We start from the raw sequence: 71,015 nt of genomic DNA on the forward strand, positions 1-71,015 counted from the left end.
TATATAACAATTTTTAAATAAATAAATCCATTGGAGCCAGTTAAGCATCTTAGCTTATGTGAAAGCGATAGACCAGGTGTGATTTCTAATAACCACCCCATCAAGGTGCATTATGGGATTTACAGCACTGATTTAACTGTGCAGGATCAGGCTGCTAATCCCACACCGTTTTTGATATGGCTTTCCCAACCAGGATTGGCCAAAAAAAAAAAAGTCTCCAGCTTGGAACTGTAATTTGATAGCTCTGTGTGTTTAACTGGGTGTTCTGATTTCATCAATATTTTGTAGCAGCATGTTATAAAAATGCTACAAAATTTACTGCAACTAAAGAAAAAATTCTGGTGGATCACAGACTATGCCCTTTTTCAAAATGGCCGCCTCTCCCACTCTCTTACCTTCAGTCTCCCGGCAGTTGCCCTTCATTAAGATGGCCGCCGGACTCCTCCTGCCTCGACAAGATGGCCGCCGGTGTTCTTGGGTTGCCCTTCTCCAAGATGGCCTCCACCCGTGCAGGCAACCCCTCGGGGGGCCACTTTCCTCCCTCACGCAATATGGCGAGCGGCGGAAGCGGAAGAGCGTAGGCCGGAAGAGGGTGTGTTAAGAAGCGTCGCGTCCATTTCCTCTTCCCGTTTCTCTCTCTTCTATTTCTCTTTTCGTCGCGGCCGGTAGCTGGACAGGTAACGGGTGGGGAAAGGAAGTGGGGAGGGGACGGCGCCTGTGCCGGGGCTGCCTCCCCCTCCGGGCGAGCAGAGCCGCTGGAGAGTCGCCGCTGCGGGCGGGGAGGCCTCGAGGCCCGGCCGCGTGTTGGGCGCGTTATAAAGAGGAGGCGGGGATCGAACGTGGCCGGCCGAGGGGGGGGGGAAGGAAAACGGTCCCGATAGAGAGAACCGTGTAATAGGCCGGCAAAAAGCGCGCTTTTGATGGGGGGGGGGGAGGGTTTCTCTCTCGGCCCGATCCGTTGGGACCGCCCGGGTTTTCGCGGTCTCCAGAACGGTGGGCAGCCAGCCAATCAGCTTTCAGGGCGTGAAGAGGCTGCTGCTAACCCAGGGGCAGGGAACGCCGGTCCTGGAGAGCCGTATTCCAGTCGGGCTTTCAGGATTTCCCCAATGAATCTGCATGAGATCTATTGGCATGCACTGCTTTCAATGCAGATTCATTGGGGAAATCCTGAAAACCTGACTGGAATACGGCTCTCCAGGACCGGAGTTCCCTACCCCTGTGCTAACCCCTCCAATGTAGTTCAATGACCTCACACCAACAACCCAATTGCTGTATATAATAGAGATTTAATAAGAATAAACAAAAGACAGCTTACATTGATGCATCCAAATCGGATATAGCAGTGGTTCCCAAACCTGTCCTGGGGGACCCCCAGCCAGTCAGGTTTTCAAGATATCCCTAATGAATATGCATGAGAGAGATTTGCATACCTGTCACTTCCATTATATGCAAATCTCTCTCATGCATATTCATTAGGGATATCTTGAAAACCTGACTGGCTGGGGGTCCCCCAGCCAGTGGTTTGGGAACCACTGGGATATAGCAACACAGAAGAATAACACAGGGCTGGCTGGCTGTTGATACTCGGTCCGTTCTACCTTTTAAGGAGCTAAGCTGGACCTTTTATAACCAAGCTTAGGAGCCTGGGGTCCAGAATCCTTTATAGCTACTAATTACATACTTAATTTCTATTGGATTTTCACACTTTATCATATTTGATTGGATGATATACATAATTGCAGTTGAGTCATAATGTAGCTTGGTGTCAAATATGACTTCTCTGTTTTCCCTGACAGGGCATTCATAAGAACATAAGCAATGCCTCTGCTGGGTCAGACCTGAGGTCCATCGTGCCCAGCAGTCCGTTCACGCGTTCATTCTTAATGCTGAGGTCAATGATCTTTGAGGATGGGCTCCCTCCGTCCTAATCTTAATTGTAGATTGTCAGCAGGTTTATCTACAGTTCATGTCATCTTGACCTGATATTGTGGCCCAAGCATTTCTTGGAAATTTTCTTAATAGAATAACTCTTTGTCACAGTCAGCAGATAGTTGTCAGCTTCTAGGGCAAAGATGAAGCTTTCCTGCTGAAAGAAATGCATGCTCTGCCCAGCTCATAGATCTCATAAGTCATGTCTCATTAATACAATGTCTCTCCTGAGGGTCTTTTTCCTCAATCTTTCCTCGGGCGTCTCTAATGACCATGCATGAGACGTGTTTGCACTCCTGTTTTGTTTCTTACATGTAGTATAGAGTGACATGAAAGCTCATCCTAAAATGCATTGAGTTTGGCCAATAAAAAAAGTATTTCCTTTGCTTTTATTTGTGGGTTTTTAAAATTTATTTATATTACCATATAGAGAAATAAAACAAAGTAGAAGGGGATACTTTTTTTTATTGGGCAAACTTAGTGCTGGATTCTCTAATTTTGCTTTAAAAATACGACAGGTCGCTGTAGTGGCTGTAAATCTACTGACTCAAAGAGTTGCGCATGCAAATGAGGTTTGCCAGATTTACATGAGATCACTTCGCTGGTGACAGGGTTTAGAGCAGTGGTTCCCAACCCTGTCCTGGAAGACCACTAAGGTCTTCCATGGAGCAGATTTGCATGCCTGTCACTTCCATTATATGCAAAGCTCTCTCATGCATATTCATTAGGGCTAGCCTGAAAACCCAAATGGCCTGGTGGTCCTCCAAGACAGGGTTGGGAACCACTGGTTTAGCGGACTGTCAAGGTGCCCGGACAAACTTTCCAAAACCTAATAGTTTGGGTGGAGTCTTAGGTATCTGAGCCAATAAGAGCCTTGGGCCTCTCTCTGGCACATCCCAGGATGCACTAGGCAAAAACATGGTGAAGAAAGTGCTGGTAATCAGCGATTTTCTCTGGAAACGCTTGGAATGTGCAATTTCTCTATGCAAGCTAATGTAATTTGGGAGGAGGAGCCAGCAAGCTAAAAACCGTGAATAATCGAAACCGCAAATGCTGAAACCGCGAAACGGAGGGAGAAGTGTATGGCTGTTTTTAGTGGGAAGTTAAGCTATAAATAAAGGAAATCTGGGTGAAGGGTGGGGGCTGCGGCCGGGCTTACGAATTAGCCTCAGCTCACAGAGTCCATGCTAGTTTTCTTTTTGTTGTGGCAGTAGCTTTGATCTCGTAGCAGGAATGGATGATGCCTTCAAAACTTGCCACCGTAGGTGATTGGCTTGTGTGGAAGTCTAGGTCTTCAGAAATCAGGGTGGCAGACCAAGAGAATGACACGGGGGCAAATTTTTCCCTGTCCCCGTGGGAACTCATTTTCCCGTGCTGTCCTGGTGAGTTCTTTTCCTGCCGCATTCCAGCCAAGCCCTGTCCTCATCTGCACAAGCCTCAAACACTTTAAAATCATAAGTGTTCAAGGCTTGGAATAGATCAGTTAAAACAGGAGATTTTCTGTAAAAACACGGAACGTATTAGGTTGACGCCTTAATAACGTTCCGTGTTTTTACATACAAGCTCCTGTTTTAACTGATCTATTCCAATTTTATTTGCTTATTTTACCTCTTATGTTATTCCTATTCACACTGTATGTATTAATTCTCCTTGTAAACCGCTTTGAACTTTTTGGTATAGCGGTATATAAAGAATAAATTATTATTATTATTAAGGCAGAGCTTGCAGGAATGGAATAGTGACAAAATTCACAGGGATGAGACGGGGAAATTGAGATCCTGCAGGGACGGGATACATTTGTCCCCGTGCTATTCTCTAGGTCAGTGATTCCCAACCCTGTCCTGGAGGACCACCAGGCCAATCGGGTTTTCAGGCTAGCCCTAATGAATATGCATGAAGCAAATTTGCATGCCTATCACTTCCATCATATGCAAATCTCTCTCATGCATATTCATTAGGGCTAGCCTGAAAACACGATTGGCCTGGTGTTCCTCCAGGACAGGGTTGGGAATCACTACTCTAGGCAAACCTCTGTGTGGCAGTTTAGCCTGAAGGGGGTTGCTGGTTTTTTTTTAATTTTTTTGTCAGAGGGTAATCGGCTTTCACATGAAGGACATGCATGTTCAGTCTGTGATCTGAAACATCCACAGTCTTCCAACCATCCCCTGGCAGACCTAAATCCTGTTCTCTGAACCAAAAGCTGAGAGAACAGCCTCTGGTCTCATTCTCAAATCTTTCTCCTTAATTATGTTTCGTTGAGAGTGTTGGTCATTCTTTTCTGAGGCAAGACTGTCGCCTACTGTACTTCTGATCCACGTCCTAACATTGTTCTCTTGGGATGGCTCTCTCCTCAGGTTCTCAAGAATGTCTGCACATCTCCAGTGGATGATTATCCGGAACTGCTCCAGCTTCCTGATTAAACGGAACAAGCAGGTGTACAGCACTGTAAGTCACAAAGCATTCCTTGGGCCTCTTTCCTTCCCTCCTCTAACAGGGTGTGTTAAGATTTTATGCGTGGCTAGCTGCTCTTCCTGGCAGAGGCTGTGATTTTTCTGGAGAATCTGGCATGAGTGCGTACTTTGTCAGTTCCAGTAGGGGTCACTGTTCCGTGAAAACCTGAAGCACCATCCACTCTGAGCCATGATACAGAGATAAGAACATAAGAATTGCCGCTGCTGGGTCAGACCAGTGGTCCATCGTGCCCAGCAGTGTGCTCAAGCGGCGGCCCTTAGGTCAAAGACCAGTGCCCTAACTGTGACTAGCCTTACCTGCGTACGTTCTGGTTCAGCAGTAACTTGTCTAACTTTGTCTTGAATCCCTGGAGGGGTTTCCCCCCCCCCCTATAACAGCCTCCGGAAGAGTGTTCCAGTTTTCTACCACTCTCTGGGTGAAGAAGAACTTCCTTATGTTTGTATGGAATCTGTCCCCTTTTAACTTTAGAGAATACCCTCTCATTCTCTCTACCTTGGAGATGGTGAACAACATGTCTTTATCTACTAAGTCTATTCCCTTCATTATCTTGAATGTTTCGATCATGTCCCCTCTCAATCTCCTCTATTCAAGGGAGAAGAGGCCCAGTTTCTCTAATATCTCACTGTACAGCAACTCCTCCAGCCCCTTAACCATTTTAGTCGCTCTTTACTGGACCCTTTTGAGTACTGTGTCCTTCTTCATGTACAGCGACCAGTGCTGGATGCAGTATTCCAGGTGAGGGTGTACCATGGCCCGGTACAGCGGCATGATAATCTTCTCTGATCTGTTCGTGATCCCCTTCTTAATCATTCCTAGCATTTTGTTCGCCCTTTTCACCACCAGTACTCCCAAGTCTCTTTTCTGGGGGGGTCTCTCCAAGTACTGTACCGGACATCCTGTATTCGTGTATACGATTTTTGTTACCGACATGCATCACCTTACACTTATCCTTATTAAACCTCATTTGCCATGTTGCGGCCCTTTTCTCGAGCGTGTTTGTCACGTTGCAGGTCTTCACAATCCTCCTAAGTCTTCACTACTCTGAATAACTTCGTAGCGTCTGCAAATTTAATCACCTCGCTCGTCGTACCAATTTCTAGGTCGTTTATAAATATGTGGAAGAGCACGGGTCCAAGCACCGAACCCTATGGCACTCCACTCATGACGCTTTTCCAGTCCAAGTATTGTCCATTTACCCTCCACCCCCCTCTCTGTTTCCTATACGCCAGCCAGCTTTTAATCTATGTGAGTATTTCACCCTCGATTTCATGGCTCGCAATTTTTCAGAGTAGTTGTTCATGCGGAACCTTGTCGAACGCCTTCTGAAAATCCAGATATACAATGTCGACCAGGTCACCCTTGTCTATCTGCCTGTTTACTCCCTCGAAGAAGTGCAACAAGTTCGTCAAGCAAGATCTTCCTTTGCTGAAGCCGTGCTGATTGTGTCCGTCAAGATGATCAATGATGCGGTCCTTTATTAGCACCTTTACCATCTTTCCCGGTACCAAGGTCAGACTCACCGGTCTGTAGTTTCCTGGATCTCCCCTCGAACTTTTGTTGAAGATCAGCGTAACATTCGCCACTTTCCAGTCTTCTGGAATCCTTCCCGATTTGATTGACAGATTGGCTATTAGTTGAAGCAGTTCAGCTATAGCCCCTTTCAGTTCCTTGATTACCCTCGGATGGATGCCATCCGGTCCCGGGGATTTATCATTTTTAAGCCTATCAATCTGCCTGCATACCTCTTCTAGACTGACCATCAACCCTGTCAGTTTCCCATCTTCATTTTCTGCATATAGCTTCCGGTATGTTGTTTATATCCTTTTCGGTAAATACAGACGCAAAAAATGTGTTCAGTTTGTCAGCAATGGCTTTGTCCTCCTTTAGCACCCCCTTTATTCCATGGTCATCCAGCGGCTCCACCGCTTCCTTCGCGGGTCATTTCCTCTTAAGATATTGAAAGAACGGCTTGAAGTTTTTTGCCTTCTTGGCTATTTTTTCCTCGTAGTCTATTTTGGCCACTCTTACCGCCTTATGGGACCTGCTTTGATGTTGTTTGTGCTTTTTCCAGTTTTTGTCCATTTTTGACCTTTTCCATTCCTTACCAAAGTCTTCTTGTCTCTGATCAATTCCTTCACCGCTACAGTGATCCATGTTGATATGCGGTATACTTTATATAGATTTTGCGGCTCGGTGACTGTGTTCTTAAAAAGGGACCATGCTTGCTCTAGGGTTTTTAGAGTGCTTATCCTCTTCTTAATCTTCTTTCCCACCATGAGTCTCATCCCTTTGTAATTCCGTTTCGGAAGTTCAGTGCCGTGACTGTCATTTTGGATCGATGTTTTGCCCCTGTGTCCAGGTTGAAGCGGATCATATTGTGATCGCTGTTTCCCAGCGTCCCTTCTACTTCTACACCTTGCATCGGTCCTTGTAGTCCATTTAGAATTAAGTCCAGAATTGCATTTTCTCTCGTATTTTCCTTGACAAGTTGTTCCAGGAAGCAATCACCTACAGCATCCAGGAACTTGGTCTCCCTACTGCAGCCGGAGGTGCCTAGGTTCCAGTCTATCACCGGATAGTTGAAGTCACCCATGATAACTGCGTTGCCTCCCTTGCAGTTGTGTTTAATCTCGTCTGTCATTTCTCCATCAATTTCTTCGGACTGCCCTGGGAGTTGGTAGTAGATGCTGATCTTCATTTCCATTCCATTTGTTCCCGGAATTTTGACCCATAGAAACTCTACCTTATTTTTCGTTTCTGGCGTGTTCTCTCCGGTAGACTCAATTCCCTCTTTTTGACCTAATCTGTCTCTGCGGTATAGTTTGTAACCCGGTATCACAGTGTCCCAGACGTTTTCCTCAGTCCACCATGTTTCCATGATGCCAATGATGTCAAGGTTATCTTTTTGTGCCATAGCTTCCAATTCCCCCATCTTATTTCTTAGGCTCCTTGCGTTCGTGTACTTGAATTTGTGGCCTGTTACTTTCTTGTATTTCCTTCCCTCTTGTGTCCCTTTCGATCCATCAGGATTTCTGTCTTGCCTATGATCCAGTGAGTCTTCCCTGCTATATTCCTGCACGGTATCCTCTGGGTATACCAGTTCCTTAACCATCGACTCTTGGTCAACTGTCGGCTTTCCCTTCTTAGTTTAAAAACTTCTCAATTTCTCTTGATGTTGCTTGTAAGTAGCCTCGTTCCGTCTCCGCTGAGGTGGAATTCATCCTTCCTGAATAGCTTGCTCTTCCCCCAGAATGTCGTCCAGTTGCACACGAAGTGGAATCCTTCTTCCTCACACCAGCGCTTCATCAATGCATTGACTGCTTGCAGCTCCATCTGCCTCTTCTCGTCGGCCCTGGTTACCGGAAGGATCTCCAAGAACGCCACCCTCAGCATTCTGGTCTTCAGCTTCCCTCCTAGAATCCAGAACTGGTCCTTTAGTCCTTCCCTGCTGTAGTTCCTGTTGCTCACATTGTTTGTCTCCACGTGGGTCACCACCGCCATATCTTCCACACTGTTGATGATCCTGTCCATGTAGCTCACTGTATCTTCTACCTTGGCTCTCGGTAGGCATGTCACCAGCCGATCCTGGCTCCCGGTAGGCATGTCACCAGCCGATCCTGTCTTCCTCCCGCTATGTGGCTGTCGACTTGTCTGATGATGGAGTCCCCACGACGATTGCTGTCCTCTCTAGCCTCTCCAGCTGTAGGTCTGTGTCCTCTGTGCACTTCCATCTTCCCTCACCCTAGCGCTGGCTTGCATCGGATTCATCTTCCTTGTGGTTGTCCTCCAGGTGGTCCTCGCTCACTGTAGGTGTATCTTGGCAGCTCCACTATTGTTGGTGATTTTCCACGGCCTCCCTGTATGCCTGTTCGAAGAACTTCTCTAACTCCCTGACTTCTTCCTCCACTGCTCGAAGTGCTTCTAGTTCCAGTATTCTGCCTTCCAGGAGACTAACTTGTTTCTTCAGTTCCTCCCATCAAGTGCATACATAAGACCGCCTCCCAGAGGGGAGGTAGTCATACATATGGCAAACGGTGCAGAAAACTGGGTAGCTCAACATCCTGCTTCTGTTTGCTGCATCCATTGCTGTTTGCTTGCTGGTCTGTTGTCTCCTTGTGTAGGGATCTGTGTAGCGTCCTCTGTGTTACTGTGAAATCCTTTTCTTGATTTTAAACCTGCTACCCCTGTTGTTTGTGTGTGTCCTCTGTGTCTGCTGTGATTGCTCACTTCTACTACAGTGTTTGTTTATCTACTGCTTGTCTGTCCTGTTGCCCTTGTGGTACTTGCCTGTGTAGGTGTCCTCCCTTAGTGATTCCTCTTTGCTCGTCCCTTCTTAAGGCCCTTTGCAAAGGCGCTCTTGCTAAGGCGAGCGCCTTTAATGCTTGCCTTTGACGCGTGCTGAATGGCTGAGCACCATTGGCCCCTCCCCTTTTAAGGAGGAGCTCCAGTGGATGATGCCGATGCCCCTTGCTCTTTCCTGCCTTCTCTTGCTCCTTCTTCCCCTCTCCTGTTCTCGCCTCCTTTCCTGCCTCCTGAACTGTGACATAGAAATAGAGGAAGGATGGTGGACCATATGGCCTCTCCAATCTGTCCATCCACACCAACTACTAATCTCTACGATCTCTTCTCCCTCATAAATCCTCTGTACATAGAAACATAGAAAATGACCCAGATAAAGACCAAATGGCCTCTACTACTACTAATCTCTACAATCCCTCCTACAGAGATCCTCTGCTTGTCCATGCTTTTTTGAAAAGCAAATAATGTCCTTCACCACTGATTTGCAGCCATCTTCTCCAAATTGAGGTCTTGGAGCCTGTCCTTCCTCTCCTGGTGTATACAGGCATAAAGTTGCTCTTTTTTTCCTGCACTGATCACTGTCTCCATTTCTGATCTCTCTGAAGGAACCCAACAATCTGAAGTCCCGGAACTCATTCCGCTACAATGGACTCATCCACCGCAAGACGGTCGGCGTGGAGCCAGCCGCTGATGGCAAAGGCATCGTTGTAGTCCTGAAGAAACGGGCAGGTGGGTACAGGGAATGAAGGTGGCAAGAGGCTGGGCAGAAGACCTCAGTGGTATAGCAGGGATTTCTGGTTTATTAGGTCTTAATATACCACCTTTCATAATAAAAGGATAGGCACACAAGGGTTGTATTTTGATGAAAATTTTAATTGTGATTAATCGTGCAATTTCAAGGTATGATTCCCCCCTTTCCCTCCTACTGTAGCTCCTTGTGAGTCTGGACAAGTCACTTAATCCTGCATTGTCCAGAGTCACAAGGAACTGCAGTGGGGGGAGGGGGAAAATAAGTAACAACTTTTTAAATTGCAATTACAAATTCTAATCAAAATGCAAAAAATTAAAGAACAAAAAGTAATGAAATGATAAAAAATGCAAATTGAAAAAGTTATAAATTAAAGAATCTAAAACAGCATAGAGAAGAGCTATAAACAGCCTTGCAGTATTCACAGCCTGCTTCAGAAAAGCATACCCTAATAGATGAAAACTAGTCACCATGATAAAACAAATGTGCTGCATGTAGAACGAATGAGAGCAAGAAAACTAGGCACGATCCAGGAGCTAGGGCCGAAGCATCAGATCTTATTGCAAATAAGTAAGTTTTCAGTGCACTTTTTTAAAATTTTGGATAGAATAGTCTGAGCGGAGAGTGAATTTCACAAAAGGAACTGTATGGAAAAATACAGGGGAGCATGTGGCATCCAGACATGCAGGGGAGTATGTAAATAGTGATTTTCAAGGAAACAGGGATCTCTCTACCAGAGAAAGAGGGAGTTCTTCCGCCAGCATATATGGGAGTGTCTGGCACAGTGGTTAGCGCTATAACCTCAGCACCTGGAGGTTGTGGGTTCAAACCCACGCTGCTCCTTGTGACCCTGGGCAAGTCACTTAATCCCCTCATTGCCCCAGGTACATTAGATAGATTGTGAGTCCACTGGGACAGACAGGGAAAAATGCTTGAGAACCTGAATAAATTAATGTAAACTATTCTGTGCTCCCCTGGGAGAACAGTATAGAAAATTGAATGACTAGTGTGAAAAGTTCCTGCCTCTGATAGCCAGAGCTGGTATTGTGATGTCATAATGCCTCATTCCACCAATAAGAGCCAACCTTATCAGTGATGTCACGGTGGCTTCATTGTCCTAGACTTGGCTCACTTTTACTACATTTTGATTTCTAGAGTGGCGCAGTGGTTAAAGCTACAGCCTCGGCACCCTGAGGTTGTGGGTTCAAACCCACGCTGCTCCTTGTGACCCTGGGCAAGTCACTTAATCCCCCCGTTGCCCCGGGTACATTAGATAGATTGTGAGCCTGCCAGGACAGAGAAGGGAAAATGCTTGAGTGCCTGAATGTACACCACTTAGGTTATAAGTGGTATAAGAACATAAGAAGTTGCCTCCGCTGAGGCAGACCATAGGTCCATCCTGCTCAGCGGTCCGCACCCGCGGCGGCCCATCAGGCCCATTGCCTGAGCAATGGTCTATACCTATCTATACCCCCCAATCCCTTTTTCTTCTAGGAATCTATCCAAACCTTCTTTGAAACCATTTAAAATACTAAAAAAAAAAAAAGATATGATTTGGTGCCATCCACAGCCTATCTCTAGCTCATCCTTCTCTATCTCTCTCCTTAGGTCAGCGCAAACCAGCCACATCCTATGAGAAAATTACCATCAACAAGAACGCCCGGGCCACGCTGAGCAGCTTGCGCCACATTATTCAGAAGAACAAATATCGCAAGGACTTGCGCATGGTAAGAATTTTTTTGCTTTCTTTTATTCCTTTCTGCACAAACGAACTGGGGTAGAAAACTGTTGATATCGGGGGGGGGGGGGGTGAATTCATTTTTGACATTGTTGTACCCATGGGACCTACTGGCTGCCTTGAGTTATCCCTTCGGTAGAGGTGAAACATTGAACGCTGAGCCTAGGCATATTGAGTAGAAGGAAAAGCCTCATCTCTTGTTCCTACCGTAGACTGATTTATAGTGGCATGCCAGAATGATTTTGTCCTAGAGAAAATGGATACAGCTCATTAACCCTTGTGTAGGACACGTTTGCTTTTCCAGGCACGCAGAACATCCCACTCGGGTAACTCTTACGTGTGTTTGTCTTTATGTTTAGGCGGCCCTGAGGCGTGCCAGCGCCATCCTGAGGAGTCAGAAGCCAGTCCTGGTGAAGAAGAAGCGAACCAGGGCTACCAAGACTGCCTGAGCGTGACCCGTTGTGAACTTTGTCCATAATAAAAGCGTTAAACCAGCTTGTGTATATGTGTGGTTTTATCTTCATCCGCTTCGGAGAACGACCGATGTCGGGTGCCGTGTTGGCCGCCCTGAGATGTATTAATGAGTGCGTTTCTCCACAGGACACCACTGAGTGAGAATGTATGTCCGTTCCCCCCTTGCCCCCCCCCCCAAGCATTTGGGCAGTTAGAAGATGGAGGGTTTATATTAGTTTCCTTGGCTTGATCCTTCCCCATTCCAGCTCATCTACCCTCCTTTCCTGCTGCATCTCTTGTCAGCAGCCCCCTTTTTTCTATGGTATCTTCCTCTTCGGCCTCCTCTCCTTTCTCATTCCGTTGATCCTTTTCATTGTTTATTAAAATTTGATATTCTGCTGAAGCTAACAAGTTTTCAGCGTTTTACATGAAGGGATGCCATAATTACATTACATTACATTAGAGATTACTATTCCGCCATTACCTTGCAGTTCAAGAAAAGACCTATAGAAAACATTTTTACTTTTAAATACTCTAAAAACCATTCAAACAAAAGTTAAAAGCATCCTGTAAATTAGGTGCCATTGACCTCTCGATTGGAAAAGCATGAACTCCAAAAGCTATGCTTTTAAGTAGCTTTTTAAAAGCGTTATGATTTACTTCAGTACAAATAAAACTTGGCAATTGATTCTAAGGACTGGATACCCCCCCAAAAGCCTTATTCAGAGTCCATTTTCATCTAGTTCTATTCCCTGATGGTAAAACCAAGTCTGTTATCTTGCAAAGATCTCGGTTTGACCTGGAGTGTAGGGAATTGTCAAAGAATGTAAGTAGCTAGTCTCGAAAGCATGAAATGCTTTGCGAGTTAAAACTAATATGTTAAATTAAATTTGGAAAGTAACGGGTAACCAGTGGTGGTGAGAGGAAAATCTTCCTTGTTCTTTTTGTTTCCATTGTTTTGAATATCGAACTTTTAAATACCACATTTTCAGAAAACTTTTGGGTTGCTTCTCGACTGCTAGTTGTATTGTGAGTCTGAATATGTTTGCCATAGGCCTGATACTATTATTTGTTTAGAATTTATTATTTATTTAGACTTACATCCCGTCCTCCCCAAAGAGCTCAGAACGGGTTACAGTTTACATTCACAGTGTTACAATAGGGTTACCAGATTTTGCATCTGGAAAAAGAGGATGCATGGCCCTACCTCAGCCCCATGCAAACCTTGTCTCTTCGGGCCTAGTCTGGAGTGCATCGCATGCGTGCGCCTCTGCCTATGTCCAGACTCAAGCCTCGATCTAAACAACTTTTCAAAACCTGGACAAAGTGACTAGGCAAAAAAATTGTTTTGGTACAACTTTTTGAAAGTTAAGAAGTCTTTTAAGGGCTTTAATTTGATGAGGTAAGCTGTTCCAGAGGTTTTGGTAAGAAATGGGAATAGGATTGTTTCAGGCTATCTGGAGTTAGAGGGAGTGTCCTGATGGTGTATTTATTTATTTATTTATTTAATTAATTAAGATTTTTTTTTATACCGTCCTCCCAGTAGCTCAGAATGGTTTACAAGTAAACATTCACAATGGAGTGAATTGGACATACAAGATTATACAGTAGATTTAAATACTTGGACATACGAGACTGTACAGCAGTGTAAATATAAGGACTACACAGCAAATTAAGAACAGTAGTTTAAATACAAGTAGTTTAGTTTAGATACAAGTATTTGAGTATAGGCTGAGAGTGGACTATACAGAAATTTAGGCAGAAGATTAGAATGGAGAAAGAAGGGTAGAGGTGGGGTTTAAGGGGTTGGGTGTAGACTGAGGGTGACCTTTAGTTGAAGAGGAGGGTTTTTACCATTTTCCGGAACGTCATTAGTGAGTTCTATAGTCTGAGTTGAGGGGGGAATTGGTTCCAGAGTTGGGGAATGAAGTGGCTGTAGGCGTATTTCAGCTTGGGAGCGTAGCATTCTCTTTGGGGTGTAGAGAGTAAGTTTGTCTGAAAAGTATTTGGATGTCATGTAGAGGGATTTATATGCCAATACTAGGTCTTTGAAAATGCAGCGTTTGGTTATGGGTTAGGGTTACATAACATCAATCAGTATACTGCAGGACTGTGAAGTTCTATGCGGTTAACAAAAGATTATAATAGTGTATACAATTGAATAAATTGAAGATTATGTAACTTAAAAAATAAAACCAACAGAATAGATTGCTAAAGTATAATGTCCGTAAGCATGGCAATTAATTACCCAGATATTTAAGAAACAAATATGTCTAGATTTCTTCTAAATTTCACATAAGAACTCGAAGACACGATTACATTTTCCAAATTCTTGCCCCATAATGCTGCCTGATATGATAAAAGATGCTGATGATGTGTTTTAAATTTGCAGTTTCAGGTTTATTTAAAATGTCATACCACCCAATCAGCCTTCTAGGCTGTCTTAAAAACATCTATGAGATAACAATACATCATTTAAAACAATAATAGTTATTAAAAACAATTTAAAAACAAACAAAAAGGGAAACAGGGTAGAACTACAATTATCAATAAAAAGAAAGAACATATAGGGAAAGAACAAAAGGGAGGAGGGTATCTAAAAGTAGAATAAAACTACGTAGCCCTAAAAAGGGCATTTAGGTCTCGAAAGCATCAAGAAAAAGAAATGTTTTTAATTTTGTCTTAAAATGGTGAAGAAATGATTCTTCCCGTAAGTGGGCCGGAATATTCCAAAGAGATGGAGCGCTGACAGAGAAAATGGTAGACCTCATTGTGTTGATAAACTTCAAAGACGGGATAGATAAAAGAGCTTTAGAAGATGATCTCAAAGTCTTAGAAGAACTATAGGGAATAAGAAGATTATTAATAAATTTGGGTTGACTATTTTGTCTAGTTTTAAAGGTTAGTAAAATAATTTTGTATGTGATTCTGTGTTCTACTGGCAACCAATGAGCTTTATAAAGGAGGGGAGTGACATGGGCGGAAAGACAAAGTTCAAGTGCGAACTTCTGTATTTCTTATTTGCAAAAGTAAAGAGGTCAAACAAATATTTGGGAGAAAGTCTGAACAGAACTTTGAAACAGAAACAACCAAATTTAAACTTCACATGCACCTCCACTGGCATCCTCTGCAATTTCAAACAAATCCCAGATGCATGGCCACGCCCCATTCTGCTTCCAGTCCCACCCTGTTCTGCCTCAAACCTTGCCCCAGTTTGCTTCAGCTCCGCCCCCAACAGCCTTGTATCTTTCCTGCCGGGTCTGGAGGGTCTCTGAACAAACGTGAAGGCGTGTGAAGTCATCTGCGCAAGCTCCTCGGAGGCCCTCCAGACATGGGGCTTTCCAAAACCCAGACAAACTGCCAGGTTTTGGAAAGTCTGTCCGGGCACCCAGCTAACCCTCTTAAAAAGAGGACATGACCGGGATTTTCCGGATATCTGGTAACCTTAATTACTAGTTGTTTAGCCCGTTACATTAACGGGTGCTAGCAGCCCTTCTCCCTTACTTTTACCTCCTCCCTGTCCAGCAGCACCCCCACCCATTCCCTGCTCCCCCTATATAGCAGTAGCCCTTTTCCTTTTATCTCCCCCTGTTCAGCATCACCCCATTTCCAGCTCCCCATATCCAGCAGTAGCTATTCTCCTTTGCAGGAGCCCTTCTCCCTTCCTTTTATCCCCCCCCCTCCCGGTCTAGCAGTACCTCTTCCCTGCTTCCCCTATCCAGCAGTAGGCCTCCCTTCCTGTTACCTCCCCCCCTGTCCAGAATCACCTCTTCCCCGCTCCTCCTGTACTGCAGCACCCCCTTACCTGCTCCCCCTGTCCAGTCCGGTGATCTCCAGCCAACAGGATGGCTCCTGCAGGGAGTCTAGTTCCTGTCCGGTCCGCGCCAGGCGTGCGAGCCTGCTCCGCCCCCTCCCGACCTGCTAGGACTATTTGAATTAGACCCGACGGTTCCTGTTGAGGGAAGCACTCCTCACCGGACTCAGCGGTGAACTCCAGCCATCGGGCCGACATCCGCCTTGGTTTTTTTTTTTTTTTTAGTTGAAAGATGCGGCGGTGGCTCCTCTCATGATCCCCGCCTGCGTCGGAAGTCCAACGCAGGCGGGGATCGTGAGATTAGCCACCGCCGCGTCTTTCAAAGAATCGTAAGCCGCGCATGCACACTTCCTATGTGTCAAATGCAGGGCTCACGTGACAGTGGATCGCAGGCGCTCCTCTTGCTCTCTGGCTGGTGTTAACGTCTGGGGCATTTTTTATTGTTATGTGTAATCAAGGCAGAGATGAGAAGTGGCTCAAGCCGACGCGCTTCTGCTGGGGACTCGTACAGTCCAGTCCTTCTGGAGAGTGTAGGGCAGTGGGCCCGTAGTAAGAGCGGGGCATGCTGCAGTCTTGGCGGCCACGGACATACGGATCATGGAAGCACGCCGATAAGACTGCGCATGCGCCGCCTACGGTTTTATTATATAGATGGGCTGCCAGTTGGCCGATATCCGTGCTGGAGAGACTTGTCATGGGCTTGTAGGTTTTTCAGTAGTCTTACTGCTGCATTTTGAACTCACTGTAGTCGTTTGTGTTTTTTCTGTATCTTAAGGCATCTTCCTCTTTAATTGTGAGTTATGCTCATAAATTGGCCTCTGAAAATTTATTAGGGCTGAGTGTTTATCGTCCAACTTTGACCTTTTGTAGCATAAAACGTGGCAGATTTAGTACAGGAAAAGAAGTTGGGAGCCTTGCACTAGGCTTATAAGTTAAGATGGATTTTGAGCTGGAAAGAGGGCGCCGATTTAAGTGTGCAGCCCTTAATATTGGGCCTATGTCGGTAAAGGGGTCACAGATTTGCTCTACTGTCTTTCTGGGGGTACAACCAAAGTGGTTTTTACATATATCAAATGCAGGTACTTTTTCTGTCTCCGATGAGTTCATAATCTAAGGGGGGGGGGAGAGGGGGCAAAGGAGGGTTAAATGACTTGCCCAGAGTCACAAAGAGCTGCAATGGGATTTGAACCCAGTTCCCCTGTTCTCCATCCGCTGCACTATTAGGGTGTATTTAACCCTTTCAGGACCAAGGGACATATTTGTCCCATAACTTTAAAATCCTATCAATTTTGATTGGGATAGTCTACAGTTCTAAATTTGATATGTACGGATTCCATATGATACTGCCTTTATGTAAACAAACTGGTTCCGACATTCATTCATTAGCGTCGTTGCTAGATCGACGAGAAGATTCACTTGCCACACTGTCCATAAGCCAGAAGTGTGATTTTTTAAATAAAAATAATGATATTTCACAAAAAAAATCAATTTTTTGGCATCTGCAAGCCCTTTTTACCATAAAAATGTCGTCAAAACCACCAAAATTGGCCTACGATCCGTATGGTCCTGAAAGGGTTAAGAGCCCATTTGAGGTTACCAGACATCTGGATTTACCTGGATAAGGCCTCTTTTTAGAGGCTGTCTGGACGGTTTCCTGGATTTTAAGGAAGTTTGTCTAGGTTTTGGACTCACTGCAGTCCAGTCCCCACCCCGGAGTTGGGTCTGGCTTTGGTGTGTCTTCCCTGTCCCTAGTACCTTCTCCAGTCCTGCGTTTAAATAACTTTGGGCAGAGATAACGACGTGAACTTTCTGCTGTTGGCCTGCCCTGGAAGCTTTCACTCGGCAGCACTTCCTGTTCCCGCTTAGGCAGGACACTGCTGTAGACAGGGGAGGCTCACAAGAGCCAGCCCCGACTTCGGGGTGGCCCATGTGCGGGAGATGGAGAGAGGCTGATGCAACATTTACAAACTCTCCAACCAGGTTGTGGGATTTGTTGCATCCTGCCGTATCGGTTCATAAATGATCATTGGTCATGTAGACTTGGGGGGAAAAGTCGCTGCTTATCCTTGGGTATGAGCAACAATGAATGGATTATTTGAATGACTTTGTTGTCTGGTTTTATTTTCCTTTTTGTTATCTTTTTTTTGATATGTAAAGGTAGTTTATTGTTTTGTATGTGTCCCCTATAGCATCTCCAAAATCTGGATGAACCAATAAATGATTAGAATTCTCCACCATCAGAGAAGGGAGTGATAAAGGAGCAAAAAGAGGTAGCCGACAGGTTAAACAAGTTCTTCTCGTCAGTCTTCACAAGCGAGGACACATCCAGTGTACCGGAACCCGACGTGATCTTCCATGGTGACCAAGAAGAAAAACTGTCAGCAATAGAGGTGGGCCATGAGGATGTCCTCCAACAGATAGATAGATTGAAAAGCGACAAATCACCAGGCCCGGACGGAATCCACCCTAGGGTACTAAAAGAACTAAGAAACGAGATAGCGGGAATACTCCAAAGAGTTTGCAACCTATCCTTGAAAACTGGAGAGATTCCGGAGGACTGGAAGATAGCAAATGTTACACCTATCTTTAAAAAGGGGTCAAGAGGAGACCCGGGAAACTATAGGCCGGTAAGTTTGACATCGGTTCCAGGCAAGATGGTAGAAGCACTGATAAAGGACAGCATCTGTGAGCACATCGAAAAAAATGGGCTGATGAAAGCGAGCCAACATGGCTTCTGCAAGGGAAGATCGTGCCAAACAAACTTACTGCACTTCTTTGAGGGGGTAAACAGCCAGTTGGACAAAGGGGAACCATTAGACATCATTTACCTTGACTTCCAAAAGGCCTTTGACAAGGTACCCCATGAGCGGCTGCTTAGGAAGCTGTGGAACCACGGGGTGGAAGGGGACGTATACAGATGGATCAAACACTGGTTGGCAGGCAGGAGACAGAGGGTTGGAGTGAAGGGTCACTACTCGGGCTGGAGGAAAGTCACGAGCGGAGTTCCGCAGGGGTCTGTACTTGGACCGCTGCTGTTCAATATATTTATAAATGACCTGGAAACGGGGACGAAATGTGAAGTTATAAAATTTGCGGACGACACTAAACTCTGTAGAAGGGTTAGAACTACGGAAGAGTGTGAGGATCTACAAAGGGACCTAAACAAACTGGAGGAGTGGGCGAATAAATGGCAGATGAAATTCAATGTAGGGAAATGCAAGGTCATGCATATAGGGAGAAAAAACCCGATGTTCAGCTACCAAATGGGGGGATTAGTATTAGAGGGAAGTAACCTTGAAAGAGATTTGGGTGTACTGGTGGATACAACAATGAAGTCAACGGCGCAATGCGCAGCAGCCGCGAAGAAGGCAAACAGAATGTTGGGTATTATTAAAAATGGTATTATGACCAGAACAAAAGAAGTCATCCTGCCGTTGTATCGGGCAATGGTGCGCCCGCACCTGGAGTACTGTGTTCAGTATTGGTCACCGTACCTCAAGAAGGATATGGCAATACTTGAGAGGGTCCAGAGGAGAGCGACACGAATGATTAAGGGCATGGAAAACCTTTCATACACTGAAAGACTGGAGAGGCTAGAGCTCTTCTCCTTGGAAAAGCGGAGACTCAGAGGAGACATGATAGAAACCTACAAGATCATGAAGGGCATAGAGAAAGTAGAGAGAGATAGATTCTTCAAAATTTCAAGACAAAAAAGAACAAGAGGGCATTCGGAAAAATTGGTAGGGGATAGATTCAAAACAAATGCTAGGAAGTTTTTCTTTACTCAACGGGTGGTGGATACCTGGAATGCGCTTCCAGAGGACGTAATAGGGCAGAGTACGGTAATGGGGTTTAAGAAAGGATTGGACAATTTTCTGTTGAAAAAGGGGATAGAGGGGTATAGATAAAGGATTGCTGCACAGGTCCTGGACCTGTTGGGCCGCCGCGTGAGCGGACTGCTGGGCGCGATGGACCTCGGGTCTGACCCAGCAGAGGCATTGCTTATGTTCTTATGTTCTTATGTTCTTATGTTCTTAATTACACTGACAACCAGAAAGAAGTGCAAATAACAGAAATGATTCTTTAATTGAAAGAAAAAAACATAAATTGTGTCACAGCAAAGACAAATGGTTACCTTCCACTTCAGAAACCCATCGTTATTAACCTAGTCTATTCTAACAACCACACATGGCTTTGGAGGTGGGGAGGCTGAGGTTCAGTGCACAAGTTTCTGTGAATGAGGGTCCTGTAAGCTGATCTATGGTTTGGCATCCTTTGGAAATGAGACTTAGCTTTTTTGGATGGGACTGGAAGGTGATGGCAATTGGATCTTGAGAACCAAAAATTTGATAAGTCTAGGTTATGTGGGACAAGATGAAGCAGTCCTGGTTTTACCTCAAGAAGGACATGGCGATACTTGAAAGGGTCCAGAGAAGAGCGATGAAAATGATAAAAGGTATGGAGAACCTTTCATACGCAGACAGGTTGGGAAGGCTGGGGCTCTTCTCCCTTGAAAAGAGGAGACATGATAGAGACTTTAAAGATCATGAAGGGCATAGAGAGGGTGGAAAGGGACAGATTCTTCAGATTATTGGGAACCACAAGCACAAGGGGGCACTCAGAAGCTTAAAGGGGACAACTTTAGAACCAATGCTAGGAAGTTCTTTTTTACACAGAGGGTGGTGGACACCTGGAATGCGCTTCTGGAGGTTGTGATAGGGCAGAGTACACTACGGGGGTTCAAGGAAGGATTGGATAAATTCCTGAACGATAGGGGGATTGAAGGATACAGATAGAGGTAGAGATAGGTTTTAGACAGAGTATGGATAGAAGAATAAAAGGGATTAGAGAAGGATCACATTACAGGTCATGGGCCTGATGGGTCGCCGCGGGTGCGGACTGCTGGGCACGATGGACCTCGGGTCTGACCCAGCGGAGGCAACTTCTTATGTTCTTACCCTCCCCCCTCCTAACTCTGCTCTTAAGGCCAGGTGGCAAACTTTTGATTTAGTGAAAGTTCAGCGTTTCCTTTGTGAGAATGTTTTGGTAACCTTATTTTGTTAGGTTCACCAAAAGATTAAGAGTTAACTCAAGAAGTTGAGCAGATCTGTGCTCCTTTCACTATGCCACCCTGAAAACCAGCATGGTCTGTGGCTATTGAGGGGCACATTCAGAGAGCCCAAAAATTTGAGTGGTGGAGGGAGGCAGGGGCAGATGGTCATGATTCCTGAGGGATAGAGGGATCGTGGGATACTGAGGGAGGAGCTGGGATGTAACACGGGTGTAGGAAGTTAACCAGGAAATGAGTAAACCAACCTGGTCGTGCATGTGTAGACCGGAGGGCTAGGACTTCGATAGGAAGGCAGGACTTAAATGGGAAACTAAGGTGGCAGGGGAGCCCCTTCTGATGATTCAGACAGGTCTTGACCTGTTTTTGGGCCACCGCGGGAGCGGACTGCTGGGCAGGATGGACCTGTGGTCTGACCCGACAGAGGCACTGCTTATGTTCTTATGATTTGGGTGACCCTTTAAAGAGGCGGCTTACTCTTTTGACCTCTTCCACAGCCTGATCTTAAGGGTTTTTTTCTATTCCGCCTTTACCTAAATCGTTGAAGGACAGATAACAGAAATAAAAGAACCAGACCAATTTGGCTGGTAATTACAGATTTAAAGCATAAAACTTGCCACATTAAGCTTTTTTATCGCCAGACAAGGCGTTACTAGCTCCAACACTCGGAGGATTTCTTTGAGCGTTGGAGCTTTTACTGCTGTGGTTGGCTATAAAAAAGCCCAACGTAGCTTCATAAAAGGGGGGGGGGGGGGAGATAATTAAGTCCAGTTTGAATCAATTATGATGGAAACCGAAAATATTTTAGAAGTTTCTGAACCAAAGATAATGCTGACAGACGCGTAATCCCAAAGGAAGCTGGTTCCAAAAACTAACCAGTTGATAGTGAATTGACAAAAGAAAATTGTCTAATAGAATTTGCATTCTTAGCTTCAGGAAATTTCAATTGAAAAGAATTTCTCATTTAATGTTTACAATAAGGACACTAGCTTTGTCAGATAATCAGGAAAATTACCTAGTAAGATCTTATAAAACTGTAATTTGAATTTTATTCTAGTGTCCTATGATCCCACTGGTGCTTCCAGCAGCCCTGTTTATTGTTTATTCTGCCCCATGTAAAGCAGAAAGAAACCAGTGGTTAACCCAGGAGTGCAGCAAAAAGGAGGGGAAGTAGACCTACTTGAACATAAAGAGTTGCCATACTGGGACAGACCGAAGGTCCATCAAGCCCAGTATCCTGTTTCCAATAGTGGCCAACCCAGGTCCCAAGTATCAGGCAGAAACTAAAAAAGTAGCAACATTCCAGATCTGAGATTGTGATGTTATAATGCCTTATTCCACCAATAAGAGCCAACCTCGTTAGTGATATCACAATGGCTTCATTGTCCTAGACTTGGCTCACTTTTACTACATTTTGATTTCTAGCGTGATGCAGTGGTTAAAGCTACAGCCTGAGCACCCTGAAGTTGTGGGTTCAAACCCACGCTGCTCCTTGTGACCCTGGGCAAGTCACTTAATCCCCCCTTTGCCCCAGGTACATTAGATAGATTGTGAGCCCACTGCGACAAATGGAAACGTGCTTTGAGTGCCTGAATAAATTAACTTAAACTGTTTTGACCTTCCCAGGGAGAACAGTATAGAAAATTGAATAAATAAATAACTTAAGTTGCCTGTGGAGCCATCAAGGTGTACAGAAAATATCTCTGCTAGGGTAGGAGCAGATAAGTAAGTCCTGCTCCAGTGCAGTATTTGCAGCCAGGGTTAGTCCTTGTGTGTTCTGCAGCTGCTGCTGTGAAGTTGTTAGGGAGAAGAGCCAAGTTTCCACCTGCTTCCTGAAGTAGAGATAGTCGTGTTAAGCTAAGCCTTTTAGGGAGTGTGTTGTAGAGAAGGCCTAGTGGGTGTTGCATAAAATGATGTCTTTTGGAGAGGGTATGGTTAGTGATATTCCTGGAGAGAACCTTGGAGATGTGTACAGAAGATCCTGTTCAAGTCCTCGGGCCCATTTCCTTTAAGGGCCTTGAAGGTCAGACACAGAGTTTTAAATTTAGTTATGTATCATACCGGTAGCTAGTGAAATCTCTCTCCCCCCCCCCCCCCCCCCTTGTGTATACTTTTTTTTCATCATTCTCTTGATTTAGGACCTTTCCTGCTTTGAATTTAGTTAAGATTGTTTCTTGGGATCATACTGGATGAGTCGCATGATGTCATCATTTTTTAGAATACCTTGGATGAACTCTCCCTCTGCAATTTTATCTGAAAGAGAAAGAGTAGAGAGGACCTTTAATCTCGGGGATAGATAAAGAAAGGGATAGACCCACTTACCCACTCACAGTTATCGAGGATCATCAATTGCTCAGGATTTGAGGATATCTTTTTAATGAGTACGCAAGAGACAATTGCATACAGCCGAAGTGGAAGGTTTGCAGATCAAGTATATTCATTAAGGATACCCTGAAAACATGAGTTGTTGATGGTCCTCAACGGCTGGAAGTGAAAATCAAGGGTACTAACAGTAGAGGGTGCAGGAGGTTCATTTATGAATCTCAAGGATGATGGCTGTGGGTTCTCACCCTTGTCATCGCTCTTGAAGTAGGCCCAGAGTTTGTCTGCCCTTTTCTGTGGGGTGTTCTCATCCTCCGGGAGATTCTTCTGCTCCTGTGATGGAATCATCTTGAATATTGCCTGGGGGACAGAATAACAAAGCAAAGATCAGACTAATCCCAGAGAGATGGCTGACATCAACTGAGAGCAATGAGCTTACAGATGCCTGATAGTTAAAGACTTCCAGACCCAACCAGTCTTTGCTCATTCCTCAATCCTGCTTCAGATCTCTTTCACTGCCCTCTCTTCCAAGTTTATTTATTACTTATATACCACCTTTCATCGGAGATTGTCTAAGAAGTTTTTATATTCAAGTGCTCAAGCATTTTCCCCTATCTGTCCCCGCAGGCTCACAGTCTTACCTAATGTACCATCCCCACTGGGATCCTTTGTTCTCAACCCGATTGGATTCCGGCCTGGAGTTGCCCATGTCTGATCTAGATCATTATAGTATTATTTCTAATTATTTGGTTATCTAATTTTGTTTCTTAATTGTAATTTTTAAAATTTTTTGTAAACCGCATAGAACTTTATGGCCCTGCAGTATATAAATTGATTATTATTATTAAACCATTAACCTGCTTCCCAGTCAGCCCACTACTACAATAGTGAAGACTTACAGTGACAATTTCGAGGACTTCATTCTTGCTTACTTCCCCGTTTCGATCCACATCGAAGAGAGAGAAGGCCCACTCCAGTTTCAGGCTGGTCTTGCCTGAGGAGGTAAGGTGCAGGGCAATGATGTACTCCCGAAAATCCAGCGTTCCATCATCGTTGGTGTCAAAGCTGCGAAAGACATGGCGGGCGTAGGTCTTGGGGTCAGAGTCGGGGAAAAAGTTGGCATAAATCTTTTCAAATTCCGTCTGAGTGATCTTGCCAGTGGGGCACTGCTTCTTGAAGCTCTCGTACCACTTACACAGTTCTTCCTCTGTGTAGTGGGTGTGCATCTTCAAGTCTTCCAGCACTTCCTTGGAAAGAGCTCCACTTTGACTGTTCCCCATGGTGAAATCTCCACTCAAAATTCTTTCCTCTCCCACCTGGTCTCTTGTTCCTTCTTTCAGGATCTCTATGGCTCCTCTCTCTCCTCAAGAAGTGGAAGTGGGGATAGTATCTCTCTTTATTATGGAGTCCTTGCGAATGAGGGACGCTAGAAAGTCCACAAAGAGAATATCTCCCAATCCCTAGCAGCTGTTCTTCCTCACCTCCCTTAAGTGGCTTGGAAATCCTTTTATCCCCGGCAGAGGACAGAACTTAGATGGCAATGCCCTTGAACCTGGCTCCTACCTATAGGTCCCCTATCTTCCTCTCTGCTCTCTCAGATCCAGAGTCAGGAAATTTCACCGTGTTTCCAAAATAATCTTAAAAAGCAGTTAAAAGAGGTGAAAAATACCATAAAACACAGTTTCTGAGTTCTGATGCCAGTCTGGAAAAGAGAAGGCTGAGGGGAGATATGATTGAAGTCTGCAAAATCCTGAGTGTAGTAGAACGGGTACAAGTGGATCGATTTTTCACTCCGCCAAAAATAACAAAGACTACGGAATACTGGATGAAGTTACAGTGAAATACTTTTAAAACCAATTGAAGGAAATATTTTTTTCACTCAGAGAATAGTTAAGCTCTGGAACGTGTTGCTAGAGGTTGTAGTAAAAGCAGATAGCGTAGCTGGTTTTAAGAAAGGTTTGGACAAATTCCTGGCGGAAAAGTCCATAGTCTTATTAAGACATGGGGGAAGCTTCTGCTTGCCCTGGATTGTTAGCATGGAATGTTTCTACTCCTTAGGTTTTGGCCATGTACTAATGACCTGGATTGGCCACTGTGAGAACGGACTACTGGACTTGATGGACCATTGGTCTGTCCCAGTAAGGCTATTCATATGTTGTTATGTTCTTATGACTGTCCTGTTTCTGGCCTAGTGGCAGGACACCACAAACTTGGTGGCCCAGGCTACTCTTTCTCCTCTTTCCCTCAGGATTATACAGTTTTTCCTGCTTCTTCTTTCATTTTCTCTTCTCTCTGGGTTTTGCTCAGTATAGGAAGAAATGCATTTCTGCTTCTCTTTCTCTGCTCTTGCTACTTACCATTTCTATAGTGCTGCCAGATGTAGTGATGTAGTTAGGTAGGTTGTTGCCCTGGGGGGGGGGGGGGCTGGGCCGTGCGACCCCCCTGTTCTTCCCTGCAGTACTGTGCAACCCTGCCCCTTGCCGCTTGAGTGCCTCCCCCTGTATACCTCTTGAAATGTTCACTGGCATAAGGAACATCTTCCACACCTGCTCCTCATGCTGGCCTCAGCTCCCTTCTGACATCACGTCCTGGTCAAGCGACCAGGAAGTGACATCAGAAGGGAGCTGAGGCCGGCGAGAGCAGCAGGTGCAAGATAATTATGCCATCAAACATTTCTAGAGGTATGCGGGGGAGTGGGTGGGGAGACAGAGAGGAGGAGAAGCGCCAGTTCCAGCAGCCCTGGAAAGATGGCGCCTGGGGTGATCCACCCCTCCTTATTATGCAACTGGCCAGACGTATGCAACACTGTACATTGAACACCTAAGAGACAATCCCTGCTCGGTAGAGCTTACAATCTAATTAAAACAGACAAACAGGGGTTAGGGGCTGCGTCTAGATGGGCTCTGCACGTGCACGGACATCAACGCAATGATATATGCGCATAGCATCGTCACGTTGATGTTCATCCATGCGCAGAGGTATGGGGGCAGGGCTGGGGCAGAATAGGTCTGGGTTGGGACTGGGCGGAAAAGGAAATCTGGCAACCCTACTCATAACACAGGTTGTGCATATCTCCTTTGATGTCATCAAACCTTTCAAACTCTTAACTGATTGGCCACAGGGGCTACTTTCTTGAGGTACCTCTAATGTCATAGACCTCTAACATTCCCAGGCCTATGAATGGTTGCCAGGGGTCATCCCTTGGCATATTTTAATAAGATAAAAAGACACCTATGAATGCCCCTGAGCAACCAATCACAGGCTTTGCAATGTTAGAGGTCTGTGACATCAGAGATACCTCAAGAAAGTAGTCCCTGTGGTCAACCAATCAGAATTGAAAGGCTTTATGACATCAGGAGAGATGTACCAGTGTGGATGTTTTTTGGGCCCAAGAGATCCCTACGCATGGAAATAGTATTTGTTCGTTATCTGATCAACAGGTTTTAAAACAGTCCACTGATGCTCAGACTGGTCCTCCATTCCCTTTGCCAACCCACTTGAGTTTCTGGTATAATATTAATGAATATTCATGGGTAGTACTGCTTACCCATTGGGGATGTCCTGAAAATCTCTCCAATCAGGCTAGGGTAGGGTTCCCAGAGTTTACTTCTGGTAAAGGAGGACACATGGGCCTGCCCTGTTCCACCCAAGAACACGTCCTGTTCCACCCCTGGCCTCGCCCCATTCTGCCTCCCAACCCCAGCACCTTGCAAATCTCATCTCTTTGGGCCGGATCTGGAATGCATCTGCGCATTACAGCAGCGACGTGATGATGTTGCACGCATGCATGTGATGTCACCATGTTGCATCCGTGCATGCGCAGATGCATGCTAGACTTGGCCACGATCTTACCTGCTTTTCAAAACCTGGACAAAGTGCTAGGTTTAGAAAAGCCGCCCGGACAGTCCTCTGAAAAGAGGACGTGTGAGTAACCCTAGGCTATGGATAATGGGTAGAGAAGATCCTGAGAACCAGTTTTAACACCATTCATTTGACCAGTAGGTGTTGGAACATGCTATATGGTGGTGAGAAAAAGATAGCAAGAACATTTCCCTTAACACCAGTCTCTGGGTTGTGAGCAATTAGGCTTTCTCTCTCTCTCTTTCGCTCTTCCTGGCTTGTGTCCAGTACTGGTTAATTTTAGATCTCTCTGGCTTGTAGACCTCATATCTGTTAAGTAGCTTAGGCTGGGATTACAGGAAAGGATGAGTCCCTGGAAGGCCCCTCTGACTACACATACAAACACCACACACAGGCAACCCAAAGAAGCTGGTCAAATGCAGACCGTGCCCTATGGCACTCTAATGTCCCTTGAGAAAAGCAGAAGTGACCTCTCCATGCAGGCAGGCCTCTCAGGGTTGAAATCGCCATACGAGACAAAGCTGGAGAGCCATTGAGTGACACCGGTCACTTGTTTCCCGAAGACTTCACTGATGGGATCCAAGCTGGACAATGAAGCCTGCTGGAAAGGGACTGGCGGAGGTCATACGTTCTACATAGGGAACCAGTGTCTCCAGTCATGACTAGCACTTTTTGCATGTGATCCATGTGCTAACACACAGAGAACTGATGCATGAAAACATGGGTAAGGTAGTCAGTACCCATGGAGCTGGTATTTTGCGCCATGATATTAGCATGATGAATTTTTCCTCAAGCAGTGGATCATACTTTTTTCTTTTCTGGACATGCCTTTGTGGATTCCCATTTTAACACAGGATCAGAGGGTCTAAGTGACAGCTAACATCAGAAAATTAGCAGGGTTAAGAGAAAGAAGGGAGACTTTTCTCTCAAGATGATGGCAGCTTGCCACAGTTCAAAATCAGTGCATGAGGGCCCCAAATTAGCTCTGCTACTGATGCCTATGGCTTTGGGTATCTGCTGCAAAACTGTCTCATGCCTCGGGTGTAGATCCAAGCCTGGTTCTCTGAGACATCCGGTTTTGGGGTTCAAGAAGGGATTGGATGATTTCCTGAAGGAAAAGGGGATAGAAGGGGATAGATAGAGGATTACTATACAGGTCCTGGACCTGATGGGCTGCCGCGTGAGCGGACTGCTGGGCACGATGGACCTCTGGTCTGACCCAGTAGAGGCATTGCTTATGTACTTATGGCGTATAGGGAAGGCCTGATACTTTCATGTGGAGCTTCTACCCATAAGCCTCTGAGGTGGTGGCGGCCACTTGTCTGCTGGTGATGTCACCAATGACACTTTGGCTGTGATTTCAAAAACAACACTTAAAGCTTACGCGCCGGGGAACGCAACACAGCGCCAGTCAATCTTCGGCTAGGTGCTGTTTATAGAATCGTGCCTAGCAGTGCCTAAAGTGGACAAGTGGCCTAAATACCGGTGCTTAAGTCCACTTTAGGTGTCTATGTGCAAAACACCCTCAAGTTCGGGCCACAATCCGACCCCCCTAACCACACCCATTTCCGGGTAGTCGTACCTGAAAGTCATAGGTGCAGAAGATGAAAACTGAGGACAAATGGAAACAACCACGACTGGAATCCTCACTGCTCGGGTTCAACACCAGGACGGCAATAAGGCTTTCAAAGTCATTAATGTCAAAGCATCCACAACAATACGTCTGGCTTCAGCTCATTTCATTGCCTCCTTGTGTGGTGTAGCTTGTCTATTTACTTCTGTATTATTGATCCAGAAATAAAAACTAGTAGACAGCATAAATTCTTTTTACTGATCGTTTTAATGCAGGATCTCTAGCATGCCCCGACGGGACCCGGTTTGCCCAAAAGGCTTTCTCAAGGGTTTGTGGAGGAGCTCAAATGCGGCATCCTTTCTCACTTGGGGCTAGAGCAAAACTGCTCCAACTAATTTTAATTTTTACTGATTATGAGCTGCTAATTGCTCATCATCAACACTAATTAAGCTTATTAAATAATTAACCCCCCCCTTTTACAAAACCGCGCTAGAGCAGTGCGCTCTTATCTGTAACCTTCTCTTCCACTTACTCACTCACTGCCAATCCAGACTCCATCCCTTCTTTCTTGTGGCGCCATATGCCTGGAACAGGCTGCCTGAATCAATAGGTCGTGCTCCCTCCCTAGCAGCGTTCAAATCCAAGCTAAAAGCCCACTTTTTTGAAACTCTTTTCAACTCTTAAGTCCTACTCACTGCTGTCAGATACCTATACCCACTGTATCATTTGTATCATTTCCTCTACCATAATTTCCCCAACCCCCAAATGTCCTGTCTAAATTAGATTGTAAGCTCTTCTGAGCAGGGACCGTCTATTGTATGTTAAAATATACAGCGCATAAAAAGCAACAAATAAAACAGGGGAAACAAAACCACAAACTCAAACGCAAAAAAGACAAAGTGGAATTGTCCCAATCAGAACGGTGAGCACTAAAAAAAGTGTCCTTCAACTCATCTGATGAATACAAATATCTTTATTGGTTCAACATCTTGAATCTATATCCAAAGACTCAACGACCCGACAAGTACATGTTTCGGCCCAACCGGTCTGCCTCAGGAGTTCTGGTAATGGAGGTCTTGAGTCTGCAGAGGATAGCTCGAGGACATGATGGTCTCATGCTGGATGAAAAGTTCTTCAGTTGCAGAATGACTGGGAGTGGAACATGGAGACTTAGATGCAAAGGAGATTCCAGCAAGGTGTGTTGCAGGTCCAGCAGTGATCCCAAGCCTTTCAGTGCTTTAGAAATAATAAATACCCTGTTTCCCCGATGATAAGGCAGGGCCATCAAATAAGACAGCCCCCCCTTTTTAGAAAAAAATGTAAAATAAGGCACCCCCCCCCCCCCGCAAATAAGCCACCCACCGATACCTGCGCTTACCCGAATCGGGTGGTACGGTGGGTGACTCCGTGTGGTCCCTCCGTCTACCGTATTTGCCTCCATGGCTGCGTGCCGCGCCTCGTCATGAAGTGAAGAGGAGGAAGTGACAGGACTGCAGCGCGCGCACGTGACTCCGCGCAAGGAAACACATCCCTCCCTAACGGAGACTGCAGGAGTTTGTTCACGGCCAGAACATCCAAAAGTGAGACACGCAGACAGGTTTCTTTTGCTGTGAGCAATACCACTTACTGTATATAAAGCCTGTTTAAAATGCATACGGTATATAAACAATGGTTTCACATTGTCAAGTCCCCTCTGATGCTGCACTACAGAATAATCTCTTTACTGTGTTTCCCTGATGGAGAACATTGGGGACATTAAATGGTACAATATATGGTATGATGGATAAAGCTGGCCATACACGGTACGATTTTTCGGCCGACCGATTCTTCAGCTGTCAAATAAGACAGCCCCCCCTTTTTAGAAAAAAATGTAAATAAGGCATCCCCCCGAAAATAAGCCCTAGAGCATATTTTGGCCTTCCAAAAAAAATAAGACAGTGTCTTACCATTGGGGAAACAGGGTAGTAGTAGTAGTAGTGAATGCTCTGCACTGCTTCTGACACTCGGTGTCAGGTCAAAAGCGCGCCGGGACAAAGGCGCGCCCAGACAATTGAGCGCAGCACGGAGGCGCACGCCACTCAAAATTCATGTTTTTAGGGCTCCGACGGGGGGGGGGCGTGGGGGGAACCCCCCCCCCACTTTACTTAATAGACATCGCGCCGCATTGTGGGGGCGTTGTGGGGGGTGTGGGGGGTTGTAACCCACCACATTTTACTGAAAACTTCACTTTTTCCCTGTTTTTAGGGAAAAAGTTAAGTTTACAGTAAAATGTGGAGGGTTACAACCCCCCAAACCCCCCATAACGCCGGCACAATGTCTATTAAGTAAAGTGGGGGGGTTCCCCAACAAAACCCCCCGTCAGAGCCCCTAAAAACAGTACTTTTGAGCGGTGCGCGCCTCCGCGCTGCGCTCAATTGTCCAGGTGCGCCTTTGTCTTTCGCGCCATTGTCTATGAACCCTGACACTCATAGAATTCCTGGCCTGTACTAATAACCGCTATTGCAGTTTTGTAAATGGGGGGAGGGAAGGGGGGTAAAAGAATAAAAACAACAACATATAATTGCTACAGAAACTGTTACCCAAAAGTTAAAAATACAGAAGTAAAAATTGAAAGAAAGAAACTATCCCATAAAACCTATAATTAAGGGAATACCAGTCCAAAAAGAGAAGTCTTCAATGAAGCTCCTTCTCGACATCATCAACGACTGTTGGAAACTCATGGATAAGGGTAATGATGTCCTTCTGGTGCTGCGTTCGACGCTATTGATCATCCTCTCCTCATTGAACGACTCTCGGAAATTGGAATCCGAGACGTTGCACTACGATGGTTCACCTCCTTCCTGAAAAACAGATCCCAAAGTGTTCTGCTCAACGATGTACTATCGAAACCGAACAGATCAAATGGGCGCTGCTTTCCCCCCTATTATTCAATCTCTATGTTATACTTCTCCTAGACATAGCCCGCAAATATCAAATACAGATTCACTCCTTCGCGGATGACAGTCAACTGTACCTACTGCTAGGAGAAGCCCATGAAACCCAGATTGCAAAACTCCTAAACTGCCTTTTGGAAATCAAAAACTGGATGTCCATCAACAAATTACAACTAAATGCCTCCCAGATGGAACTCCTTTGGATCCGCAAAGAACGCTGCAACTGTACCCATCCGGCATAGTCTGGGGGGGGGCAATCCGCCTCGGGCAATGTCTTGGTAGGGGCGCCAGCAACTGTCTTCCTCTCCACCCCTGCTCCTTCCCCACCCACCCCCACTACCACGTGGCCACGCTCCTTCCCTCGTACCTCTTTAACCTTCCTGGTGCAAGCAGCAACCCCAACCTGCTGCTCACACCAGCACTGGTTCTTCCTCTGATGTCACTTCCTGGACCCGCGCCTAGGGTGTGACGTCAGAGGACGAGCCGATGCTAGCGTGAGCAGCAGGTTGAGGTTGCTGCTTACACAGCAAATATTAAAGATAGAGAAGGGGCGTGGAGAAGAGTGGGCGGGAGGGGGTGCCTCTCACCCTCATTATGCTACTGTATATGATGTTACAATAATCCAATTTTGAAGTAACCGATGCATAAATAAGAGATTCACAGCAAGAAGTATCAATATATGAACGTATGTGTCTCTGCAGTAATTTTTTGTCTCATATTTGTGTTTTCTTGTTTTCAGTGTGTTAAGGTGCTTGTGAATCTTTCAACAACTGTACTTCCACACAATTGCACTTGCTGTACATCACCTTGAATGAATCTCTTCATAAAGGCGATTAATAAATCCTAGTAAATACTTATATGTTCATATAGAGTACTACACATTTCTGTCAAGCATGTGTATGTGCTGCCGTGAATTGTGTATCTACCACCTGTGCCTTTCTCTGTGTTTGAGAAGGGTGAGGGGGCAACCCTTAGATAAGAGGGCCAGGGCAGGCCATAATGGGCTGGGAGAGGAACTTGCTAATTGCCTGCCTTATCTTCTTCATCTCTGAGGCAGACTTCTGATTGTAGTGGGAGGTGGGGAGGGGAATGTGGAAACGGGCAGGGTGAAAAAGAAAACTTTTAAAAGGAGAAAACAAAACCTATCCAGCATAGAAGATGCAGAGAAGAGAGAGGCTGAAACTGCAATCATAAGTTGGAAAGAAGGCAGCAAGCTGACGGAGGGCGAGGGGCTGAGAGCAAGAAAAAAAGTGCAACAGTACCGCTAAAGAGAGGAGAATAAAAAGGAAAAGAAAGAATAGAGGAAAAAAATAAACAAGGAGAACAGGAGAATAAAGAGAGAAGGAAACGAGAAAGAAAAAAAGTGAAAAGGAAACAGGAGAGAGATAGAGAAAGAAAGGATAAGAAAGTTAAGAAAAGAGAAGAAGAAAAGGAGAGAGAAAGGGAACAAAGAAAACAGAAAAAATAAGATACAAAAGAGAATACAAGAAAAAGCAGAGCAAAAGAAGAAAACAGGTGAAGAAAGGGAGAGAGAAGAAAGAAGAAAAAGGAGAAGATATATAAGTGGAGAGGGGGAGAAGAAAACAGGAACAAAGAGAAAAGGAAAAATTAATTAATGAGACTTTAAAAAGAGAAAGAAAGAAAAAAGAAGCATACAAGTGGAGAACTGTATAAAGGAGGTGGAGAGAGGAAGCGTGCATCAGGTAGCAGAAATTAGCCAGAAGAAAAAGGATGATAAGAGGAGGAACAAATCATTTGTGATCTAGTGTAAAAGACTGGAACAAAGGAAAGCGAGAAGGACCACATCAGAGTGAGAAAATCTTTAGAGTGCAACAACCTTCAACGAGTCTCCTGTCCATTGTGGCCAACCTCATCTTTGAGGCAGTTCCCAAACAAGGTAAGAACCAAATCAGTATTCATGTGCAATGTGGCAGAGATGACATTGTTTCTGAGGCAATATTTGCAAGTCTACCTGTCCTAACCCGTTTTCCTTTTAAGTATGGTTCTGTATTTTTTCGTTGGGGTGAACAGAGAGAGAAGTGGCACAATTCTGCATCCATGTCAGGCAAGGGCAACAAAAAGGATGCCAGGACATAGAGCGTGATGTGTTCCAGTCCCACTGCTACCAACTTAAAATCCTCTGAGTGTTGATACAAGTCATGGGAAGTTGAGAGCTGTTTAGGACTTAAGGGGCCATCTAGAATGAGAGGAGGTGGGGGTAAGATGGGATCTCAAGGAGATCGTAAACAGAGAAGGCCAGGAGGAACCTCAGAAGATCATCTATAATTAGAGAAAGATGGGGGGATGGAAGGAATCTCGGGGGATCATCTAGAATCAGAGAGATATGGAGCTGGAAGGGAGATTGGGGAATCATAAGAATAGACTTACTGGGTCAGCCCAATGGTCCATCAAGCCCAGTAGCCCATCTTCACGGTGGCCAATCCAGGTCACTAGTACCTGGACAAAACCCAAGGAGTAGCAACATTCCATGCAGAATCCCCAAACAGTAGCAAGATTCTGGAACCCCAAATAGTAGCAGCAGAATCCCATAGAGTAGCAACATTCCATGCTACCAATACAGGGCAAGCATCAGAGAAAGATGAGGCTGGGAGGGTCCTCTGGGGTCTTCTATATTCTAGAATCTGAGAAAGATGGAGCTGGGAAGGACTTTGAGAAATCATCTAAAGAGAAAGATGCGTCTGGGAGGGAGATCATCTAGAGTCAGAGAAAGATGGGGCTTAGAGAACCCTTAGGTCATTTAGAATTAGAGATGGCTCTGAGTGGGATCTCATGGGATCATCTAGAATTAGAGAGTGATAGGACTTGAGAGATCTCAGGAGATCATCTAGAGTCAGGGAAAGATGAAGCTGGAGGGACCTCGAGAGATCAGTTGCTTATTCTGTTCAGATGCTCTATGTGTGCCAAAAAAAACACATGTGCATAGTAAGGAATTTTCAAATATTCTTCATTCCCCATTGTTCCCTGAATGACAGATGTCTCAGCTTCATCCTTTAATTCAACATTAGCTGTTGAACAATGCGGGTGAAGAATATTTCAGATGAGTGATTTAAATGTTGTTTAAACTTTGCATCTGAAAATTCCAGGCTGAGCCTTGCTTAATCTTTAAGGACATATCAAGCAATTTGAGCACTTTTTCAAACACTAAGAAGATTATTGGAATCTGGAGGTGTGAAATACAAGAATGTTTTTAGCATGGTGATATGTCGCCTCTTCACATACTAGTGGATGCTTGCAATATTTAAGATTCTAAGAGTTGTCACACTCAGATAGATCAATGTTTCATTTGGCTTTGTACCCTGTCTCTAACAGTGGCCAATCCAGCTCACATGTACCTGGCAGAATCCTCAAAAAGTGGCAACATTCCTTGAGGAATCCCAAATAGTAGCGCAAACAAAAAAGTTGACCCTGGTCCTCCATAAAATAGAAATCGGACGAAGATAAAAAAAACTTGTGGAGAAGGAGATATTCAAGATGAAGGCTTTATTTAAAAGTACAGTTTAATAATCCACATAAAAACATCTAGGACCCAAAACGTTGGGAACTATGGACTGAGGAAGACTGTATTGTCGAAATATGGACCGTGTTGGGTCCATAGTTCCCAACGTTTTGGGTCCTAGATGTTTTTATGTGGATTATTAAATTGTACTTTTAAATAAAACCTTCATCTTGAACATCACCTTCTCCACAAGTTTTTTGTCTTCATCCCAAATAGTAGCAACATTCCATGTAGAATCCCCAAAGACTAGCAACATTCCATGCCACCAATCTCAGGCCAAGCAGAGGCTTTCCCCTGGCCTACCTTAAAACAGTTTATAGACTTTTTCTCCTGGAACTTGCCCAAACTTTCTTTTTTAAACCCAGCTACATTAACTTGTCCAAACATTTTTTTGAACTGAGGTATGCTAACCACTGTATCCACATCCTCTTATTCTCTGAGTGAAAAAAAATTTCCTCCTAATGGTTTTAAAAGTATTTCCCTGTAACTTCATCGAGTGTCCCCTAGTCTTTGTAATTTTTGACGGAGTGAAAAATCGATTCACTTGTACCCTTTCTACTCTGCTCATTGTAGACTTCAATCATATGTCCCCTCAGCTGTCTGTCTCTTTTCCAAGCTGAAGAGCCCTAACCATTTTAGTCTTTCCTCGTACGAGAGGAGTTCCATCCCCTTTATCATCTTGGTGCTCTTCTTTAAACCTTTTTTTAATTCCACTACATCTTTCTTTGAGATAAGGAGACCAGAACTGTACGCAACATTCAAGGTGAAGTCGCACCAAAGAGAGATACAGAGGAATTATAATGCTCTTTGATTTATTCTTTATTCCTTTCCTAATAACTTCTGTTTGCTTTTCTGGTTGTTGCCTTTACTCTAGCATAATTTATTGTGGGATCACCATTATGTTCTGATTATCTGTTTCAATAGATGTTTTTTTTAGTTAACCTTTATGTTTTCAAATTCAGTTTTTTAAGGTGGTCATCTCAAAAAGCTCAAGGGCCAGATTCATTAAACTCACCGATCATGTCCTGACCAGTTTGCGATCGTTCCCCAACACGATTCACTAACCTTCTGCCCAATCAATCTCCCACCCTATCCGATCCGCCCATGCAAATGAGGGGAAATGGCATGCATAAGTGGGAAGCCATCAATTCACTAAGCACAAGAAGAAACACCGATTGGGTTTGCCGATTCAAAATGAAGCGACTGCCGACTCTCCTGCTCTCTGCCGCCCTGAAATCCCAGTGTCGAGGTTACAACCCCAACCATCAAAATAAAAAATATAAAACTGTAAAACTACATACGCATACAAACTCCCTTATATTCTGCAAAAGCACAGTGCTAGCCCGCGGTTTTAACCTGCGGGTTTAAAGCGTGTTCTGTTCCATATTCTGGCTTCACAAACAGCGTGGTCTGTTTCATAATCTTAAAATGTCCATTCGTAGGGCCATCAACCTGAAACCACCCCTCTCCCTTTATTTTGAGCTGGCTTATGTGAAGAGCAAGAGCAAGCGCATGCGCAAATAGCATCTACAACCAACAAGGATAATCTGCGCATGCATCTCGATCGCTCTACAGCGATCCGTGGGATCGCTTGCGGGGGGGTGTGTCCGATCAGATCATTTGCATGCTAAATCCGTAGTGAATTGGTCGCTCGGCAAAACTCTGCCACGAATCGCCCAACAACGATCCAGATCAGTGAGTTTAGTGAGGCCCAACTGATTCCAGCTCATTAGGGGTGGTCTGGGCTAATTTAAATGTTAACCCTCATGTTGGCAGCCATCGTGTCCGCAGTTCCTGCTTGCCTTGTAGTACAAGGCAATGATGTCTTGGGGGGAGGAGGGGACAGACCACCCCAGGTGCCGTCTTGGTGGGGAGCCAGCACCTCTTCTCTTCTCTCCGCCCTCCCCCACCTCGTACACACCTTCTCTCCCCCCCCCCTCGTGCCTTTAACTTCATTGGCATGAGCAAAAGCTCTGACCTGCTGCTCGCGCCGGCCTTGGCTCTCCCTCTGATGTCACTTCCTGATCGCAGGACCAGAAAGTGACATCAGAGGGAGAGCCGAGGCTGGCTTGGGCAACAGTTTGGAGATGCTATTCACGCCAGTGAAGTTAAAGAAGTATGGGGGAAGGGGAGGGAGGGGGGAAGGGAAAGAGCGGAGAAGAGGACAGGGGCGCCACCTACCCTTACTATGCTACTGATTACAGGGCCATAGAACTGGGCATAGCAGCCAGCTCTGTGGGTGCTTGAGCACCTCCCCCAAATTGAGCAAACCCTTTGACTGTGTCTATGGCAGGGCAAATTCCACTGGGTTTAGCACCCCCCAATCCTTGTGAAAAGTTGGTTCCTGTTTTCATCGCTTACGTATGATACGCTCACTCACCAAACTGCTAGACATTTCTTCCCTAAACATTCGTATCCATTCGCTTGTGATCTCATGCCTTCACTACAGTAATGCCTTATATCAAGGAATAAACCAGAAAGAAATTAGACAATTAGAAATTGTGCAGAATATCTCAATAAAAATTATAACCCACACAAGAAAGTTTAACCATGTTACCCGCCCCCCCCCCCCCCCATCCTGATCAACGCCCACTGGTTACCAGTGGAGCATCGAATAATATATAAGATTATGTTATTAACTTTCAAAACTAGAGCCACTGGTCAACCAGAATTCATCAACAGGCTCTTAAGTCCTTCTTCTCCCCAACGATCCCTCCAATCAGTTACTCAGAACTTGCTTTCAATCCCATCCTTAAAACATATCAACACCATGCAAACTAATATTTCCTCTGTAACTGCCCCTATGCTCTGGAATTCAGCCCCCAACCACCTAAGAGAGGATACGTCACTAACCCCCTCTAGCCAATTGTCCATAATGGACGCTTTAGCGTTTAGCACGTGCTAAATGGACTAGCGCGGCTTAGTAAAAGGACCCCTAAATATCTTCAAGAGTCTAGGTTACCGTATGGCTCCAGAAAAAGGACGGATTCAGATATCCGGGTTGTACCTCCATTGAAAGCATTGGAAGTAAAACCCGGATGTCTTAATCTGCCCTCCTTTTTCTGGAGCCATACGGTAACCCTATTCAAGACCAACTTAAAAACATTCTTGTTCAAAGATGCCTTTGGACTATGACTGTCCTTTTAAGGATGTTTTTACATGCATTTTAGACCTGCATTATTGCCGGTTGCTATGCTTTCCCTCTGCTTCCTCTTTTCTCTTTAAATAATGTAGTTCTCTCCCATTTTCCTTATCGTCTCCGTTTCAATCTGTTTTATTATGTGCTCCATTACTACCTGTTTTCTGTCCTATTGATTATGTAAATCAACTGGAATTGAAAAAAATATTTGTTCAAAACTAAAAACTAATATGAACCAGAGAACAAATTCATATCAAGTTGTATTGGATTACCCAAGGCACTACTTAAATGATTTTTCATGCCCTTACTGGGGTGGTAAATTCATCGTTGGTCTTGGTAAAGTTACCCGTGCTGTGAATATTTAAATATTTATAATATCAATTTCAATAAATATAAAGTGCATAAGGTGGTAAAGGAAGGAAAGCACTTATCTTTTGTGCCCAACAGCTGCCCAACCGTTTCACACTCGGTTTCATCAGGGGCTATACCTCCTTCTATTAATGCACCAAACTTGTTTAGAAAATTTTAACGGAGCCACAATGGCCAGCAACCACACAGCGCATATTTGAGGTCCGGTAAATCAATACAACTTGATATGAATTTGTTCTATTGATTATGTATACACTAGTCTTTAAGCCCGTTACATTAACGGGTGCTAGAATAGATGTGTCTGTCTGTCTGTGTTTCTTTATCTCTCTCTCCTTGGCCGCTGTCTGTATCCTTCTGTCTCCCCCTCCTCCCCGAGCAAAGCTGTCTGCCCCCAGCACCCACCTCCCCCCCAAATGTCTCTCCATGGCCCTCTTCTGTCTTCCCCCCCAGAGCAAAGCTGTGTGTCCCCAGCACACCTCCCCCAAAGCAGCCCCCTTTCCCTATCTCTCCATGGCCCCTTCTGTCTCCCCCCAGCACACCCCTCCCCCCAAAGCAGCCCCCTATCCCTCTCCCTGTCTCTCCATGGCCCCTTCTGTCTTCCCCCCCAGAGCAAAGCTGTTTGCCCCAAGCACACCCCTCCCCCCAAAGCATGCCCCCTTTCCTTCTCCCGCTGACTCTCTCTCTGGCCCCCTTTCTCTGTCTGTCTTTCTGTCCCTCTCCCTGCCCCTGTGTCTTTCTTTCTTTCTGTCTCCCTCCCTCCCGCTGTCTGTCTATCATTTTTCCCCATTTCCCTGTGCAGCAGCATAAGGGGTTAGGGAGTTTCTCAGGCTTGCAAACTGTCCTCTCCTCTCCCTCTCTAATGCTCCTCTTATGCTTTCCTTTTCTTTTCTGTTCTCTTCCTCCTTCACCATCCCCTCCTCTTTGTCCTCTCTCTCTCTCTCTCTGCTTCTCTCCTCCTCTCCGATTTTCTTCTGCTACCTTGCCTCTCCTCCACCCACTGATGCTTGTCTCTCCTGATTCCCCCCTCTGGTGCTGCCCCACCCGTGTTTGGCACCCATTGGCTGCTGCGCGCGAGACCTGCCAGAGGCTGGATCCAATGGGAAGCAGCCATCTGTTGGAGGCTGGAGTCGGGAGTCAGCGCCAGGAGCTTTAACGGCTGGTGGTTCCGCGTAGAAAGAATCCCGCGCCTCTTTGAAAACTGTTACGTCGCTGGAGCCGGGAAGCGACGGAGAGGGCAGGGGGTGCTAGCGGCCGGCAGCCGCCGCTCCGCAGGTGTAGAGCAGGGAAGGGCGCGCATGCGCACTTGTCTTGCTTCGCGTGAGGCCAGACCGTAAGCCGCGCATGCGCACTTCCTAGGTACAGCTCACGGAAAACAGACGCACGCATAGGAAGTGTGCATGCGCGGCTTACCGTTTTATTATATTAGATGTATGTTTCCCCTTTTTACCTATGTAAACTGCCTCAAAGCTTGAAAACTTGAACTGGGGCTAACTTGTGGCCATTGGTAGTGGAGCCTGTGGCTTGCAAATTCAGCTCGTCATGAATGAGTGCTGTTTCCACTGGTCACTTCTCTCTCTTTTTTTTGTTAGACGGAGACCTCCACGATGGCCCGCCCTCAGGTGATGCTAACGAGTCTGACAATGTTGCCACATGATGAGAGGGAGCCAGATGTGGCTGGTGAAAATGTGGAAGCCCAAAAGGAGGCCAACCCACGCCTGCTCAGCACCACCACCGGTGGCCTGGAGTACTCCTGCCACAACTGTCTGCTGGCTTTCGGCCTGGTCACCACGTTGATCGGGACTGTCACGACCGGGGTGGCCTACACTAGGGACTCCCACGGCTCCACCATAGCCAACCTGGGGCTGGTGCTTCTGGCATCCGGCCTGGCCGCCGTGGCCATCAGCTGCCTTTGGAGACACTGCTGCAAGAAGGGCAGGAGGAGGAAGGAGAGCTTCTCCATGCTGGTGTGCGAAGAGCAGGAGAAAAAGATAATGGTGTGAGGCGAACCGATTCCATTCCCCAAAGATGCAGCAGTCCGGAGCTTCTTCGTTCTAAGAGGGTGTTGACAGTCAATATAGACATGTAAAGATACTGTTGGTGGGGGGAGGTTAAAGAATATCGCTTTGATGATTTGCGCTGCCATGAAAGGGAACCGCAGAGGATAATGTGGAATCAGTCTCTTCCCCTAAGCCCTGAGTGGCTCCTGCAGTAGTGGGGCTGTTGATGGACTTTGGGAAGATGGGCTGGGGGTTGCTTTTGGAATGTTATTTTTCCCATTCGTACTGGATATTGTAACCTCCAGTGCACCTTTCATAAAGAGAGAAATAAACGGAGATATTTTGTATTTTATACTGTAAAAATAAAGATGCAGACAACCTTTAAGCTGCAAGTGCATGTGTGTGTGGGGGGGTCTTCCTTGGCAGGCACCAGAGCAGCTGGGCTGGGGGAAAGAGTGGAGGACCAGGGGCTCCGAGGTGAATATATCCTGCACTTTACTCTCACGTCTTAGTTAGTTTGATGAGAGCCGGATGGGAAGGATTAAAAAAAAGAGAGCGTCTGTGATGTGTCCCTGACTAGAGCCAGCTGAAATAGGGTAAGAAGAGAGAGAGCCTACATGATGTGTTCCTGATGAGAGCCAGTGGGAGCAGGTAGGAAAAGAGAGTGTTTATGATGTTTCCCTGATGAGAGTTGGATGGGAAGGGTTAAAAGAAAATGAGCGCCCATGATGTGTCCCTGACGAGAGCCAGATGAAATAGGGTAAGGAGAGAGAGAGAGAGCCTACATGATGTGTTCCTGATGAGAGCCAGTGGGAGCAGGTAGGAAAAGAGAGTGTTTATGATGTTTCCCTGATGAGAGTTGGATGGGAAGGGTTAAAAGAAAATGAGCGCCCATGATGTGACCCTGACGAGAGCCAGATGAAATAGGGTAAGGAGAGAGAGAGAGAGCCTACATGATGTGTTCCTGATGAGAGCCAGTGGGAGCAGGTAGGAAAAGAGAGAGTGTTTATGATGTTTCCCTGATGAGAGTTGGATGGGAAGGGTTAAAAGAAAATGAGCGTCCATGATGTGTCCCTGACGAGAGCCAGCTGAAATAGGGTAAGAAGAGAGAGAGAATACATGATGTGTTCCTGATGAGAGCCAGTGGGAGCAGGTAGGAAAAGAGCGTGTGTATGATGTTTCCCTGATGAGAGCCAAATGGGAAGGCTTAAAAGAAAATTAGCATCTATGATGTGTCCCTGATGAAAGCCAGCTGAAATAAGGTAAGAAGAGAGAGAGAGAGAATACATGATGTCTCCCTGATGAGAGCCAGCTGAAATAAGGTAAGAAGAGAGAGAGAGAATACATTTTGTCTCCCTGATGAGAGGCAGTAGGAGCAGGTAGGAAAAGAGAGAGTGTGTATGATGTTTCCCTGATGAGAGCCGGATGGGAAGGGTTAAAAGAAAATGAGCGTCTATGATGTGTCCCTGACGAGAGCCAGCTGAAATAGGGTAAGAAGAGAAAGAGAGAATACGTGATGTCTCCCTGATGAGAGCTAGAGGGAGCAGGTAGGAAAAGAGAGTGTGTATGATGTTTCCCTGATGTGAGCCGGATGGGAAGGGTTAAAAGAAAATGAGCGTCCATGATGTGTCCCTGACAAGAGCCAGATGAAATAGGGTAAGAAGAGAGAGAGCATGCATGATGCATTCCTGATGAGAGCAAGTGGGAGTGGGTAAGAAGAAAGAGTGTACATGGTGTCTCCCTGATGAGAGCGGCAGCCGGGTGGGGAAAGGGTTACAAAAGAGAGTGAGAGAAGGCATTCATGATGTGTCCCTGATGAGAGCTGATAGGAAGGAATGAGAAGAGAGAGAGCGAGAGAAACAGAAATGGCTGATGAAAGTCAGATGGGAAAGAACAAGACATGATGGTTCCCTGAAGAGAGCCTCTCTCTTCTCTTCATCTCTTTTCCATGTCTTATTGTGTTTATATTTCTCTCCTCCCTCTGCCCCTCTCCATTACAAGCTCCTCTGATGTCCATTCCTCCCCCACTTCACCCCTCCTAACTCCTGCTGTTTTCCAGCAGGATATTTGGATTTGCAAAAAGTGGCAAAACCCATCCTGGAAATGGAGAAAGATCTGCCCTCCTTATCAGTATAAGCACTGGGTATCACTCAGAGGTCAATGTATTGTATGCCAATGAAAACTGGCACTTGTCTGCCACCCACTGTTATCAGCACCTGCCATACCCACACCTCCCCAAGGAAGGCTGCCAGCGACCTTGGGGTCACCAGGAATTGGCCCATTCGGAAGGAACGGGGTGGTGGGTGTAATACCAGGCCTGGATTGACTGCTTTCATCTTACCCGAGTGAATTAGTATCCCCCAGCACTTTCCCAGAGCTTCTACATCCAGGAGGGAGATTTTAAGCCAATCCTGGATTTCTGAGAACCTCACTGATGCATTATGGGACCTGTAGTACTGATTTCAATATGTAATCAGGGACTAGTAATCCCACCCTGCTTTGGGATGTGAGTTCAAAACCAGGCCAGGCCAGAATATTCCTCCTGGAGTAGGTAACCTGGAAGCTCTGCTGTCCCTAAACTAGGAAAAGTGAATACAGTAAAATCACAAATATCCAGGACTCAAGCAACCGTGCAAAAAAAAAAATAAAATTGTCCTCCCTCCAGCTCCTGAAGCAGCAGCAGCAGCGGTCCTGACTCACCAACCCCTTTCCCTCCCTCCCTCACCTTCCCAAAGCAGCAACAGCAGCCAGTTGGCAGAGGCAGCATTGTAAAGAGGCTGTTCATGTCCAGCCCCAGCAAGGCCTTTCCTCATTTCCGATGTAGCGGTCCTTCCGGGGCTAGCTGCGAGCAACCTGCTTACAGTGCTCCCTCTGCTGCTTCAGGTAAGTGAGGGGGGGGGGGGCAGGTCAGGACTACTTTGAGCAAGTGAGCAGGGACCAGGAGGCCAGACCTGTGTGGAGGGAGGGTCCAGCAGGGTGAAAGGCAGAGAAGGAGAGATGGATGCTAGACCCATAAGTAAGTGTGTGTGTGGGGGGGGGGGGAGGGGGAGTAAGTGACCCAGACTAAAAAGGAGGGTGGGAAGGGAGGAACAGATGCTGGACCTACAAATGGGGTGGGTGGAAGAGGTGGGAATGGAGACAAAACTATTTTTACAGTAACTCTCAAGCAACCAGAAACGACTGTTATCTGGCCTCTACCAATCCCCATGGATCCCACTGTGCTCCTGGTTCTTCAACACAACATCCCCTTTGCCCGTTGACAGTTTCCTTCTCAAATAAGGAAAATACATTTATGTCTAAATATTCCAGCGCTTTCCGACTTCAACCCTCTCTTAGAAGTGACCCCCCCAATCCTTAATACATTACATAGATCATCCTCCAGGACTTCGTTTAGCTGCTATGGCTGGACCTCTATGAAAATGGTCATCTCCGTTTTGGATTTTACCTGCTTTGGAAAGCCCGATGTGGCCCAGAAGGTGTAGCAGCGCAGGTGAAAAAGAGGTGAAAGGAAATTCAACGCCGGTGTGCCCTGGGAGGCTTGGCTACCTCACACTAGGGCACGTTTCTGAGATGCCTCTTTCCGCTATACAGCTGATCAAGGACCCATCACCCTGCTATGAGGCTCTTTGATGCCCCAGGAAAGAAACCCTTTTGCTTATAACAGCAGCTCTGGGACATTAATCTCTGCTGAGGACAGGCTTCATCTCGGCCTTGAGACAGCTGCCGATCCCATACCCGCTATGAGGGATGGGCTGTCGATTGTGACCAAATGTCATTCTCCGAGGGGGCGCACTAGACCCTGGATTCTGTAGATATGGCATCCCAATTTGGATTATATTACCAATAACATCAGTTAAGGGAAAAGTTAGCCCGAGAGCGAGTCTCGACGGGCGTATGTAACACGGAGCTGGAAGGCCCTTGTGTCGACCTGTTGGGATTGGCTCTCGATGGGAAGGGAGGAGGGTTAAGGGAAAAAAGGGGAGCTGGGATAGGGTAGAACATGTCTTGCCGAGGCTAGAGCTGGGGTGGGCCTATATTTAGCCAGCAGCTGCCGAGTGTCAGGTCTCTTCCGGTCCTCGGCAGCGGCTTTCCCACCCTCCCTCCCTTTGAGGGGTGGCTGGTTCCCAGGTTGGGAGCTCAGGAGTCACAGGCATTGTTCGAGCTACCAAAAGCCGGGGCTCATCCAGAGATGAGCGGCTGGAGGGCAGCTGGTTCGGAAGTGGGTCCCAGGTGAGCTGGTGACCTGACCAAAGGGGCAGGGCAGCACCTGCCGCCCCCCAGACCCTTGCTGACAGGGGCAGGGTCACGGGGGCCAAAAAGCTGTTTATATGTAGTTGTGTGGTAGCTTGATGGTTGTTATTTTGTTGTTCTAATAAACAGAGCTGCGACTATTTTTCCAAGATGTTGTTGTGTGACTTTATTAAGGTAGGGGACTTTGGTGAAGGATACATGGGTGGGGGGGAAGAGACCGATGGGCCTTTCCAGATCCAGCTGTTACAAATATTTCTGGACCTCTTAAGACAGTGTCTCGCAAACTTTTTCCACCGCAGCACACTAGAGCTTCTACAGGGCCTCTGGATTTCTGGATTATCACTATCTATTTGTTCCAATAAAGTTTCTGTACTTTGTACTCAACTCTGCAGTTCTCCTTTTTGCTTTGGTATTTTTGAACAACATCCACCCCTGATGTATATTTTTGACCTTTGCAGCTGCACCTCTTAAGTTTATTTCTTACCACCATCCTCATGTTATTCATAGTATCCTTTTTTAAAGTTAAGCGCTGTTGCATTGGATTTCCTGTGTAAACTTATTCCAGGGATTAAACCGGTGTTCTTCAACCACCGATCCATGGACCGGTGCCGGTCCACAGAAATTTCCTGCGGGTCCACAGAGCTGGCATGTGCATCAGGCTCAAAACTGTGTTCTTCAACTGCCGATCTGCGGTGCGTTTGATGTGTTGTTAATAAGATTATATTGTGTGTATATATGAAAAATGAATGGAAAAAATAGTGTAACAAAACCAAAGAAGAAGGGAGGTCCAACCTTGTCTGCAGTGAAAAAAACAACCAGGAACAAACAAAACAAAAACTGCAGATATGTACAACGATGTAGGCAAAATTTATTGTGACAAACCAAAGTATATCTAAAAACCTTTTTACCAAACAGGGGACCCAACACGGTCCATGTTTCGGACAACCTTCATCAGGGGTCCATGGTAAAAAAAGGAAAGAGAAATGTGTCAGAAAAAAAATTTTAGCGAGATTTCACAATTATCGGTGATCCTTGGCGATATATACAATCTGTTTTTTCTACTGAAATTTTTTTTGTGACAAATTTTTCTTTCCTTTTTTTACCATGGACCCCTGATGAAGGTTGTCCGAAACACGGACCGTGTTGGGTCCCCTGTTTGGTAAAAAGGTTTTTAGATATACTTTGGTTTGTCACAATAAATTTTGCCTACATCGTTGTACATATCTGCAGTTTTTGTTTTGTTTGTTCCTGGAAAAAAATAGTGTTACAATTAGGACTATGGGGGCAGGGTCTGGGGTGGAGATTGCGTAGAGATGGGCAGGGTATGGCCCATGACTTAGCCCAGTGTTCTTCAACCGCCGGTCTGCGGACCGATGCCAGTCCACAAAATAATTCTTTTATTTCTGCCGGTCCATAGGTGTAAAAAGGTTGAAGGACACTGGATTAAACAACCAAGTGCTGCTGGCTTCATTCCCTGGGGATGCCTCCCAAATATCTGGTTCTCACTTCAAGTTCAAGTTTATTAAGGTTTGTTGTACACGCAATGTCAAATACTTCAATGCGTTTAACATTTTAAAAATAGAGGACAAAACAAAACAGTTTTATACAATTAAATACATAGTATATACGTACAAATAGATAACTGGTACAGAAGGCGAGGGGAATGAACTACAATCGTTAAAGAAAGTGAAGAAATATTTAGGGAAAACACATCTGTGGGTAACAAGAAAAGATATAAGAGCAAAGATAAGCATAGAAAAGAAGGAAGAGAAGTTTGCGACCTATGCGTAGGTCTAATTAAAATTTAAGTTTGAGATTATGAGATTTAATGATTGATAAGTTATACTATCTATATCTCAAATGCATCCTTATACAATGATACCTTGGAATCTGAACTTAATCCGTGCCAGAACCCCGTTCGAGTTCCAAAGCGTTCGAGTTCCAAGACAATTTTTCCCATTGAAAATAATAGAAACTGGATTAATCCGTTCCTGGGTCCCACAAACTCAAATTTTGACAGGAAATACACTGGATTTTAAGGTAAAATATTAACAAATACAGTCAAACCTCGGTTTGCGAGTAACCCGGTTTGCGAGTGTTTTGCAAGACGAGCAAAACATTCTCGCAAAACTTGTCTCGCAAACTGAGTGTTGACTCGATTTGCGAGCACCCCCCGAGAACCGGCATTGCAACCCCCCGCTCGCAAAGGCCCCTCCCCCACTCGAACTGGCACCCCCCCCCCACACACACGAACCAGCACCCCCTGCCTGAACAACTTGAAACTTACCCCCTGTTTGGCACCGGCACACAGCCCACAGGATGTGCCGGTGCCGCTTGAAGAACTTCCTGCCTCTGCCGGGCCTTGAGCATGCATCTGCACATGCTCAAGGCCTTCTAATTCTCCGAGAATCTCGGCGAGAGGGAGAATTAGAAGGCCTTGAGCATGCGCAGACCGGGGGGGGGGGGGGAAGTTTCAAGTTGTTCAGGCAGGGGCTGCCAGTTCACGTGGGGGGGGGTGCTGGTTTACGCGGGGAGGGGGAGCAGTGCCACTGGCCTCGGCGGGGGTGGGAACGTATCAAGCGAGTTTCCATTATTTCCTATATTTTGATATATGAGTATTTTGGTTTACGAGCATGCTTCTGGAACGAATTATGCTCGTGAACCAAGGTTCCACTATATTCCAAAGCAGCATTCAGATTCTGGGGCACAAACACACACATACAATGTGATCCCAAGAAAAAATGTACTACCAAAAAAAGTTCGGATTCCAAGTCGTTCGAATTCTGGGGCATTCGGATTCCGAGGTAAACAAATACCATCAATAGATTGTAACCTACCCTCTCTAACTGCATTCCATATGTATTTTTCATACAGTTCTTCACAGTCAGTTTAATTTCCATCCTATAAATTCACATAGAATTTTTCTTTTTTCAACCATCTTTATTTTCTCTTCTTTATTAATTTCCAGGTACTTTAGTTAGATTGTGAGCCTTCGGGACAGTAAGGGAATTTTTTAAGTACCTTCTTACTTCTCATTTATAATCTTAATGTATATTTTCTTCAAACCGCTTAGAACCTAACGGATGTAGCGGTATATAAGAAATAAATTACATTACATTACATTACATTGTACAAGAAAGTTTTTAAAGAACTTTTAAATTTTTCTAAAGAGGATTCATTGCGTATGTAAATTGGTAAATTGTTCCAGAGCTGGGGTGCTATAACCGAAAAAAAAATAGTAGATCTCTTGGTCCCTATTACTTTTAGAGAAGGGATAGTCAATAAATGCTGTTCTGTTGATCTAAGTGCCCTGAACGGAGAATACGGGATCGAGAGACGATCCAAGAATATTGGCACTAATTTTGCTGCTGAAAATGAGCAGACAGCCTCGAACAAGTGCTTTAACTGGTCAGCAGCTGTTTCTGGTTGGCTAGATGGATTGTGAGCCCACCGGGACAGATAGGGAAAATGCCCGAGTACCTGATTGTAAACCGCTTAGATAACCTTGATAGGCGGTATATAAATACCTAAATTTAAAAAAAAATAATAATCTATATATATAAAATCGGAGGTATGTATGTGTGTGTGTATGTGCCGCAATCACGCAAAAACGGCTTGACCGATTTGAACGAAACTTGGTATGCAGATCCCTCACTACCTGGGGTGATATGTTCTGGGGGTCTCGCGGCCCACCTGCACACGTGGGCGGAGCTACAAACAGAAAATCAGATTTCACCCATTCATGTCAATGGAAAAAATGTAAAAAGCTGCCATTCTCACAGTAATTCAAAAACGGCTTGACCGATTTGAACGAAACTTGGTATGCAGATCCCTCACTACCTGGGGTGATATGTTCTGGGGGTCTCGTGGCCCACCTGCACATGTGGGCGGAGCTACAAACAGAAAATCAGATTTCAACCATTCATGTCTATGGAAAAAATGTAAAAAGCTTCCATTCTCACAGTAATTCCAACTACCTGGGGTGATATGTTCTGGGGGTCTCGCGGCCCACCTGCACACGTGGGCGGAGCTACAAACAGAACATCAGAATTCACCCATTCATGTCAATGCAAAAAATGTAAACTGCTGCCATTCTCACAGTACATCAAAAACGGCTTGACCGATTTGAACAAAACTTGGTATGCAGATCCCTCACTACCTGGGGTGATATATTCTGGGGGTCTCGCGGCCCACCTGCACACGTGGGCGGAGCTACAAACAGAAAATCAGATTTCACCCATTCATGTCAATGGAAAAAATGTAAAAAGCTGCCATTCTCACAGTAAATCTAAAACGGCTTGACCGATTTGAACGAAACTTGGTATGCAGATCCCTCACTACCTGGGGTGATATGTTCTGGGGGTCTCGCGGCCCACCTGCACACGTGGGCGGAGCTACAAACAGAAAATCAGATTTCACCCATTCATGTCAATGGAAAAAATGTAAAAAGCTGCCATTCTCACAGTAAATCTAAAACGGCTTGACCGATTTGAACGAAACTTGGTATGCAGATCCCTCACTACCTGGGGTGATATGTTCTGGGGGTCTCTCGGCCCACAACTCTATGTTGCTTGCTCAAGGGTGGGTTCACCCAACAATTTATATGTTCTTGCTCCTGGAGGTGAAACTAAAAATGTTGTTTATAATCACGTTTTGCGTTAGTTGTATTGTATTCATTTTGTCAAATATTTCACATTATAATTTGAATATTGTACTTTTTATTAAGCTGTAAAAAAATAATTTCATTCACCACTATAAAGTATCTTTATTTGAATCCATTTACAGTGTTATTGCTATAATTAAATACCCGTGCAACGCCGGGGCATCAGCTAGTTTTGAATATTAACCAGTTGGTGGGTTTATTTCTTTGTTTTTATTTTTAAATATCTTTATTAATTTTTAAAGAAACTAAAACAGTGCGTACAGGGATACATAAAGGAACAGTTATAAAAACAGCACTGATATTGTACAGAATTTTTCCACCTAAAATTATTTTCTCCCTCCTCCCTCCCCCCCCATTACAACACACTCATGAAAACCAAATAATATTACTTGCATATTCCCACATCACAATCCCCAAATCATATCATAATCGCCCTCCCCCCACCCCCCTCCCTGGATGTGCCGTTATAGCTAACAGGATAAGGTGTATATATTCAAAAATGTTTATTCATTCATTACAAAATTTTGCCAACGGGTCCCAAACTTCTCTAAATTCCTTATATTGCCCTGATTCGTTCTAATTTATATATGTTTGACATAAGGATGCCCACCAAAAACTATCATGTTTCAAGTTTCAAGTTTTATTAGTGCTTGATAAATCGCTTATTGAATATCTAAGCGATGTACAATTCAAATATAATAGAAAGACAAATACAATGACTATAAATAAAAACATACTGGGTTAACATACATGAATCGTGAGGATTGGGGGGGGAAAGTTACACTATTTTGGAGAAGAAAAAATACATTAAAGGGAAAATAACTCAAGGAAGGGTAAAAAAAAAACAACACACAAAATTGTAGGATGTCAAGCCTAGGGACAAAAAAATTTAATCTTTCCCAATTTTTCCAGTTTTTTGTAATTAACTGTAGGGCAACTCCTGTCGTCATGTAAAGCAATTTATTTTTGCTTACATTTATTGGACTTTTAGGCATTATTAGCGTTTTTGTTTTGTTTTTTAAAATTTGATTCCAGAAGATCCCTCAGCGCCATCTGAAAGCTTAGCTATATAAAATTCTGTGGCACCTTGCTCTGCCTTGAATGGGAGGAGGGTGATGAGGACATGGAAGGGAAAGGGTGAACTGAAATGGGAAACTGGTTTATAGATTAGAAAAGCAGGAAAGGGAGCAAGACTTGGTAGGATGAAGGCATCTGTATAAATGGGCTTTTCCTTCCCCGTGTTGACAGTCCAGCCTGGCGCCTCGCCTAGGGCACCGATGACAGGTTCTGCCTCCGCTGTCCTTCCTTACAGAGCTTGGCTCTTCCCAGGCTCCCCACACCCCCTCCCCATCGTACCTGAACTGATCCTGAGAGCAATACCCGCCGTGATACCTTTGATCTTTATTTATTTATTTTTTTTAAAGTTATATCCTGCCCTATCCATTGATCTCGGTGTGTTTACAATTTCTCACATGTAAGGGTAAATTCGGAAAAGACCGCAAAAATGTAGGTGCCGGGGATGCTGAGGGTTCAGGGCCCCTTTTTCAAAGCTACGGTAGCAAGTGCTAGTACGGCAAATGCAACACAGTCCCTAGGAATTGAATAGGCTGCGTTGCATTTTGCCGCACCGGGAGTCGCTACTGCGGTTTCGTAAAAGGGACCCTTAATGCTCAGTATCCCTGGCACCTACGCTTTGGCGATCTTTTCCGAATTTATCCTTACGTGTGAGAAATCGTAACACTTCGAGTGTGAAGTCTATAACAGCATTTCTGTGTTAGAGAATCCCAGCTTGAGTCTGTAGTTTTGCACCTAATTTTAGATGTGAAGGACTGGTGGAAGTATTTATAAGATGTGACTGAGAATCTAATCTAAACAGGATTTCTTAATCGCACTTATCCAGTACAGGTTCAAACAGTGGCATAGTAAGGGTAGAGGCGCCTGGGTTGGTGATGCTCCCATGCCCTCCTCTCTGCACCCTCGCTCCCGTTCTCCCCCCTCCCCACTCCTTCCTGCCCCCCACTCCACACTCGCACTCTCCCTCTCCCCCCTGTACCTCAAAATCTTTGCCAGTGTGAGTGGCTTTTCTCCAGCATGAGGCAACAAAACAAGGAGAGGAGGGTGGTCCCAACCTAAACTGCAGTGGACAACCAACCAAGAGCAAACAAAACAAAACTGCAGATCTGTACAAGATGTAGGCTGTTTACAGTGAGTGAGCCCCGACGTCGCCAAAACCTTGCTGCTACTCTACATTTTTTGTGACTTTTTTTATTTTCCTTTTTTACCATGGACCCCTGACGAAGGTTTGTCCGAAACACGGACCGTGTCGGGTCCCTTGATTGGTAAAAGGGTTTGCATATAATTATTTTGTCACAATAAATTTTGCCTACGTCTTGTACAGATCTGCAGTTTTGTTTTGTTTTCTCCAGCAGGCTCATTGTGCCACATCAGATTTCCCTCTGATGTCACTTCCTGTCCCCGTGACCCAGAAGTGATTCAAGGAGGAACCAGGCTGGCGCGAGCATCTGGCAGGAGAAGTTGCTCGCACTCGCGAAGATCTACAAAGGTACAGGGTGGGGGAAGGGATGGCGAGGTTGGGTTGGAGAGGTGCTGGCACCCATACTGACACGACACTCGGGGCGGTCTGTCCCTCTGCGCCCCCTTGACTATGCCACTGAGTTCAAAGCGATTTACAAGAGAAGAGACCCATGCAGTATCATGGGGACATGGTTACATTGTGTTGTAGAGGAATGTTCCAATGTTTCAATAGGGGAAAAAGTTACAACACATTTTAGAGGAGGATTACATTGTTACACGAGGGGAAGAAGCTTCATCATGTTTAAAACTGTTACATTGTCATGGAGAGAGGGCAGAGTTATCCAGTTGAAAGGAATTTGTCAAAGCCGCCCGTGTCTGCTCCACGTCCGTGCTCCCTTGCAGTTGCACGCTCTCTGGCAAATTCTATATTTTATTTATTCATTTATTTCTATATTTCTATATGGTGCAATCCAAAGTTCTTGGCGGTTCACAAGAGAATGTATGTACATAATTAATTCAAACATACAAAAAACATAGACTTGAGCATTGTAATCGGTCTCAAGTTTCTTTCTATAGGAGTCTGATATGCAAAACTGGATGACTTAATTGTTTTTGGCTGATCAGACCATGCCTTGCTGCCGCTTATTACGCCGGGGTGATTTTCATTTTCGCAGCCCGCTGCATGCGGCCATCCAGGATTAGTGAATTCCAGAGGGGAGAGCCAAGGTAACTGAAAGCCGTTTCTCCAGAAACACCAACTGCGTATTTTTTTTTTTCCAGTTTATGTTTTATTGTTAATTTCATTGATTTGCCCCTTGTTTTGTTTTATTTTTAACATTTAAATTTCTCCAAAATTCTATTGCTCAACGGTTCCTCCTTTCTGCAGCTATTCCTATCTCTCTTCTTTTCTTCCTTTCAAAACCCTTAGATCAATGTAGTCTTTCTAGAATGTTTATTTTCTTATTTTTTCTTCTATTTCTATTTCTTACTTTTATTACTCAACTAATTGTTATTTTTCCAGGTACTTCAGTTAGATTGTGAGCCTTCGGGATAGTAAGGGAAATTCTAAGTACCTATTCTTTATTTATTTATGTTATTTTTATTGTATCCTTTAATGTATATTTCTTTGTAAACCTATATTACTTATAATTTTAATGTACATTATTGTCTATTTTCTGTAAACCGCTTAGAATCCTAACGGAGTTTAACGGTATATAAGAAATAAATTACATTACATTACATCTTCTCCTCCTGGATGAAACTCGTGCTGCATCGGCTACACTGAAATGCTCGCCTGATTGTGCAGATGGTAGGAGCTTTGGAAAGATGCATTACAGTGCTCCCAAAGGCGAGGTTTCCATCCAGGGGACAGACTGGCAGCTCCATCATCTCCCACCACACATCCTGAGCAACTGCTTCTCCTCCGTTCTGCCCTGGCCCTCCCCTGAGACTCGGGGTTTGACTTTCCTGCTTTCTCCACAGATGTGCTCGGCCTCAGATCGGAGCCAAATGCCCTCTTGCCCTGGTTCAAAAACTCTCGTCCCAGATCCTGCCGATGTAGGTACCTAAGTTAATTGGTTCATAGGCTTAATCACCACCAATAATTGTCCCTTAACATCCCGTAATTAGCTTTAATTGAACTTATTTGAAAGTTAGGCACCTAACTCAAAAAATGTGATTCTGTAAAAAGTGATGTTTAGGTCCAGATTCTCTAAACAGCGCCGATTTTTAGGCGCCCATGCTCAGATAAAAAAAACGCTGTTTAGATTATGTTTTTAACTGAGTTCCAAGGCGCCTACTGGTGCCTAAAAAAATTGGCACCAAAATTGAAAGAAGTTAAATTGGAATTGAGCGACTCTAAATCCAGTATTCAGAAAGTTGAACAGGACTTAACTTTCTTTAAACAGATTCAAGAGACAATAATTAAAGATAATGTTAATCTTAGAAGGAAAAATCGAAATGTTGGCGAACACCGCACGAAGTAATCATTTAAGATTGATTAATTTTCCCAAAGTCACTTTGGTGACTCCAAGGGAAATGATCAAAAGATATTTTCAGGAAATTCTAGGAATTTCAGACAAACTTCTACCTCCACTGTCTCAAGTTTACTATTTGCCTGCTGGTGGTCAAAGCCAACATCAGAGGTCTAGAGTAGAGAATGACACGGTGACAAAATTCATCACCGTTCCCGTCCCCGCGGATTACCGCAGGAAATAATCCCATGCCATTTTCTAGTATCTAATTCAACCTCAGTCCTTCTACACAAGCATTCTTCAAAGCAAAGCTTCTGGGTCAGTGGTTGTGCCCAATTATACTCTGATTCTTCCCTCTCTTCTTAAAGAATGACATGAAGATGGTTTCCCGCGGTTATCCGCGGGGACGGGAACGGTAATGAATTTTGTCACCGTGTCATTCTCTAGTCTAGAGCTCAAGAGGCAATGGACATCTCAGCGTTACTTGAGACGTCAGATATAGAAATTGTGACCCCAGCAACATTAATCATTTCTGTTGCTCTCCAACCAGATAAGGCATGGATTCTGAGTTTATTATTCAAGAACAGAAAGAATTTCTTGGACATAGAATACAGATGTTTCCCAACCTTTCACGTGAGACACAGAAGCGTAGGCGTGAATGTCTGTTACTAAAGCCAGGAGTGCTAGTTTTGGGGGCTACTTTTTACTTGCGACATCCTTGCAAGTGTATTGTTCATCACCAAATGAATAAGTATGTTTGCTTTGAACCTTTTCAATTGACTACTTTCCTGTCTGTATCCCGGTTGCTTATAGCAGTGATTCCTTAAGTTTATATTTACTTTTTATTTTCTCGCTAATTGTGTAAGTCTTGGATCCAATTTGAAGACTTGAGTAACGTTAAGCCATTGTAATTTTTATGTTCTATTATGAATTTATTTGTATAATAATCTATTTCTTTTTTTTTTTTTATTGTTGTAGAATGTATCAGGCTTGACTTCTTTTCTGTACAAGTTTAATGCTTGATTTTATGTTGAAAACTTTTTTTTTTATTTTTTAATTCTTTATTCATTTTCAAAATTACATTAAGTGTTAAATATATTCATTCACATTAACAATAAGTACATCACTTACAAACAATCATTGGTACATTACATAAGTTCTTATCCCTTCCCCATTCCCATCCCTCCCACCCATATATTCCATTATCATATAAAACATATAATAATAAAATTCCCCTCTTCCTACACCTTAAATTGATAAATATAAGGGAAACAATTTCAATTAATCTTTACAATATTTTGTTAATGGTTTCCACACATCCTGAAATTTCTTAAAATATCCCCGTTTTATGTTGAAAACTATAAATAAATAAATATATATAAAAAAATTGGCACCAGAGTGGCACCTCATAGGCTCTGTAGTCTGCCTAACGCCACTGTGGACATGGCTAACACCAGAAGTGACGTTAAGCAGCCTAAAGTGTCTAAGGAGGTGAGAGTCACATCAAAGGTAGGCACTGGAAATGTAGGCCTCAAAAACCCTGGTCTACATTTCTGGCACCTACCTTTGCCAGAGGCACGATTCTGTACCCGGCGCCATCGTGTGATTGACACACAATCGATGACTGTTTTCAAGGCAGCTGCTGACACCAGTCACAGAATCCAGGTCTTAGCCCAAAGCACCTAGCTAAAAAATGGAGGTGGTTAGGAGGAGGATCGTGCTTGTGTTTACGAGTTAGGCACCTCTTTGTGAATTAGGCGCTGTTAGGCGCAAAACCCTGGCATAAAGTTAGGATGCCTAGCAACACCTACGCCTGCTTAGGAGGTGCTAAGTGTGATTCTAGATACTGCGCTGAACTTTTGCAGAATTGCCCTTAGCTCCCTACCATGGCGTAGCGAGGGTAAGAGGGGCCCGGGGTAGTGGTGCCCCTCTTCTCCTTCCCCACCCCTTCCTGCTGCGCATATGCCCCTGTACCTCTTTAACATTCCCAGCGTGAGCAGCAACCCTAACCTGCTGCTCGCACCAGCGTCGGTTCTTCCTCTGACATCACTTCCTAGGTGCAGGCCTGGAACGTTAAACAGGAAGGAACGTTAAAGGGGGGGAAGGGAAGGGGCATGCTTGCAGAGTAATGGGGGGGGGGACAGGGCAGGAGCGGGGGTGGAGAGGAGGACAAGTGCCGGTGCCCCCACCAAGACGGCATCCAGGGCACCACTGGCTCTGTACTAGTCGGTGCCAATGTTTTAGGCAGACTATGTAAAATGGGACACTCAGTTAATAGAATACTGACTATGGGCAGTTATGTGCCTAACTGCCAATTAGAAGCAATTAGCGTCAATTAACATTAGCAGTTATTGGTCATTAATACAATTAGGCTCTAATTAAACAATTAAGGCCCCCTTTTATCAAGCCGTAGTAGAGGGTTTCATTGCGGGCCGGCAAGATAAATGCTCTGACGCTCATTCAGTTCAGTTGGAACATTTACCACGGTAAAACCTTCTACCATGGTTAGATAAGAGGGGGCATATGTTAGGCAGCAACTGTCCTTATTCTGGACGGAGACTCCAGCAAAATGCAGAGTGCAGCGGCTGAAAATACCAGAGACCAGTAAAATGCAGAGAGTGCAAGTGAATGAAAATACCAGAGGACATTTCATAAAAGTGCAGAGTGCAGCGGCTGAAAATACCAGAGACCAGTAAAATGCAGAGAGTGCAAGTGAATGAAAATACCAGAGGACATTTCATAAAAGTGCAGAGTGCAGCGGCTGAAAATACCAGAGACCAGTAAAATGCAGAGAGTGCAAGTGAATGAAAATACCAGAGGACATTTCATAAAAGTGCAGAGTGCAGCGGCTGAAAATACCAGAGACCAGTAAAATGCAGAGAGAGCAAGTGAATGAAAATACCAGAGGACATTTCATAAAAGTGCAGAGTGCAGCGGCTGAAAATACCAGAGACCAGTAAAATGCAGAGAGTGCAAGTGAATGAAAATACCAGAGGACATTTCATAAAAGTGCAGAGTGCAGCGGCTGAAAATACCAGAGACCAGTAAAATGCAGAGAGTGCAAGTGAATGAAAATACCAGAGGACATTTCATAAAAGTGCAGAGTGCAGCGGCTGAAAATACCAGAGACCAGTAAAATGCAGAGAGTGCAAGTGAATGAAAATACCAGAGGACATTTCATAAAAGTGCAGAGTGCAGCGGCTGAAAATACCAGAGACCAGTAAAATGCAGAGAGTGCAAGTGAATGAAAATACCAGAGGACATTTCATAAAAGTGCAGAGTGCAGCGGCTGAAAATACCAGAGACCAGTAAAATGCAGAGAGTGCAAGTGAATGAAAATACCAGAGGACATTTCATAAAAATGCAGCGTGCAAGGACTGAAAATACCAGAGGATATTCCAGAATATGCAGAGATCTGTGAATGGTCCAGCAACCTGCTCTGTGCAGTTGGGGGGAGAGGGCAGTGTGGCTCTCTCTCTCCTTGGCATGGCTGCAGCCTGGGCCTCTGCTGGCTCCAGAATTGTGTTTACACACAGCTTCCTGTTCCCAGGTCCCTGCCCTGAGCTGCATTGTTAGGGCTCAGCCTGGCTGGAGACAGAAAGGGTTTGCCCTGAGTTCAAATGCTGTGTTAGAGTTTGGTAGCCTCTTTGTCCCATTACACTTCCTTTAGACTATTCCCCATTCCTCCTTTCATCGACCTCATGCTAATGCCTGGCACCTGTCCTCTAAATTTCAACTCCTCTTTGCTCCCCATATTTTATTTCACTCTGCCACTGTACAGGGGAACTGGATTTCAAAACTGAGATGTGTTATTCTTTAGCTAATGTTGTCAGACATAATGATAAGTCCTAATGTCTGACAGAGAACACAGCCTGAGCTTAGGAATCCTGCTCCTATAAATGTGCACGATTATTGGTGAGCAATATTTCCTCACAAACAGCAGCCCATCTGTATTTTGTACCTCTTAAACCCATTAATGGAGCGAAGAGGAATTTGGGGGACTGCTGAGTGTCATTTATTCCCGGATGTCGCACAGTTCTCTGAAAATTAATATTACAAAACCTGAAATCTTGTGGATAGGTTCTTCAGTAATACCCTAGAGGTTGACAGGAATCACATAGTTGCACCATGATTTCTCATGGTGGGAGTGCAGCTGCGAATAGAACATAATAATTGCTATACTGGGACAGACTGAAGATCCATCAAGTCCAATATTCTGTTTCCAACAGTGGCCAACCCAGGTCCCAAGTACCAGGCAGAAACCCAAAGAGTAGCAACATTCCAGAGCTGAGATGGTGATGTCATAATGCCTCGTTCCACCAATGCCTAAGAGCCAATCTCGCCAGTGATGTCACAATGGCTTCATTGTCTTATACTTGGCTCACATAAGAACATAAGAGCTGCCATACTGGGACAGACCGAAGGTCCATCAAGCCCAGTATCCTGTTTCCAACAGTGGCCAAACCAGGTCCCAAAGCAGAAACCCAAAGAGTAGCAACATTCCAGAGCTGAGATTGTGATGTCATTATGCCTCATATTGCCTCATTCCACCAATGCCTAAGAGCCAATCTCACAAGTGATGTCACAATGGCTTCATTGTCCTATACTTGGCTCACAGAAGAGCTGCCGTACTGGGATAAACCGAAGGGCTCCCGGAGAGTCTTCTAAAAAGAGAACGTGTCCAGGTTTTCCCGGACTTCTATGTACCACATGTCCAGATTTGCCTGGACTGCCTAGGCATATTGGCGGATTTTCAAAACCTGGCACTTTGTCCGGGTTTCGAACACCGCTGAGCTTGAGGGTCCAGATTTGCCTGGACATGTCCTCTTTTCAGAGGACTGCCCAGGCGTATTGGCGGATTTTCAAAACCTGGCACTTTGTCTGAACACCGCTGAGCTTGAGGCTGCGTTTGGAGGGCATCTGCGCATGAGCTATGATGATGTCACATGCATATGTTTGTGTGAGGCTAGGGTTGGGGTGGAAAGGGGAGGGGCCATGCATCCTCTTTTTTTGAAGTAAAAATATGGGAACCCTTAGGGTTACCAGATTGTTCCACGGAGAAACCTGGACACTTGGTGCTGCCCCATTCTACTCCCAGACCCGCCTTGTTCTGTCACAGCCCTGCCCCATTCTGCTTCCAGTCCTGCCTCATTTCGCCTCCAGCCCTACCCCCACAAAGCCTCATCTTTCTTTTACGACCTCCGTGCTACGTCTGGAGGACCTCTGAGAATGAGCTGATGCATCTGATGTCATCTGTGCATGCTTAGAGGCCCATCAAACGTGGCTGGGAGGTCGGGGCTTTCCAAAACCCAAACTACCAGGTCTTGGAAAGTCTGCCCGGGCATCCAGACATAGGGTTACCATATTTTGAGTAGTAAAACCCTGAAGAAATGGCCCCACCCCAGCCCCGCAAAGCCTCCTCTCATCTTCCCTGATGAGCTCTGGCCATGTCTGGAAGGCCTGGAGCATGCGCGGATGTGAGTGACATCAACCGCACATGCTCAGAGGCCCTTCAGATGCGGATGGAGCTCGTCAGGGCTTTCCAAAACCCGAACAAATTGCCGGGTTTTGGAAAGTCCATCCGGATACCTGGACGGTCCTCTAAAAAGAAGACATGTCTGGGTTTTCCACCCTAGTAACCCTAAGTAACCACAAGACCATACTTTGCAATTTCCCATTGTCAATTTTAGATCCAAAGAAACACCTAATAAAGTACCACAGGGGACCTTATTATCCCCTCTTCTTTTCAACCTCTACATCAAACCAATACTTGACATAGCCCCAAAATACCAAATCAAAATCCACTCCTTCGCCGAAGACATGCAACTAGGGTTACCAGATTTTATGAAAGTAAAATCCGGACCCATGGCCATGCCCCAAGGCCCGCCCAGTTCTGCCCAGCCCGGCACGCCCTGTTATGCCCCAGCCCTGCCCCCTCAACCTGTTCACTTTGTATGGAGTGGCACCGGGAGGGCATCTGCGCATGCACAGGTGTGATATGATGATGTCACACGCATGCGTATGATGTCACCGCATTGCATCCACCATGCACAGATGCCCTTCTGATGCCACTCCCAGCTGAAAGCTTTTCAAAACCCGGACCAAGTGCCAGATTTTGAAAAGCCTTCCAGAGAATCCAGACATCTGGTAACCCTACAGAGGACAGGATATAAATCAAAATAAGTAATAATATTTTACAGTATTTCTTCACAGAAAGCTGATGATCATTCACACATAAACTGTCTGGCCATAGATATTCAAACACAGTCCCCACTATCATGTCCAAATAAAGTGGTGGAAAGAAAGGCTTTCATTATTTTTATTTTTTTTAAATTGTATATTTATATATTTATTTAAATTTGATTTCAGAACCAGCATTATTTTAATGATTAGAAATACTCAATAGTTATTGGCTAGACGGCTAGTCAATTAGAACTTTGCAAGGTTTGATTGGTCAGTCTTGAAGCGCCCCTTCGGTTTGTGTCAATGACATCACGCTCCGAGTGGGTTTTTTTCACTCGGTATGGTGTTTTTTTTTTATTTTTAAACTTCAAACTACCCTGAGATAATTGGTTGTAAGGTTTTGGTTGTCTTAGCAACTCGACGGCCTCCTAGAAAGTTGATTGGGTTTCCGACCTATCTTCATCCGCCCAACTCCTCCTCTTGCATCAGTAATTCGAAATTCGAATCATTGGGTCTTGCAGACCTTTATTTTTAAAACCAGCCAATTAGGAAGGTCTACTCTAAAGAGTCACGCTTCTATAGGCCGGTGTTAATGACAGTCAGATGACTCAGGGTGACGCTAGATTTTTTTCATTACTACCACGCCCCCTTTTATTGTCTCCAAGCTCAGATTGGCCGGAAGGCGGAGCGTGCGCAGTGGCCTCCTCATTGTGATTGGCGGACGGCAGGTGACGGAGGTGAGGCGGGGATATAGAGGCACGTTTCGGTGACGCAAAGGCGAGGGCGGGAGTCAAGGCAGCGGAGGTGATATAAAGAGAGGCTTTAGGGCGGGGCGTGCTGTCAGGAAGGGGGGTGGGAGGGGGAGGTCGCGCGCAGGCACCTGGCAGGTGGCGAGCGTTATCCTCGGCCACGCCTCCACGGCACATTTTCTTTTCCTCTTCAGTTGTTTTTAATAAAACCGCGTGCAAGTATTCTGAGAGAAAGCCGGCTTCCCCCCCCCCCCCTCCCGCTGAGGAATCCGTCCATCCATCCCGGAAAGAACCGTGTCTGGAGCGCAAGCGGAAGTTGGTGTGTGAGGAGCGCCGACGTCACATCCGGTCCCGGCGGCTTCTGCCTCAGTGTTGGTGTGTGAGTGAGTGTGGATATCGGCTGCGGGCGAGCGGGGCGGCTGAGGGAGGACGAGGCGCTCCCGGGCCTACGAGAGTCCCAGCGCCCGGCCATGGTAAGTCTTCCCCTCCCCATGCGTTACATCCAGGGTTTCTCCTACCCCCCCCCCCCACGCTGCACACCCTAAGCCGTGTCTGGAGAGGAACTGAGGGTGACACTGATGGGGGAGGGGCATGAGAGGGTCGGGGAGGTAAATACCTGAAAGGTCTTAATACAACCCCCACCCCCCCAATCTTTTCTTAAGATTATAAGAGCTGCCATAGTGGGACAGACCGAGGGTCCGTCAAGCCCAGCATCTTCTTTCCAACAGTGGCCAACCCAGGTCACAAATACCTAGCAAGATCCCAAATAGTAAGCCTTTTTTAAACCCTGCTAAGCTAACTGCTTTTACTACAGCGAATAATAGAATTTAATTCGACATACAAATGCTGCTATATGTCCTTGCCCCTGTTTTTGGGTTTCTTTTGGGGGGGGGGGCATTCATAATTTGAACATTTTATTTTGTACAATGGCTATTCATTTTTGTCATTCTCACGTATTTTAAGCAGGAAATGGCTAAGAACATAAGAGCTCCTCACAAGAGGAATCAAAAGTCAGGTGGGACGTCAACAGTACTGCTTGGGTTTAGGTGTGATGTGCCATAAAAAATGGAGGAAAAAGCCTCAGACTGAAACCCTCCCACCTCCACAAAGGTGGTTAACCGGTGGTTGGGTGATAACCTCACTGGTAAAAAAAACCTCCAATGCACTCCCAGAATGTAAAAACCTTAAGCAGGGCTGTTCGTGCTGAATGATAGAAGAAAAAATCTTTCAACTTATCTTCTGTCGATTGGTACACCAACGGTGGCCAGCGTTTCACAAGTCTGCTGCCTCAGGGTGTAACGTATCCGATCAAACTTCAATCGGGACGCCAGAACGCATCTCCTACATCTTTCTTCTATCATTCAGCACGAACAGCCCTGCTTAAGGTTTTTACATTCTGGGAGTGCATTGGAGGTTTTTTGCCAGTGAGGTTATCATCCAACCACCGGTTAACCACCTTTGTGGAGGTGGAAGGGTTTCAGTCTGAGGCTTTTTCCTCCATTTTTTATGGCACATCACATCTAAACCAAAGCAGTACTGTTGACGTCCCACCTGACCTTAGATTTCTCTTGTGAAAGTGTATTTTGGACAGTATTGAGTTTTTCACAAATCCGAGTTTCTCTAGCTATAAGAACATAAGAGCTGCCATTCTTAAATTCCTTCAAACCCAGTTTCCTGTTACCAACAGTGACAAACCCAGGTCACAAGTACCTGGCTAGAGTGAAACAGATTTTATGTTATTTATCCTATGAATAAGTTGTGGATTTCCCCCCGCCGTCTCTTTACAGAGAAAGGAAAATGGTAAAACTAGAGGGCATAAATTGAGGTTGTGGGATGTTAGGAGTAATGTTAAAAAATTATTTTTCATGAAGAGGGTAGTGGATGCCTGGAATTCCTTCCCAAGGGAAGTGGTGTAGAAGAAAATTGTGACTTAATTGAAAATCAGCATGGGATGAACACAGAAGATCTCTATTCTGAAAATTAAGGGTATAAATGGAAGAATTAGGGCTGGTACTGGGGAGAATTGCATGGTCTGTGTTCCTTGTATGGTGATTCACTTTATGAAGGGCTGGGAGAGCATTTGAGCCCCAGTAGCTTGGACTGTGAGGATGTTGCTGGGCAAACGAGATGGTTGCCACAAACAAAATGGTTGGATAGGCTGGAGTGAGCTTTGACTGCAACTCCAGTAGTTGGAAGCTAAGGATAGTATTGGGTGGACTTAATGGTCTATGACACAGAAATATCAAAGAAAAAGACAATTTAATTTTGAATTTATAATGCGTGTAACTATTGGGCATAGTAGACAGACTGTTCAGGTCTTTATCTGCTGTCACTAAATGCACATTGCACAAGGAACTCAAAGATGAGATTTAGTGGCATTAACCCTGTCACCAGTGCAAGGCAGGGCTAGTCCCAAAATTAGGCAATACTAGGCGGTGGCCTTGGGCAGCTGCTTCAGGGGAGTGAATATATAGGAAAGAGTAGCTGCTGTCAGAGAAAACAGATTCTTTTAGTCACATAAACTCAAAGAACCATCAGTGAGTACTTTACTTGCAGGAGGATTGGAGAGCGGACAGATTAGGAAATTAAGTGGGGGGCTTGGAGCTTGGAAGTGGAGGGCTGGTGCAAGAGTACTGGGAATAAGAGCCTTACTCTAAATGAGAGGGGCCAAAATGACTTGAAACTCCAAAAACCAGACCTGCTCTCTATTCTCTAGACACCTGAAGGGTTTCGGGCTAACTGAGCCCCTTATACCAAATGTTTGGTTGGAAATTATAAACAGAGTGTTACATCAGTAAGTGGGAACTCGTGTGGAAGGTTTTATCCGAGTTCACCAGGGTTCAACACCACCAAATGCACCAACATGCTTGGCAAATATTACCCACTCACATCATTTTAAAACACTGTAGGTTGCAAGAGTACTGGGCACATTGTTCTGTGTTTTAGGCCAGCCTTCACCCTAAGTGTCATATATTTTAGTAACATAGTACTGTATATGTCATCAGAAAAAGACCTTCATGGTTCATCCAGTCCACTCATCAAGGTGACTAGAGTTTGAATATGGTGCTCTGTACAGGTTGACCTCGGATCTTTGTCTATACACATACATACTGCAATTTCCATATAAAGAAATGTGTGTGTGATTTTTAGTGCTGAGGGTACACAGGTACAAAGTGGATTTGTTTTTTTCTCATGGGAGGTAATGTCTCAAGATTTGTTATATTTGTGAATACGACTCAGTGCTTGCTATGAATAATTAAATCAGCAAAGAAAGAATGTAATGGTAAATGCATAGAGTGGAAAATACAAAAAGTTACTTAAGGAACTACTATGTTTCCCCAAAAATAAGACAGGGTCTTATATTAATTTTGGGTCCAAAAAATGCATGAGGGCTTATTTTCGGGGATGTGTTGGGGTTATTTTTTAATGTACAACAAACATCTCTTCCTTCCTCTTCTCCACCCCAGTTCTTCCTCTTTCCTTTATTCCCCCCCCCACATGTGCATCATCTTTCCTCCCCTCTCACTCATCCCCTTGTGCAGCATCTTTCTATCCCTCCCTCCCAGCAGAACTCCACAGACCCACCATGAGACTGACGTACTTCTGCTCCGAGGCCTCCAAAAACAGCATCCCCTCTGCAGCATCTTTCTATCCCTCCCATCCCCCCCGTGCAACAGAACCCACTGACTCTCCCACTGTGAATAGGCAGAGAGAAAGCCTCAGTGGGGAAGACCACGTAGCAGCCTATTCAGAATGCTGATGCCGCTGGTGCTTTAGGAGGCCTCGGAGCAGAAGTATGTCAGGTCTCATCGGGGTGGGGGTTGCTGAATTGACGAATCAGATTTTTTCAGCAAATCAGGCAGCACCAGTGTCAGGGATGGAGTCGGGGAGTGTCAGGAATATTCAGAGGGGGCCTTCGGGAGTTGATCTTAATTAGGGCTTATTTTGGGGATAGGTCTTATTTTCAGGGAAACAGGATATACATGGACCAAACATGGACCTGTGAATAGTTAGGAGAAGAGAACTTAAACCTAAGGCTGAGTTACAGGCCAGGACAACAAATTATGGCTGAGATGGTTCACAGCAAGCATAGAAAAAACTGGTAAAATAGATACAGATTTGCTTAGAGTAATTGTTTCCACATTTTTTTTCTGTCTCATAGCTAGTTTGGATGTTACCAAATTTCCATAGAGTGCTGCTAGTGAGGAGCTTTATATCAAAGTGAAATTATAAAAAAAACACAATGATGAAGAAAAAAGCCCAAACCTAAGTGGCAATTCATAGTGTGAGAACCTCAAGACTATTACTATCATAATTAATATCGTACGTATAAAAAAACCTCCATTAGTGATTACATTACACTTATACAAGGAACCGTATATGCTGGGAGGTGAGAAGCTGATATGCACGGATGGGGAGAGGGACCTTGGTGTGATAGTGTCTGAAGATCTAAAGGCGAAAAAACAGTGGCTGTTGCCAGAAGGATGCAGGCTGTATAAAGAGAGGCATAGCCAATAGAAGGAAGAAGGTGTTGATGCCCCTGTACAGGTCATTGGTAAGGCCCCACTTGGAGTATTGTGTTCAGTTTTGGAGACCATATCTGGCAAAGGACGTAAGAAGACTTGAAGCGGTCCAGAGGTGGGCGACGAAAATGATAGGAGGCTTGTGCCAGAAGACATATGAGGAGAGACTGGAAGCCCTGAATATGTATACTCTAGACTAGAGGAAAGGAGAGACAGGGGAGATATGATTCAGACGTTCAAATACTTGAAGGGTATTAACGTAGAACAAAATCTTTTCCAGAGAAAGGAAAATGGTAAAACCAGAGGACATAATTTGAGGTTGAGGGGTGGTAGATTCAAGAGCAATGTTAGGAAATTCTACTTTACAGAGAGGGTGGTGGAGAGGAAATCGGTGACTGAGTTCAAAGAAGCGTGGGATGAACACAGGATCTAGAATCAGAATATAATATTAAATATTTAACTGAGGCCAATATTGGGCAGACTTGCACGGTCTGTGTCTGTATATGGCCGTTTGGGGGAGAATGGGCTGGAGAGGGCTTCAATGGCTGGGAGGGTGTGGATGGGCTGGAGTAGGTTTTAACGGAGATTTCTGCAGTTGGAACCCAAGCACAGCACTGGGTAGAGCTTTGGATTCTTGCCCAGAAATAGCTAAGAAGAAAAAATTTAAAAAATTTAAATTGAATCAGGTTGGGCAGACTGGATGGACCATTCGGGTCTTTTTAGACTCGCGTTGCCTTCATAATCTACCGGGCTGATCAGCCTTCCTCTCCCCGACGTCAATTCTGCCGTCAGAGAGAAAGTTCCAGGCCAGCCAATCGCTGCCTGGCTGGCTGGAACTTCTCTCCGACGGCAGAATTGACGTCGGGGAGAGGAAATCTGGTAGGCCCGATGCTTCAGGAGAGAAAAATGCCATCCAAAAAAAATAGTCTGTATTTGCTCTTCCTGCCTTTCACACGCAGACCAGCAACCGACCAAGGAAGCCGATCTCTTCTTGCAGAAAGGCAGGCACAAACCGCTTCTCACTTCAGCCCAGTGGGATCTTTACCACTTCCCCTTCCTGCCCCGCGAGCAAGGCAAAAAGACCAGTCTCCCTCCTCTCTGTACTGCACCATCTGTCAGCACTGTTTGCCTTCCCTTCCACCCTGAGCGCTGGCCAGCACTCACGCTTAACTCCCTCCTCAGTATCCGGGTGCGCATGCAGCTGCTGTAGGAGACGGTGAAGAGGAGAATGCCCCAGAAAAGGTTTGGGAGAGCTTGGGGTTGCGGTGGTTTGGAGGCTGTTCCACGATGACGGCAGCAGTGGCTTTGGGAGCAGGCAGGGAGACAGAATGAAGGGGGAGCAGGGAGTCAGAAAGAAAGAAGGGGGAATGAGGTCTGGAAGCATACAGCAGGCTGAAAGAAGGGAAGAAATATTGGATGCACAGTCAAGAAGAAAGTGCAACCAGATACTCATGAATCACCAGACAACAAAGGTAGGAAAAATGATTTTATTTTCAATTTAGTGATCAAAATGTGTCCGTTCTGAGAATTTATATCTGCTATCTATATTTTGCACTATGGCCTAAACCGTAATAGTGGTTTTTAGCGCAGGGAGCCTATGAGCATCGAGAGCAACGCAGGGCATTCAGCGCAGCTTCCTACACTAAAAACCGCTATCATGGTTTAGTAAAAAGGGAGGGGGTATATTTGTCTATTTTTGTATAGTTTTTCCTGAGGTGACATTGCATAAAGTCATCTGCCTTGACCTCTTTGAAAACCTGCGGAATATAAATAATTAACATTTTCTCTGCGTACAGTGTGCTTTGTGTTTTTTAAAATTTTATTGTTGGTAGATCATTTTAACTTGGTCATTTTAAAAGTAGCTTGCAAGCCCAAAAAGTGTGGGCACCCCTGGTGTAGAGGGCATAGCATGAGAGTGTAGCACAGTAGACATAGTGTGATAATCATAGCATGAAAGATATGTATAGTAGAGTGAGAGAGAAAGGTAACAGTATGACAAAATGTGGCAAAGCATTGTCTGACAAAGCTTGATGTGGTTGGACATAGTATATATAGTAGATAGAACGGTGGGATCTTCTTGTACAGTGTAGGCTGCGTATTATATCGCAGGACGTGATTTGATAGGGTAGAGCATTATATGATGGGTAATATAGCACAGTTACTTACCGTAACAGTTGTTATCCAGGGACAGCAGGCAGCTATTCTCACAAGTGGGTGATGTCATCCGACGGAGCCTTGATGTGGACGCCTCACAAGCAGACTTGCTTGAAGAAACTCGAAGTTTTGAGTTGCCTGCACCACGCATGCGTGAGTGCCTTCCCGCCCAGCGCAGGGCGCGTCTCCTCTGTTCAGATAGCTAGCAGAGAAGCCAACCCGGGGAGGTGGGTGGGATGTGAGAATAGCTGCCTGCTATCCCTGGATAACAACTGTTATGGTAAGTAACTGTGCTTTATCCCAGGACAAGGAGGCAGGTATTCTCACAAGTGGGTGACCTCCAAGCTAACCAAAGTGGGATGGTGGGAGAATTGGCAACTTAGGAGAATACATTTTGCAATACTGTTTGGCCAAACTGTCCATCCCTTCTGGAGAAAGTATCCAGACAATAGTGAGAAGTGAGGTGGAAGGTATGAACCGAGGACCAGGTAGCAGCTCTACAAATTTCCTCAATAGGAGTAGATCTGAGGAAAGCTACAGAAGCTGCCATTGCTCTGACCCTATGGGCTGTGACTTTACTGTGAAGGGGTAATCCAGCCTGGGCATAGTAGAAAGAGATACAAGCTGCCATCCAGTTGGAGATGGTACGCTTAGAAATAGGACGTCCCAACTTGTTTGGATCATAGGAGACAAAAAGTTGAGGAGCAGTTCTGTGTGGTTTGGTGCATTCCAAATAGAAAGCCAAAGCATGTTTACAGTCCAGAGTATGAAGAGCTGATTCTCCAGGATGAGAATGAGGCTTTGGAAAAAATACTGGAAGAACAATGGATTGGTTGAGATGAAATTCAGAGACCACTTTAGGAAGGAATTTCGGATGAGTGCGAAGAACCACCTTATCATGATGGAACACTGTAAAAGGTGGATCCGCAACTAATGCTTGGAGCTCACTGACTCGTCTAGCGAAAGTGAGGCCAATGAGAAATACCAATTTCCAAGTGAGATACTTCAGATGAGCTTTGTCCATTGGTTCAAATGGAGGTTTCATCAGCTGAGTAAGAACAATATTGAGGTCCCAAACCACAGGAGGCGGTTTGAGAGGAGGATTGACATTGAAAAGTCCTTTCATGAATCTGGAAACCACAGGATGAGCAGAGAGGGGTTTCCCTTCAATAGGCTGATGGAAAGCAGCAATTGCACTAAGATGGACTCGTATTGATGTAGACTTGAGGCCAGCATGAGAAAGGTGCAACAGATAGTCCAAAACTGAAGATAAGGAGGAATGTTGAGGCTCCTTATGATGAGAAAAACACCAAGTAGAAAATCTAGTCCATTTTTGGTGATAGCATTGTCTAGTAGTAGGCTTTTGTGAAGCTTCCAAAACATCTCTCACAGATTGAGAAAACTGGAGAGGAGTTACGTTGAGATGAACCAAGCTGTCAGATGTAGAGACTGCAGGTTGGGATGAAGGAGAGATCCCTGATGCTGTGTAAGCAGAGAGGGAAAAACTGGTAGAAGGTATGGCTCCCTGCTGCTGAGTTGAAGGAGAAGGGAGTACCAGGGTTGTCTGGGCCACCGAGGAGCAACCAGAATCATGGTCGGTCTTCAGCTTGACCAGCGTCTTTTGAATGAGAGGGAATGGAGAAAACACATATAAAAAGAGATTCGTCCAGTCCAGAAGAAAAGCATCTGCCTCGAGGCGATGAGGAGTGTAGATCCTGGAGCAGAACTGAGGCAGTTTGTAGTTGTGGGAGGCTGCAAAGAGGTCTATCTGAGGCGTTCCCCACTGAGAGAAGATGTGATGAAGGGGCGTGGAATGGAGAGTCCATTCGTGAGGAAGACGACTCAAGTTGTCCACTAAGGCATTGTCTGCCCCCTGAATGTAGACAGCTTTGAGGAAGGTGTTATGGCGAATTGCCCAATCCCTAACTTTCAGAGCTTCCTGACAGAGGGAGGCAGATCCCGTGCCACCTTGTTTGTTGACATAATACATTGCGGCCTGATTGTCCGTTCGAATGAGGACTACACGGTCGTGAAGTAGATGCTAAAAAGCATTGAGAGCATTGAAAATCACCCTGAGTTCCAGTAGATTGATGTGACACTGACGATCTGTACTGGTCCAATAACCTTGAGTACGGAGATTATCTAGATGAGCCTCCCAAGCGTAAGTTGAAGAATCGGTCGTGAGAACCTTCTGATGGGGGAGCGTGTGAAAAAGTAAGCCTCTGGATAGATTGGAAGAGAGCATCCACCAGCAAAGAGACTGTGTCAGAGCAGGAGTGACCTGGATGTGTCAAGTCAGAGGGTCGGAAACCTGCGTTCATTGAGATGCCAAGGTCCACTGAGGAATTCTGAGGTGAAGTCTGCCAAAAGGAGTCACGTGTACTGTGGAAGCCATGTGACCCAGAAGGACCATCATGTGTCTTGCCGAAATGGAAGGGTGAGAGGACACTGCATGACAAAGCTGGAGAAGAGCTTCCAGACGTCATTGAGGAAGGAATGCTCTGAGTTGGATCGTGTCCAGAACGGCCCCGATGAATTGAAGAGTCTGAGAGGCTGTAGATGGGATTTGGGAAAATTGATTTCGAATCCCAGACTTTGCAGGAACCAGATAGTCCGTTGAGTCACTACGACGACACCTTGAGACGTGGAGTCTTTGATGAGCCAGTCGTTGAGGTATGGAAATACTTGAAGACCATGGTTCCTGAGAGCAGCAGCCACCACAACCAGGCACTTGGTGAAGACTCTGGGTGAGGAGGCCAGACCGAAAGGAAGTACTCTGTATTGAAAATGTAGAGTCCCCACCCGAAATCTGAGGTACTGACGGGAGGCCGGATGGATGGGAATGTGTGTGTAGGCCTCCTTGAGATCCAAAGAGCATAACCAGTCGTTCTGCTCGAGGAGGGAATAAAGCGATGCCAGGGTCAACATGCGAAACTTTTCTCTGACTAGGAATTTGTTGAGCACCCTGAGAGCCAAAATAGGTCGCAGATCGCCCGTCTTCTTCGGAACAAGGAAGTACCGGGAGTAAAAACTCTTGTTCTGCTGAGCCAGAGGAACAGGCTCGACAGCTCGAAGCTGAAGTAGAGCTTGAGCTTCCTGAAGAAGAAGGGCGGTCTGGGAGGGATTGGAAGGATACTCTCTTGGAGGATGTTCTGGAGGAACTTGATGGAATTGAAGAGAGTATCCCTCCCTGATGATGGAAAGGACCCAGAGGTCGGTAGTAACCGCCATCCATCGGTGGTAAAAATGATGGAGACGACCTCCTATAGGGGGAAAAACGGGAAATGTCAGAACGACTGATGTTATGCTCCGTTCGAGATAGTCAAAAAGGCTGAGGAGCCTTAGGTACAGCAGGTGGCTGAGGCTTTTGCTGCTTCTAGGGATGCTGCCTCTTGACAGGCTGACGAGTAGAAGGAGCCTGCTTTGGAGGAAAACGCCGCTGATAGATTTGAGGAGGGCGTGTAGGATGAGGAGGAGCTGGCTTCAGTTTCGGTCTGAGAATGGATGCAAAAGACTTCTCATGGTCCGAGAGCTTCTTGGTGGCCGCCTCTATAGACTCGTCAAAGAGGTCATTGCCAGCGCAAAGAACATTAGCCAGCCGGTCCTGTAAATTAGGATCCATGTCAATAGTACGGAGCCAAGCCAGACATCGCATGGCCACAGAGAAAGCAGTAGCTTGAGCAGACAGCTCGAAAGCATCTTAGGACAATTGAAGAAGCTGCAGCCGGAGTTGTGACAAGGATGCAAGGACT

The 71,015-nt window shown here is 45.3% G+C and overlaps 3 protein-coding genes and 1 long non-coding RNA gene across 4 annotated transcripts in view; 3 read left to right on the forward strand and 1 right to left on the reverse strand.

Annotated features, from left to right (window-relative positions):
- The first annotated feature begins 607 nt into the window (after positions 1-607).
- On the forward strand, positions 608-11,681 carry RPL28 (ribosomal protein L28). Its single transcript, XM_033961616.1, has 5 exons — positions 608-677; positions 4,284-4,374; positions 9,306-9,429; positions 11,057-11,175; positions 11,546-11,681. Exons 2-5 carry the CDS (start codon positions 4,294-4,296, stop codon positions 11,633-11,635), a joined length of 414 nt encoding a protein of 137 aa, XP_033817507.1. The 5' UTR covers positions 608-677; positions 4,284-4,293; the 3' UTR covers positions 11,636-11,681.
- Positions 11,682-22,682: 11,001 nt separating this feature from the next.
- RCVRN (recoverin) lies at positions 22,683-24,123 on the reverse strand. The gene is made up of 3 exons (XM_033962389.1): positions 23,743-24,123; positions 23,092-23,203; positions 22,683-22,774 (listed from the first exon to the last, which is right to left on the reverse strand). Exons 1-3 carry the CDS (start codon positions 24,121-24,123, stop codon positions 22,683-22,685), a joined length of 585 nt encoding a protein of 194 aa, XP_033818280.1.
- Positions 24,124-32,346: 8,223 nt separating this feature from the next.
- On the forward strand, positions 32,347-40,617 carry LOC117368211. The gene is made up of 2 exons (XR_004540923.1): positions 32,347-33,107; positions 39,825-40,617. It is a non-coding gene; the product is annotated as an uncharacterized LOC117368211 (long non-coding RNA).
- A 20,069-nt stretch (positions 40,618-60,686) lies between these two features.
- The window catches only part of UBE2S (ubiquitin conjugating enzyme E2 S), a 30,301-nt gene continuing 19,972 nt past the window's right edge, over positions 60,687-71,015 (forward strand). Inside the window, exon 1 of the mRNA XM_033960026.1 lies at positions 60,687-61,059. Coding sequence (XP_033815917.1) covers positions 61,057-61,059 — 3 coding nt within the window. The 5' untranslated portion in view covers positions 60,687-61,056. The remainder of the gene's footprint in view (positions 61,060-71,015) is intronic.

The sequence above is a fragment of the Geotrypetes seraphini genome, chromosome 10, assembly GCF_902459505.1.
Source record: "Geotrypetes seraphini chromosome 10, aGeoSer1.1, whole genome shotgun sequence".
In the NCBI taxonomy this organism is placed as follows: Eukaryota; Metazoa; Chordata; class Amphibia; order Gymnophiona; family Dermophiidae; genus Geotrypetes; species Geotrypetes seraphini.

Coding starts and splice junctions, on each gene's coding strand:
- RPL28 (XM_033961616.1), top strand. CDS start 4,294: ATGTCTGCACATCTCCAGTGGATGATTATCCGGAACTGCTCCAGCTTC. Junction 9,430..11,056: donor AGTCCTGAAGAAACGGGCAG/GTGGGTACAGGG, acceptor CTCTCTCCTTAG/GTCAGCGCAAACCAGCCACA. Junction 11,176..11,545: donor ATCGCAAGGACTTGCGCATG/GTAAGAATTTTT, acceptor CTTTATGTTTAG/GCGGCCCTGAGGCGTGCCAG.
- RCVRN (XM_033962389.1), bottom strand. CDS start 24,123: ATGGGGAACAGTCAAAGTGGAGCTCTTTCCAAGGAAGTGCTGGAAGAC. Junction 23,204..23,742: donor AAGTCCTCGAAATTGTCACT/GTAAGTCTTCAC, acceptor TCTGTCCCCCAG/GCAATATTCAAGATGATTCC. Junction 22,775..23,091: donor CTTCAAGAGCGATGACAAGG/GTGAGAACCCAC, acceptor TTTCTCTTTCAG/ATAAAATTGCAGAGGGAGAG.